Source organism: Dama dama, chromosome 5, assembly GCF_033118175.1.
Source record: "Dama dama isolate Ldn47 chromosome 5, ASM3311817v1, whole genome shotgun sequence".
Lineage (NCBI taxonomy): Eukaryota > Metazoa > Chordata > Mammalia > Artiodactyla > Cervidae > Dama > Dama dama.
In genome coordinates, this window is record NC_083685.1 from 76,857,205 (window position 1) to 76,929,293 (window position 72,089).

General features: G+C 39.3%; 1 protein-coding gene across 1 annotated transcript; it reads left to right on the forward strand.

Moving 5' to 3' along the window:
• The first annotated feature begins 3,045 nt into the window (after positions 1-3,045).
• LOC133055568 (phosphatidylcholine transfer protein-like) lies at positions 3,046-38,994 on the forward strand. The gene is made up of 6 exons (XM_061140725.1): positions 3,046-3,177; positions 31,501-31,615; positions 35,148-35,227; positions 36,623-36,794; positions 37,783-37,850; positions 38,929-38,994. The coding sequence occupies exons 1-6, from the start codon at positions 3,046-3,048 to the stop codon at positions 38,992-38,994; spliced, it is 633 nt and encodes a 210-aa protein (XP_060996708.1).
• Positions 38,995-72,089: the final 33,095 nt, after the last annotated feature.

The following is a 72,089-nucleotide window of genomic DNA, read 5'->3' on the forward strand; positions in this document are numbered from 1 at the left end:
CTGCTGCTTTGAGAAGGGCTTCAGAATTGCATCTGGACTCAACAGGAACGTCTCCAGTAACAAGGAAACAAACTTGTCTTTAGTATAAGAAGGGAAAGTAGGGAAAGTGACAGAAGGCATAAGCTGAACTTTTGCTATCCTTGAGCTAGCAAGATTTTGGCAAGGTCTAGGTGAGAAATCATAAAAACTAAATAACAGCAATCTTAGTTTGTAAGTAAGAGGTGAAAGGAGCATATTTAAATATTTTATATTATAAATAAAATCTTTAATAGTAATTTAATGTATTTAGTATGTATAATATAATGCATTTAGAGGACTTCATGAATCATATGAGTTTTAAGATAAAAGAATAAAGGATGACTGGGAAAGATTGAGGGCAGGAGGAGAAGGGGATGACAGAGGATGAGATGGTTGGATGGCATCACCGACACAATGGACATGAGTTTGAATAAACTCCGGGAGTTGGTGATGGACAGGGAGGCCTGGTGTGCTGCAGTTCATGGGGTCGCAAAGAGTCAGACACGACTGAGCAACTGAACTGAACTGAATTGAGCTGAATAAAGTTTAAGATAGGAACCTGGGGAAAGCAATGGCCATTAATTAACACATTTTTTTTCATTTATTTTTATTAGTTGGTGGCTAATTACAATATTGTAGTGGTTTTTGCCATACATTGACATGAATTAACACATTTTTGACTGGAAATTTTTTTTTCAGAAACTAGCACCTGTGGCATTAATAAGTCTTTTGTCAATAATGTGTTAAGAAATGGTATACAGTCAGTTGGGACTGGTAGGGAGGAGAAATGGAAGATGATATCAGTATTGGGCATAAGTTCTAGAAGCAAAGAGGGTATTCAGAGAGGGTTGCCATTTCCTTCTCCAAAGGATCTTCCTGACCCAGAGACCAAACTCAAGTCTCCTGTGTCTCCTGCATTGCATTTGGGTTCTTTACCAGCTGAATCATCAGGAGTAAATAAAACAGACGAAATTCCTTGCCCTCCTGGAGCTCACTTTCCAATGGATAAAGAAAACAGGAAAACATCGTCATCTGGGAGATATAATATTAAATTATTTGTTTTTAAAAGTTGGTTGCTGAGTTGGTCTCCTATATGCAGCTTAATTCCCTGTCAGACTTTTAACCCTAGTACTACAAATATTTATTCTATTTTGCTGATAAATTTTAACATCGACCTCTACTGTTATCTTGGATAGAATACACTGTCTTTACCATTAAAATAATATCTTGTGTTCAAAGTTGAATCTTCTGAGAAGGAAAAGCAAGTAGATGCATCTTTTAAAATGTTTTCCCCCAAATAACTGAAAAATAGAGCTTGGGAAATGCTTACATTAATATGGAGCTAAAATTTCCTCCATGGTCATTTTTTTCCTTCTCTTTATCTTCTCATTATCAGATTTTTTTTATGCATGAGAAAGCAAAATCTGAAAATTAAGATATAAAATAGAATCTCATGAAAGAAATAACCCCGAACCTTGTATTTTTGCTTCAAGGCAAAAAGCTATTTTTCAGTCTCCTCTTCCTTCTATTTCTGCATGTCAATGTCATATACAAATTCTTTATGGTGGGAAGAGTCATTTTTAGTGGATTCTAGTCCAGGCAGTTATCGACAGAGCGCCTTATGGTACTCACTGTGGACACGTTAACAGGTATTATAGCTTTTTCAGTGCTACCTTAGCACCAGCCTTGCTCTCACTGCTTCTGAGTTCCCAGCTGGTCACAGCTGCTTCTGCTGATGCTCCCTTACCTTTTCAGGCTACCTTTTCAGATATTACAGGCTCAGCTCCCTTACCTTTTCCTGATTAAGATGAATAAGTCATCATGACTCCCATTCCAGGTTGGTATTATATTACCCTTGACCCCAAATTCATGACCCTAGATGACTGAGGGACTCCCACACTGCTTGCTGCTAATTAGTTCTGAGGTATACTAGCAAGATTGGTTACTAGGAGGACTTGTGTACATTTGTGTTGCAGTTCGTTTCTTCTACCTTTTTTCCCTTCATGCACCCAGTCTGCAATCTAGAACTGCAGTACTGATGCCCTCTCCTTTTCCAAATGAGATTACACCTCTAGTTTACTAGTCAAGATTCTTACTGTAGTTATCTAATTACTACTCTGGATGTTCTTGCTGTGAACAAGACCTTGGAGATTGTGTCTGCCTGGCTTGTTAGATTGGTCAGTTTCCACCAGTCTAATTCTTGTTCCACTCACCAGATGCAATTCACTGTGAAAGCCATTTTGAAATTAAAGATGGAGACGGTACAGCCCTAGCAACACTGGGCATGACCTGACTTCTAACACCTCTGGAGTTGTCCCTTGTCTCACGCCGGGGTTCATTTTAAGCTAACAACTGCTCCATCCCCAGCTCACCTAATGATACTGTAGACATCAATGAAAAGTGTCCAAGGTTCAAATCTCAAGTGGGGATAATCTATAACAGGAGTTACCTCATGGTAGTGACAGATGCTTTTGGTGTCAACATTGTAGATCACATTGTCCCTGATCATAGAAATGGACAGATCTGGGTTTTACATTTATCCCAGTTTCCTGCAGAAGGTCAAGGCTTTGAAAGTAGGAGTAGCCTTCTCTGGGTCTAACTGAAGACCCCATTAGTCTTCCTTTGAGAAACACAGCTCTAGATTCTTTGGAGCACCCACAATATGGGATAGATTTCATATAATTACCAGTCCTTTTAATGTTTCCAGTTTTTTCTTTCATCCCTGTTCTAATGGTTCCTTGAAAAAAAATTAACTTTGGGTGCACAGATAAATTTGTGAGTGGGAAGAAGGAATCTGGGAGAAAAGTGAAAGTGAAGTTAAGAAGCTTGTTTAGAGAACCAGATGGCTCTTAACTTAGGAAAGTAGGCTACATTGCCAGCAAGTGCATAGATAAGTTCCATCTTCTACCCTATCTCTTCTTTGGTTCCTGCCAGTCACTCTTGGCCACACTCTTGCCCTGATCCTTAACACATACTAAGGCTGTGTGTGGCCTCCCTTGTAGGCAGAAGACTTGTGGCTGTGGAAGAATGGCCTCTTCCAGGAGTTTTTCTGAGGAGCAATTCCAGGAGGCTTGCGTGGAACTTCAGAATCCCGGGCTGTTAGGCTGGAATTGGCAGATGGAATCCAGGGGCCTTACCATCTACCGGAAGCTGAACAGGGTAGGGTTTCACCTGCTGGAGGCCACTGGTGCGGGGGCAGCACATAGGGGACACTGGGAAGCTTCAGCCTGTCCAGACCCCAGAGGTCTTCTGGAGCCAGGAGGGATAAGCACTGGGGTGGTGCCTCCAGCTGACTTTGCTGCTTTTGGGTCCTAGTGGGTGGAGAGGCCAACTGAATTTATTCTCATATCAGGCCTGCCTGACAGGGAAAGTGGTTTGTAAGAGGTTAATGGTAGACTTAACATGTGGGTGAGCCTGGTTCTCAGCCCCATGCACTGTAAAAGATTTGGAGCCCCTCTCCTTGGCTGATGCCCGTGGTGTTTGTGTGGCAAGGAGTGTCTTAGGTTTGAATACAGGTAGAGAAGAGGCTGGACTTTTCAGAGCATGGGTGTGCAGGACGATGTGTGTAAAGAAACCCAATGACCTTCTAACTAGCTTTTTGGCCTTCCCCTACTCTATCCCTTCCATCCTACATAGTAGAGCTCAGTCAAGCACCTGAGAGAGAGGCTGTGATCTATCGATGCCCTTCCTGTGGCACTGTTGATTATAGAATTATTCATACTAATAGTGACTATAATAGCTAATGCATTGTATGCTTTCTTAGGCTCCAGGCATTGTTTAAATGATTTGCAGACATGAACTTATTCAATCCTCAAATCAATCCTAATATATGGTACTAGGATTGTCACCTTTCTACTTATATGGAAATGAATATGTGAAACAGTTAAATTGATTTCTCAAGACTGACTTGGCTGTCTACCTCCAGACTTGTGCCATGCATGTGCTCTTTCACTGACTGAAAGAGGGCAATTGCTGTCAGGAGGGCTATGCATGTGGCACTAGGTGGTATATCTCCCACGACTAATCCACCTCCCTCTGCCCTCTAGTCAACACCGACCATTCCCCCCACCTCCTCCAGAAGGCTTTTTGCTCCTCTGTTTTTGTGACTTTCACCCCCTGAACTGAGACAGAGTGCCTGGCTTTGTACTGTATATTGTTTCCATTGTGTATTGATATGTAGCAAGGCCCGCCTCTCTCTTAGGGGGAGGATGGGTATTCAGAATGTTTCCTATCCTTATCAACTATAATATAAGTCTTTTTTCCACCTGTTCTGGGCATGAGAGCAGTCATGGTTCATTGACGTAAGTTACAAGTCTCTCCAGAGAACTTCCAGATGTTGGAGGCCATGTGGTCCTACGGTGTGCCCTTGAGCTTCAGCAGCTAGGTTGGAGGGCCACTCTCCCTTGCCACCATGATTTCCATTTGTGTTAAATATCAAGAGGCCCTGTTGTATCAGGTGCAAGCCTACAACATTTCCTACAGCCTTAGTCCACATCCTGTATTATATGCTGCCTGACCCATTCTGCTAGAGCCTCATTTTCTTTCCAAGTTGACTTCTATCCTTTGCTTTCCTCCTGGAAGAGAATTCCCTCTAATCTCCAGTTAGCAAATCTTGCCTTCTCAATACCACTCCAAATCAAAAGTGAATTCAGCTTGTCCCATACTCTCTCCAGGCCTGCACTTATCTCTTCTAAAGGCCTTTGCCCTTTTCTATCTTCGGGGTCTGTGTGGTTTCACCTACTGTGTATGTTGTTAACATTAAGTCATTTTTGCACAGCCATGCACTTCCCTGCTTGGAGTCATTTTACCTATGCATATAGGTATGTCTTTTGGTCTCCAGGCCCTTGGCTGGAGGGCAAACAGAAGAGCCTGGCCCCTCTGGCAATCTTTACCTTGATTAACATACCAGACTATTATCTATAAAATTTCAAATCAAGTTTTTGCCATCTTTACAAATTCCTCCAAATAGCATACACAGAGTGGACTTGTTTAAGGTTTACTAATACTGGGGGAGAAGCAGAGGATCTCAATGATCCACCCAACTTTTTAAAAATTTATTTATTTTTTTATTGACGGATAATTGCTTTACAGAATTTTGTTATTTTCTGTCAAACCTCAACATGAATCAGCCATAGGTATACATATATATTCCCTCTCTTATGAAACTCTCTTCCATCTCCCTCCCCATCCCACCCTTCTGGGTTGATACAGAGCACCTGTTTGTTTCCTGAGCCATACAGCAAATTCCCATTGGCTATCTATTTTATATATGGCAATGTAAGTTTCCATGTTACTTTCCATACATCTCACCGTCTCCTCCCCTCTCCCCAGGTCCATAAGTCTATTCTCTATGTCTGTTTCTCCATTGTTGCCCTGTGAATAAATTCTTTGGTACCATTATTCTAGATTCCATATACATGCATTAGAATATGGTATTTATCTTTCTCTTTCTGACTCACTTCACTCTGTATTATAGGTTCTAGGCTCATCCATCTCATTAGAACTGACTCAAATGTGCTCCTTTTTATGGCCGAGTAATATTCCACTGTGTATATGTACCACACCTTCTTTATCCGTTCATCTATCAATGGACATCTAGGTTGCTACCATGTTCTAGCTACTGTAAATAGTGCTGCAATGAACAATGGGATACACGTTTCTCTTTCAGTTTTGGTTTTCTCAGGATTTATGCCTAGGAGTGGGATTGCTGGGTCATATTGTGTCTTTATTCCTGGTTTCTTAAAGAATCTCCATACTGTCTTCCATAGTGGCTGTATCAATTTACATTCCCACCAACAGTGCAAGAGTGTTCCCTTTTCTCCACACCCTCTCCAGCATTTGTTGTTTGTACTTTTTGATGATGGCCATTCTGACCGGTGTGAGGTGATATCTCATTGTAGTTTTGATTTGCATTTCTCTAATAATGAGTGATGCTGAGCATCTTTTCATGCGTTTGTTAACCACCTGTGTGGCTTCTTTGGAGAAATGTCTGTTTAGGTCTTTTTCCCACTTTTTCACTGGGTTGTTTGTTTTTCTGGTATTGAGTTGTATGAACTGCTTGTATATTTTGGAAATTAATCCTTTGTCTGTTGTTTCATTTGCTATTATTTTCTTCCATTCTGAGGTTTGTCTTTTCACCTTGCTTATAGTCTCCTTTGCTGTGAAAAAGCTTTTAAATTTATAATCAGGTCCCACTTGTTTACTTTTGTTTTTATTTCCATTACTCTAGGAGGTGGGTCATAGAGGATCTTGCTTTGATTTATATCATCGAGAGTCCTGCCTATATTTTCCTCTAAGAGTTTTATAGTTTCTGGTCTTACATTTAGATCTTTAATCCATTTTGAGTTTATCTTTGTGTATGGTGTTAGGAAGTGTTCTTTTCACTCTTTTATGTGTAGCTGTCCAGTTTTCCCAGCACCATTTATTGAAGAGGTTATCTTTGCCCCGTTGTATATTCTTGCCTCCTTTGTCAAATATAAGGTACCCATAGGTGCATGGGTTTATCTCTAGGTTCTCTATCTTGTTCCATTGTACTGTATTTCTGTTTTTGTGCCAGTACCATGCTGTCTTGATGACTGTAGCTTTGTAGAATAATCTGAAGTCAGGAAGGCTGATTCCTCCAGCTCCATTTTTTCTCAAGACTGCCTTGGCTATTCGGGGTCTTTTGTGTTTCCATATGAATTGTGAAATTTCTTTGTTCTAGTTCTGTGAAAAATGCCTTTGGTAATTTGATAGGGATCACATTAAAAACACAATAACTCAAAACCTATGGGATGCAGCAAAAGCAGTCCTAAGAGGGAAAGTTATAGCAATATAATTCTATGTCAAGAAATAAGAAAAACATCAAATAGACAAGCTAAATTTACACCTAAAACAACTGGAAGAAGAACAAACAAACAAAAAAAACCCCAAAATTAGTAAAAGGAAAGAAATCATAGGGATCCAAGCAGAAATAAATGAGAAAGAAATAAGAGAAACAATAGTAAAGATTAATAAAACTAAAAGCTGGTTCTTTGAGAAGATAAACCAAATTGACAAAACTTTAGCCAGACTCATCAAGAAAAAAGACAGAAGAATAAAATCAACAAAATTAGAAATGAAAAAGGAGAGGTTACAGCAGACAGTGCAAAAATACAAAGGATTTTAAGAGACTATTGTGAACAACTATGTGGCAATAAAATGGATAACATGGAAGCAATGGACAGATTCTTAGAAAAGGTCAATCTTCCAAGACTGAACCAGGAAGAAATAGCAATTATGAACAACCCAATTACAAGCACTGAAATTGAAATGGTGATAAAAAATCTCCCAAAAAACAAAAGCCCAGGACCAGATGGCTTCACAGGAGAATTCTATCAAACATTTAGAGAAGAGCTAATGCCTATCCTTCTAAAACTCTTTCAAAAAATTGCAGAGGAAGGAACACTTCCAAATTCATTATATGAGGTCACTATCACTCTGATACCAAAACCAGACAAAGACAACATAAAAAACTGAGAACTACAAGCCAATATCACTGATGAACGTAGATGCAAAAATCCTCTACAAAATTTTAGTAAACAGAATTCAGCAACACATAAAAAATTCATACACCATGATCAAATTGGGTTTATCCCAGGGATGCAAGGATTCTTCAATATATGCAAATCAATCAATGTGATACACCATATTAACAAATTGAAAGATAAAAACCATATGATCATCTCAATAGGTGCAAAAAAAGCCTTTGACAAAATTCAGCACTCATTTATGTTTAAAATTCTTCAAAAAATGGGCATACAAGGAACCTACCTCAACACAGTAAAGGCCATATATGTTAAGCCTACAGCAAGCATTATTCTCAATGATGAAAAACTGAAAGCATTCCCCCTAAGATCAGGAACAAGACAGGCATGTTCACTTTTGCCACTATTATTCAGCATACTTCTGGAAATCCTAGCTAAAGCAAGCAAAGGAGAAAAATAAATAAAAGGAATCCAAATTGGAAAAAAAGAAGTAAAGCTCTCAATGCTTGCATATGACATGATACTGCATGTAGAAAACCCTAAAGATAGTATCAGAAAATTACTACAGCTAATCAGTGAATTTAGCAAAATTTCAGGATACAAAATCAATACACAGAAATCACTTGCATTTCCATATACTAACAATGAAAAACATAAAGAAATAAAGGAATCAATTCAATTCACCATTGCAACAAAAAGAATTAAATATCTAGGAATAAACTCACCTAAGGAGACAGAAGAACTATACACAGAAAACGATAAGACACTGATGAAAGAAATCAAAGATGATATAAAGAGATGGAGAGATATTCCACGTTCTTGGGTAGGAAGAATCAATATTGTGAAAATGACTATACCACCTGACTTTTGAAAATCTACATTAAGACCTTTACTTCAGACCATCAATAGCCACATCAGTCATCTTATTTCTTAATAATCATCAAAAGATTTCATTTCTTCCTTCTCTAATTGCTTTAGGTGTAGAGTTAGGTTATTCATTTGTCTTTTTTCTTGTTTCTTGATGTAAGCCTGTAATGCTATGAACCTTCCCCAATCCCAGGGTTAGCAGAAGGAAAGAAATCTTAAAAATCAGGGCAGAAATAAATGCAATAGAAACTAAAGAGACCATAGCAAAAATCAACAAAGCTAAAAGCTGGTTTTTTGAAAAAATAAACAAAATTGACAAACCATTAGCAAGACTCATTAAGAAACAAAGAGAGAAGAACCAAATTAACAATATTAGAAATGAAAATGGAGAGATCACAACAGACAACACTGAAATACAAAGGATCATAAGAGACTACTACCAGCAGCTCTATGCCAATAAAATGGACAACTTGGATGAAATGGACAAATTCTTAGAAAAGTATAACTTTCCAAAACTGAACCAGGAAGAAATAGAAGATCTTAACAGACCCATCACAAGCAAGGAAATCGAAACTGTCATCAAAAATCTTCCAGCAAACAAAAGCCCAGGACCAGATGGCTTCACAGCTGAATCCTACCAAAAATTTAGAGAAGAGCTAACACCTATCTTACTCAAACTCTTCCAGAAAATTGCAGATGAAGGTAAGCTTCCAAACTCATTCTATGAGGCCACCATCACCCTAATTCCAAAACCAGACAAAGATGCCACAAAAAAAGAAAACTACAGGCCAATATCACTGATGAACATAGATGCAAAAATCCTTAACAAAATTCTAGCAAACAGAATCCAACAACATATTAAAAAAATCATACACCACGACCAAGTGGGCTTTATCCCAGGAATGCAAGGATTCTTTAATATCCACAAATCAATCAATGTAATACACCACATTAACAAATTGAAAGATAAAAACCATATGATTATCTCAATAGATGCAGAGAAAACCTTTGACAAAATTCAACACTCATTTATGATTAAAACTTTCCAAAAAGCAGGAATAGAAGGAACATACCTCAACATAATAAAAATAAAATAAAATAAATAAAAATAAAAATAAAATAAATAAAAATTAAAAAAATAAAATATATGACAAACCCACAGCAAGCATCACCCTCAATGGTGAAAAATTGAAAGCATTTCCCCTGAAATCAGGAACAAGACAAGGGTGCCCACTCTCACCACTACTATTCAACATAGTGTTGGAAGTTTTGGCTACAGCAATCAGAGCAGAAAAAGAAGTAAAAGGAATCCAGATAGGAAAAGAAGAAGTGAAACTCTCACTGTTTGCAGATGACATGATCCTCTACATAGAAAACCCTAAAGACTCTACCAGAAAATTACTAGAGCTAATCAATGAATATAGTAAAGTTGCAGGATATAAAATTAACACACAGAAATCCCTTGCATTCCTATATACTAACAATGAAAAAACAGAAAGAGAAATTAAGGAAACAATACCATTCACCATTGCAACAAAAAGAATAAAATACTTAGGAGTATATCTACCTAAAGAAACAAAAGACCTATACATAGAAAACTATAAAACACTGATGAAAGAAATCAAAGAGGACACAAACAGATGGAGAAACATACCGTGTTCATGGATTGGAAGAATCAATATTGTCAAAATGGCTATTCTACCCAAAGCAATCTATAGATTCAATGCAATCCCTATCAAGCTACCAACGGTATTTTTCACAGAACTAGACCAAAGAATTTCACAATTTGTATGGAAATACAAAAAACCTCGAATAACCAAAGTAATCTTGAGAAAGAAGAATGGAACTGGAGGAATCAACCTGCCTGACTTCAGGCTCTACTACAAAGCCACAGTCACCAAGACAGTATGGTACTGGCACAAAGACAGAAATATAGATCAAAGGAACAGAATAGAAAGCCCAGAGATAAATCCACGAACCTATGGACACCTTATCTTTGACAAAGGAGGCAAGGATATACAATGGAAGAAAGACAACCTCTTTAACAAGTGGTGCTGGGAAAACTGGTCAACCACTTGTAAAAGAATGAAACTAGAACACTTTCTAACACCATACACAAAAATAAACTCAAAATGGATTAAAGATCTACATGTAAGACCAGAAACTATAAAACTCCTAGAGGAGAACATAGGCAAAACACTCTCCGACATAAATCACAGCAAGATCCTCTATGACCCACCTCCCAGAATATTGGAAATAAAAGCAAAACTAAACAAATGGGACCTAATGAAACTTAAAAGCTTTTGCACTACAAAGGAAACTATAAGTAAGGTGAAAAGACAGCCCTCAGATTGGGAGAAAATAATAGCAAATGAAGAAACAGACAAAGGGTTAATCTCAAAAATATACAAGCAACTCCTGCAGCTCAATTCCAGAAAAATAAATGACCCAATCAAAAAATGGGCCAAAGAACTAAACAGACATTTCTCCAAAGAAGACATACAGATGGCTAACAAACACATGAAAAGATGCTCAACATCACTCATTATTAGAGAAATGCAAATCAAAACCACAATGAGGTGCCATTACACACCAGTCAGGATGGCTGCTATCCAAAAGTCTACAAGCAATAAATGCTGGAGAGGGTGTGGAGAAAAGGGAACCCTCTTACACTGTTGGTGGGAATGCAAACTAGTACAGCCGCTATGGAAAACAGTGTGGAGATTTCTTAAAAAACTGGAAATAGAACTGCCATATGACCCAGCAATCCCACTTCTGGTCATACACACCAAGGAAACCAGATTTGAAAGAGACACATGCACCCCAATGTTCATCGCAGCACTGTTTATAATAGCCAGGACATGGAAGCAACCTAGATGCCCATCAGCAGATGAATGGATAAGGAAGCTGTGGTACATATACACCATGGAATATTACTCAGCCATTAAAAAGAATTCATTTGAATCAGTCCTAATGAGATGGATGAAACTGGAGCCCCTTATACAGAGTGAAGTAAGCCAGAAAGATAAAGAACATTACAGCATACTAACACATATATATGGAATTTAGAAAGATGGCAACGATAACCCTATATGCAAAACCGAAAAAGAGACACAGAAATACAGAACAGACTTTTGAACTCTGTGGGAGAAGGTGAGGGTGGGATATTTCAAAAGAACAGCATGTATACTATCTATGGTGAAACAGATCACCAGCCCAGGTGGGATGCATGAGACAAGTGCTCGGGCCTGGTGCACTGGGAAGACCCAGAGGAATCGGGTGGAGAGGGAGGTGGGAGGGGGGATCGGGATGGGGAATACGTGTAAATCTATGGCTGATTCATATCAATGTATGACAAAACCCACTGAAATGTTGTGAAGTAATTAGCCTCCAACTAATAAAAAAAAAAAAAAAGATTTCCACCCTGCTGTAATGAGTCCCTTGATTTTAACTGTCTCTCCCCATTTTTGTTAATGTAAGACCTATAAGGGGAAGCTGAGACAGGTAATCAAATAAAGATTGTTGGATTGCTGGAGTTTGCTGCAGTAGGTTACCCTTGTCATCAAAGTTCTTGCCAAATGTTTGCTGAGTAAGGCGGATGTTCAGTGGATGAATGTCCTGATCATGATAATGGCAGTTCATCATGGCTTACATACAAATCATACCAGCTGCTTCATCAAGGATTTATTATTTGGAATTTGTAGATTGAGAAGAATCAGAGAGTCCCCCTTCTCAGACTTTTCAGCAGCCTTTATCCAGTAGAACCAAGCTTGGTACTCCCTAGAGAATAATCTGCTATGAGTTTGGATCATATATAGCTATGTACAATTAGTTAAGAAGCCACAATGAGACGTGATCATGATCTAAATGATACTGTAAGAAAGCTACTTTTACATGAATTAAAAAGACTAAAATAAGAGTAGAGGCATTTGAAAGAGCTTGGAATGTAACAAAAAGTATGTATATTTTAAACTAAAACAGATTGTGGTTTTAGTAGATACAAATAATACTGAATTTTATTCTTGGACAAATTGCTACTTTGATAGACAATATTTTGATAATATTTTTCTTTTCTCTTTCTATTGAATCAGAGAATTTTAGACTTAGAAAATCTTAGAAACCATTCTGTCCAACACCATCACATTTTCTTTTCACTTTTCTTTTACTTTCTTTTCTTTTTTCAGCTTCCCTCTTCTCACCTTTCCTTTTTTTCCTCCTCATGTTGTAATGGTAATAACTTATCTTTACATGGTACTTTAATATGCAAAATCTTATTGCATATACGTTTTCACTTATCCCTCTTCAGAATTCTAGAAGATAGACAGATATAGACTTCTTTTCCTACTTTACAGATGGTATTAGACCAACAACGAGGGTTGTTAAGTGAGCCCTATAAGACCTCATAACTAGTAACCAGACATGAACCAGTCTACTTTGATAAGCTCAGTACCACAATATAAAGCTTGCTTCAATTTAGAAGTATCTTCTCTTTCCCCAAACTAAGCAAAACTAATGCAAAGCCGCTACGTGCTATTCCAAGTGGTATTGTGGGAAGAACATGGGTTAGAGTCAGATAGTCATTTCTGCTCCACCACGCTCGCACGCTCTCGTTAATTTACTCAGGATGTGGTGGTGTTTTACTTGCTAAGTCATGTCTGACTCTTGCGACCCCATGGACTGTAGCCTGCCAGGATTCTCTGTCCATGGGATGTTCCAGGCAAGAATACTGGAGTGGGTTGTCATTTACTCAGGAGATACTCATCAAATGCCTCCTATGTAGTTGCCCTGGCAGGCACTGCCTCAGAGCAGGAAGTCAGAGCCGCTGCTTCAATGAATGAACGATACACCATATTCGATGATGAGAATAAACTAATAGTAAAGAGAGACTCAATTTCTAGATAGGTTGATAAGAAGTCTGGGGTCCCCGAGGAGGAGAGAGGGATCTGGGGCTCTCAAAGAGGAGATAGGGGTCTGGAATTCTCAAGGAGGAGAAAAGGGCAAACTTTTTTTTTCTTCTTCTTCTTCTACATTCCTTAGTCTTAGTCAGGTAAAACATTTTTTTTCTTTAAGCCCAGAGGCGATGATTACACAACAAAACAACTCAGCTTAACTTTGTACTAAAGATTATATAACAACAATGTATCCTGTTTGTGGACAGTTTCTCCTTCTTGAAAACCTTATGACTAATCCTGTTATCTTAAAATTTATATTATGGGAGTGAGTCTGGTAGTTCAGTCACTCAATCGTGTCTGACTCTTTGTGACCCCATGGACTGCAGTACACCAGGACATTCTGTCTGTTACCAACTCCCAGAGTTTACTCAAACTCATGTCCATTGAGTCAGTGATGCCATCCAACCATCTCATCCTCTGTCATCCCCTTCTCCTCCTGCCTTCAGTCTTTCCCAGCATCAGGCTCTTTTCCACTGAGTCAGTTCATCACATCAGGTGGCCAAAGTATTGGAGTTTCAACTTCAACATCAGGTCTTCCAATGAATATTCAGGACTGATTTGCTTAAGGATGGACTGGTTGGATCTCCTTGCAGTCCAAGAGTTTCTCAAGAGTCTTCTCTAACACCACAGTTCAAAAGCATCAATTCTTCGGCACTCCCAAGTCTCACATCCATACATGAATATTGGAAAAACCATAGCCTTGACTAGAAGGACTTTTGTTGCAAAATAATGTCTCTGCTTTTCAATATGCTGTCTAGGTTGGTCATAACTTTCCTTTCAAGGAGCAAGCATCTTTTAATTTGATGGCTGCAGTCACCATCTGCAGTGATTTTGAAGCAGAAAAAAATAAAAGTCTGCACTGTTTCCACTGTTTCCCCATATACATGACATGAAGTGATGGACTGGATGTCATAATCTTAGTTTTCTGAATGTTAAGTTTTAAGCCAACTTTTTCACTCTCCTCTTCCATTTTCATCAAGAGGCTTTTTAGTTCTTCTTCACTTTCTGCCATAAGGGTGGTGTCATCTGCATATCTGAGGTTAGTGATATTTCTCCCAGCAATCTTGATTCCATCTTGTGCTTCCTCCAGCCCAGCATTTCTCATGATGTACTCTGCATGTAAGTTAAATAAGCAGGGTGACAGTATACAGCCTTGACATACTCCTTTTCCTATTTAGAATCAGTCTGTTGTTCCATGTCCAGTTCTAACTATTGCTTCCTGACCTGCATACAGATTTCTCAAGTGGCAGGTCGGGTGGTCTGGTATTCCCATCTCTTTCAGAATTTTCCACAGTTTGTTATGATCCACACAGTCAAAGGCTTTGGCATAGTCAATAAAGCAGAAATAGATGTTTTCCTGGAAATCTTTTGCTTTTTGATGATCCAAAAGATGTTGGCAATTTGAACTCTGGTTCCTCTGCCTTTTCTAAAACCAGCTTGAACATCTGGAAGTTCACGGTTCACGTATTGCTGACCTCTGGCTTGGAGAATTTTGAGCATTACTTTACTAGCATGTGAGATGAGTGCAATTGTGTGGTAGTTTGAGCATTCTTTGGCATTGCCTTTCTTTGGGATTGGAATGAAAAGTGATCTTTCCAGTCCTCTGGCCACTGTTGAGTTTTCCAAATTTTCTGACATATTGAGTGCAGCACTTTCTCAGCATCATCTTTGAGGATTTGAAATAGCTCAACTGTAATTCCATCACTTCCACTAGCTTTGTTTGTAGTGATGCTTCCTAAGGCCCACTTGAGTTCACATTCCAGGATGTCTGGCTCTAGGTGAGTGTGAGTGATCACACCATTGTGGTTGTCTGGGTTATGAAGATCTTTTTTGAATAGTTCTTCTGTGTATTCTTGCCACCTCTTCTTAATAACTTCTGCTTCTGTTAGGTCTATACCATTTCTGTCCTTTATTGAGCCCATCTTTGCATGAAATGTTCCCTTGGTATCTCTAATTTTCTTGGAGAGATCTTTAGTCTTTCCCATTCTATTGTTTTCCTCTATTTCTTTGGACTGATCACTAAGGAAGGCTTTCTTATCTCTCCTTGATGTTCTTTGCAACTCTGCATTCAAATGGGTATATCTTTCCTTTTCTCCTTTGCTTTTCACTTCTCTTCTTTTCACAGATATTTGTAAGGCCTCCTCAGACAGCTATTTTGCTTTTTTGCATTTCTTTTTCTTGGGGATGGTCTTGATCCCTGTCTCCTGTACAGTGTCACAAACCTCCGTCCATAGTTCATCAGGCACTCTGTCTATCAGATCTAGTCCCTTGAATCTATTTCTCACGTTCACTGTATAATTTTAAGGGATCTGATTTAGGTCATACCTGAATGGCCTCGTGGTTTTCCCCACTTTCTTCAATTTAAGTCTGAATTTTGCAATAAAGGAGTTCATGATCTTAGCCACAGTAAGCTCCTCATCTTGTTTTTGCTGACTGTATAGAGCTTCTCCATCTTTGGTTGCAAAGAATATAATCAATCTGATTTTGGTGTTGACCATGTGGTGATGTCCATGTGGAAAGTTATCATTTGTGTTGTTGGAAGAGGATGTTTGCTATGACCAGTGCATTCTCTTGGCAAAACTCTACTAGCCATTGCCCTGCTTCACTCTGTACTCCAAGGCCACATTTGCCTGTTACTGCAGGTGTTTCTTGATTTCCTAAATTTGCATTCCAGTCCCCTATAATAAAAAGGACATCTTTTTTGGGTGTTAGTTCTAAAACTCTTGTAGGTCTTCATGGAACCTTCAACTTCAGCTTCTTCAGCAATACTGGTTGGGGCATAGACTTGGGTTACTGTGATATTGAATGGTTTGCCTTGGAAATGAACAGAGATCATTCTGTCGTTTCTGAGATTGCATCCAAGTACTGCATTTTGGACTCTTTTGTTGACTATGGTGGCTGCTCCATTTCTTCTAGGGATTCCTGCCTGCAGTAGTAGATATAATGGTCATCTGAGTTAAATTCACCCACTCCAGTCCATTTTAGTTCGCTGATTCCTAGAATGTCGACATTCACTCTTGCCATCTCCTGTTTGGCCACTTCCAATTTGCTTTGATTCATGGACCTAACGTTCCAGGTTCCTACGCAATATTGCTCTTTATAGCATTGGTCCTTGCTTCTATCACCAGTCCCATCCACAACTGGGTATTGTTTCTGCTTTGGCTCCCTCTCTTCATTGTTTCTGGAGTTATTTCTCTACTGATCTCTAGTAGCATATTGGGTACCTACTGACCTGGGGAGTTCCTCTTTCAGTATCCTATCATTTTGCCTTCTCATATTGTTCATGGGGTTCTCAAGGCAAGAATACTGAAATGGTTTGCCATTCTCTTCTCCAGTGGACCACATTCTGTCAGACCTCTCCACCATGACCTGATCATCTTGGATGGCCCCACATGGCATGGCTTAGTTTCATTGAATTAGACAAGACTGTGGTCCTGTGATTAGATTGGCTAGTTTTCTGTGATTATGGTTTTAGGGTTTCTGCCCTCTGATGCCCTCTCACAACACCTACTGTCTTACTTGGGTTTCTCTTACCTTGGACGTAGGGTATCTCTTCATGGCTGCTCCAGGAAAGCGCAGCCGCTGCTCCTTACCTGGGATGAGGGGTATCTCCTCATGGCCGCCCCTCCTGACCTTGAATGTGGAGTAGCTCCTCTCGGCCCTCCTGCACCCGCGCAGCAGAGAACTATTCAAAACCCTAAAGGATGATTCTATCAAGGTGCTGCATTCAATGTGTCAGCAAATCTGGAAGACCTAACAGTGGCTACAGGACTGGAAAAGGTCAATCCTCATCCCAGTTCCCAAGAAAGGTAGTACTAAAGAATGTGCTAACAATCAGACAATTGCACTCACTTCCCATCTTGTGTGGATCACAACAAACTGGAAAATTCTTAAAGAGATGGGAATGCCAGACCACCTTACTTGCTTCCTGTGAAACCTGTATGCAGGTTAAGAAGCAAAAGTTAGAACCAGACAAGAAACAATGGACTGGTTCCAAATTGGGAAAGGAGAATGTCAAGGCTGTATATTGTCATCCTGTTTATTTAACTTCAATGCAGAGTACATCATGCACAATGTTGGGTTGTATGAAGCACAAGCTGGAATCAAGATTGCCAGGAGAAGTATCAACAGTCTCAGATATGCAGATGACTCCACCCTTATGGTAGAAATGGAAGGGGAACTAAAGAGCCTCTTGATGAAGGTGAAAGAGGAGAGTGAAAAAACTGGCTTAAAAGTCAACATTCTAAAAATGAAGATCATGGTATCCAGTCCCACCACTTCATGGTAAATAGATGGGGAAGCAATGGAAACCGTGATAGATTTTATTTTCTTTGGCTCCAAAATCACTGTACATGGTGACTACAGCCATGAAATTAAAAGACGCTTGCTCCTTGGAACGCAAACCTAGACAGCATATTAAAAAGCAGAGACACTACTTTTCAAACAAAGGTCCATACAGTTAAAGCTATGGTTTTTCCAGTAGTCATGTACAGATGTGAGAGTTTGACCATAAAGAAGGCTGAGCACCAAAGAATTGATGCTTTTGAACTGTGGTGTTGGAGAAGACTCTTGAGAGTCCCTTGGACTGCAAGGAGATCAAACTAGTCAGTTTTAAAGGAAATCAGTCCTGAATATTTATTGGAAAGACTGATACTGACTCTGAAGCTCTAATACTTTGGCCACCTGATGCAAAGAGCCAACTCATTAGAAAACACCCTGATACTGGGAAGCATTGAAGGCAGGAGGAGAAGGGGAAGACAGAGGATGAGATGATTGGTTGGCATCATCAACTCAATGGACATGAGTTTGAGCATGCTCCAAGAGATGGTGAAGGACAGGGAAACCTGGTATGCTATAGTTCATAGGGTCACAAGGAGTTGGACATGACTGAGCAACTGAACAACAACAACTTATGTTGAGACTCCTGGTCCAGGGATCAGATTTGAGGACAACTGATGTATGAGGGGCCTCTTGCATGGTGCTCAAGAGGGTTCTGAGTTTGGAAGCAGGAGTTGATAAACAGTGGGGACTCAAAGATAAAAGTGAAAGTAAAAGAGTATCTGAGACAAGGGCAACATCCACTTTAAGACTCACTCTCTCTGATTTTTAAAATAGTCGCCAGTTGGTAGTGCATGAGGTTCCCTGAACAATGTTGAGAAATTCTCCTGGCAGAGCAGGGCCATGGGTCACTTACAAAAGCTTTCCCAGGGATCTTCAGTCAGGTCTCCCTGGAGCTTTAGGTTGGTTCCCGTGCCCGTAGAAATGGTGACATGACAGCAGATCATGTGAAACCAGCGTACAGATCATGTGCAGCAAGCACGTCATTGATTTAGGCCAGGGAAATGTTGGTATAAAAAGATCTGGGGAATTTCCTGGTGATCCAGGGGATAGGACTCCGTGCTTTCATTGCTGGGGTCACAGATTTGATCTCTGATAGCGGAACTGAGATCCCACAAGACCTTCAGTGCAGCAAAATACAAAAGTCTGGCTGATGGTTTGACTTCTTATGTTTTTTTAGATGTCTTTCATTGTGAAGTAAAGCTGCTTTTAGCCTTTCATAGATCTTCTAATCAGTAAGTTTAGTGAGGAGCACATCACACTTTCTCAGGGACTGTTCTTTCCTTTGTTGTTAACCTATTAAACTATTAGGAGCCTGGCCTCTCTGGGAAAACTCTGTGGTTCGCCAGGCTGGGCTGAGAGGAAGTTTGGCCTTTCAGAGGGAAGCAAATATGTAATTGCCATTTACCCCCATGAAAGAGAAACTTCCACTCTCATTCTCCAGGTAGAATCATAATCTGATAGCGTCATTGTTTTCTTTACTTCTGGATAATGGGACTATTCTTCTCCCTTCCCCCACCCTTCTATGTACCAGCGTGATTCACGGAACAATTTTTTGCACGCAGGACACTTATGGAGCCTATTTACTCATGGGTAGGGTCACCAGGTTTAAAACTGAAAATCATATGCAGCCTCCTCCTCCTTCCTGCTACTGATTGAGGCCACCCCCCTCTGCGTGTCTCTTTCTGTCCTATTCCACCATCCCTGAAGACACAACTGGGTAGACATGTCAGAGCCTCAGTTCTCCTTCAGCTGGGAGGTGTGGTAGGAGGCAGTATGAAGATGCGGGTCCTAAGATGTGGCTTTGAGGAAATGAAGTGAGAGAGCTGAGAGGATTCTGCACATTTGTCTGCAGGTATAACTTTGTGCTGTCACTCTGCCTTTCCTTACATCCTTGCATCAGATCACACCAGGTGGCTATTAACCAACCAGAGCTTTTATTATCACTGGGCCTTGGGACACCTTGACGGTTAAGGTGACTTGTTGGAAGGAGCTAGACATTCTGGATCTTTAGATGTGTTATTACACCAATACCTGGGCTAATCAGGGCTTGAACTGGGGCAATGTCACATAGAAAATGGTTCTTGTTTGGTCTTCCAACCTGCCTTTAACATCAAAATCATCACCTATGAGCAGAAGGAGAATTCTATCAGGCTCTCCAGTGGGGGTACTTTGTTACTTCACAAGCTCACCACTCCCGACACTATTTTGGCAAACTATTTTGCTCTCCATGGAAACCATGCAGATGAATATATTTTTGTAAGAAAGGAAGAATCATGTGAATATAGAACTTTGAATTTTAGCCTGGGACCTTTAATGTGTTGTTAAGATATAAAAAAGCTAAGAAATATAATACAACTTCCTTATCTTGGCGTTTAGTGTAGGAAATACATCTTTCCGTGTCTGCCTTTGGGTTGTCTGAATATACTCTAGTGAGAGAAAAACTCCAGAATATTGGTTCATAATCTATCCAACCAGTCTTTCAGGACCTATTGTATGCCAGTATTTTGCTGAGCTCCAGTAATGCCTGATGAACAAGACAAAGTCCATGCCTTCTAGAAACTGTAAGGCTAAAACAGGCACATTTTATGCTATGTAGATCTGAGTTCCTGACCTAAATTATTTTTTTCTCCCTGACAAACTTCTTTTAGCATTTCTTTCAGAGCAGGTGATCTGCTGCTTGCTCAGTTTTTATTTGTTTGAAAAGTTTTTTTTATTTTTTCTTCAGTTATGAAGAACACTTTTATTGGATATAAAACCCTAGGTCGGTGACTTATTTCTTTCAAAATGCTATATATTTCATTCCATTCTCTTTTTGTCAGGTTTCTGATGGGATGTCTGCTATAATTTCCATCTATATTCCTCAATTGATAAAGTGCTCCCCATCCTCCCTTCCATGGCTTCTTTCAAGATTTTATTTTTCTCTTTGAATATGATATATTTAATATTTTTGGTATTTATCTTGTATAGTTTGCTAAAGATTGACATATTTACTTGAAGGGCAGCCTGAACTTAAATAATAAGCTTCCATGTGATTCAAAATAAAATATAATATATTTGGGACTTATGACACAGATTCCTCTCCTGTATGTGGAATTGCAACATGACTCTAGTAATTCAGAGCTTTCCTGGGTTGTTGTTTTAGAATGGATGGTGGCAATCATCTAAAGCCAAGATTGTCATTTTTTTTTCCCTGTAAGAGCCAAATAGAAAATATTTTAGGCTTTACAGGCTAAAAGGCAAAATGATGGTTATTTTGTACAGACTTTTATAACTATTTAAAATGTAAAATCTATTCTTAGATTGTAAACTGTTCAATAATAGCTAACATGGCAGATTCAGCAACCCCCAGTTTAAAGTGTAGTTTTGTTGCCAAATTGCTCTGTCAGTTAAGGATTTATGAACCTAAAACCCTAGCTGAGTCTATAAAGTGGAAAGAAATCCTTCCCTGCCAAATTTGTACAGGGATCCAATTGGAAGATACATTTTGAAGTACCTAATAAATTAAAAGGTGTTTGGCTGTGAGCTATAGCTAGAGTGATCTGTGTCCCAACATATCTACCATAGGCTTAGCTTACCCTTTTCCTGTTGAAAAATATAATAACACCCCTGTCATTTGAAAGAGTTATGGTTGAAATGATAAATTATAAGGTACCCTGGCTGTGGCTGAGTGCACTCCAACTGCTTATTGTTTACCTAATAATATGTTGGAAGAGGTCAGTGACTCTGAAGGCAGGATAATACACTTTGATCTCTGCCATCACATCGCTGGCTATAAGTCCAGGTTCTGCTGCAACTAATGAACTTCAAGTCAGGTTCCTTAGTTGTGTGACATTGGGAAAGTTTCATAATATAATTAAAAACCTTACAGACTTATTAAGTCCTATAAATTCTTTTTCATTTAAAGTGCACAATTCAATGATTTTTAGTAAATTTGTGATGTTATGCAACATTCACTGGAGTTTAAGTTTGGAACTTTTGTGTAACCTCCAAAGACATGTCTTGCTCATTTACAGTCCCTTGCTGTTCCCATTTCCAATTCCAGACAAACACCAAGCTGCTTCTTATCTCTACAGAACTAACTTTTCCAAGAATTTCTCAGAACTTCTTTAAACCTCTTTCTTGTTGTCTATAAATGAGTTTACTAATGGTCTATACCTCATGTTTTCATTGTATACATTGAGTGAGGGGACCCCTGTAAAGCACTCAGCCCAGGGCCTGGTGTTCAACAAGGATGCAGTAAACATTAACTATCAGTGTTATTTTACCTAGTTCTCTGCAAGTCCTTCAGGATTAAATTTGCCATGTGTTTTTGGAGAGATATCAAATATTGAATCAGATTTAGTCAGCTGTCTTTCTTCTTAACTGTCATGGTACATACTTCCCAGTGGCAGCTGCAGCTTTGACACCTGCCATTAGGAGTGATTTTCCTTAATGAAAAATGTCTATTTTTCATACCTTCTGCATATATATTGCATGCATGCAATAGAAGGTTGGTGTTGTATAACTGCCACAGTGGTAGATTTGAGAGGCTTCCTGGCCCATGAAGAATGGAAATGAGCTCTTCTAGGAGAGGCAAAGGAAATTCAGTGCACACTCAAGTGCATACTGACAGGATTAGAGAGATGTGTATCAAGGCTGTCTAGTAGTTAGTTATGTAAATACAGATAAACACCATAACTGAAAAGAATGAGTGATACCTTTCTCTAGGTCAGGCTGCAGGGTATAGGAATGGTGGGGATTACTCCTCTGTAGAAATTGCTCCTGTGCAGGAATTGCAAATGTCAAATGCAAGCTTTATGACATTTGGACATTTCTCATATACAAACACATTACCTGTTACATAATTTATTCTGCTGAGGATAAATAAATGTACTATAGCCAGTAGTGTTTCTTTAAGTATTTTAATAGAGTATTTATATTTAAAGTATTTAACAGTATACTTTAAAGTCAAAAAAAAAAAAAAAAAAAAAACCTTTCACTTAGTAAGAGGACTTTCATTCAAAACGATTATTTGCCAAGGGTTGGGGATTATCATAGTAGGGAGAAAGCTTTGACCATAAACTTCAGAGTGTCCCAGGAGTGAGGCAGAAAGGTCTTTTTTAAGTCAGCAAGGCTGAAGCCACATGTGCGGGAGTGAAATGAAGGTGATCTGACTGGAGAATGTAACAGAGAATTTTTTACCCTGGAGCCAATCTGTTCTCAATGGTGGCTGGATTTGATGCTGCTCAGGCTGAGGCTGGGCCAAGTTTAGGGGCCTGGAGGGAGGACAGACACTTTAGTTCGGCTAACAAGCATTTTGCTACTATTGGTCAGTAGAGTAAGCAGTTTAGCTGATCATTAATGGGACATAGAAAGGGAATTTAGAGGCATTGCGTCTGGCTTTGTGACAAGTGAACAAGGGGTTTGTATACGACTCTCATCCAAAGCCTGGGGGAAAGGTGGTTTGTTAGTGGTAAGCTGTTTTCTGGAACACAAAGAGTGAGTGAGTTTCTTTACTGTTTTCCAGGATCACAGAACTGAAGTAAAATTCATCACTGGTAAGGTTCACTTGCAATAATTAGAATTGCTTATTCCATGGTGGCTCAGAGGTTAAAGTGTCTGCCTACAATGTGGGAGACCTGGGTTCTATCCCTGGGTCAGGAAGATTCCCTTGGAGAAGGAAATGGCAACCCACTCCAGTATTCTTGCCTGGAGAATCCCATGGACGGAGGAGCCTGGTAGGCTACAGTCCACGGGGTCGCAAAGAGTTGGGCACGACTGAACGACTTCACTTTCACTTTTACTCATTGCTGCAAGTAATATAAAACTGAATTAAAAATGACAATCAAAGAGAGGTTTGTTTTTCTAGCTAACAAGTAGTTTAGAGGTTAGCAGTTGCTGATTTGGATCAGCTTATCAATGTGGCTGGCAAAACTCTTTGAATCTTTTCAGTCCACATCCTCTCGTCTCTTGTCACAAAATAGCTTCTGCAGATGTAAATATCATGTGTATATTCAAAACAGAAAGGAAGTGCCATATAGCCGCTTCTACCTGCATAGGAGACCAGAAAATTTACTAACTATGCATATGACCATAGGGTTTCTCTCTGCAAGAAAGATAGTATGTGTTCTAACAATTTTATTTCTTCTACTAATTGTGTTATACACTTTATAGTCACTGATTCTCTACCATTGAAAAATTCTCCAGATATATGAAGTGTAGCAAATGAAATATCCTATAAATGGAGCATAGAAAAGCATGCAATGTGTTTTACTTTAAGAAAAAATGAGCTATTCTTAGAACTGGTTTTCTGGAGGAGCTTTAGGAAAAGCCAAGAACATCTTGAGTAAACTTGTTTGAAGTCATTGAAGTGCTAATGTGGTTGACAAGTACAGCAACAAGTTTGAAAGAGTTTATATAATTTGCAAGAGACTTACGCATCAATACTAAAAACATTGCCCAAATAAACTGATTTATTCTCTTTTCTTTTGTACAAACAATGGTACCCAATCTTGATGAGATGCTCCTTTGATACTGGTGACTATATAGAGAAAGCAACTATCTTAAAGATTTATGAAATGTATAAAGACACTTCAAATATTAATGTCCTTTACTCTAAAATTTAGCTCTAATAAAACTTACTGCTTTCAAAATGAAAAAATGATGAATTATGGACCAGGCTTATATGGACTAATTATTTCACAATATTCACATTTGTAAAATTGTTTGGAAACAATTTTTCAAATAACTTATGAAGATAAATTGGGCATGATCTTTCCATAGCTTTAAAATTGTATTCTTTAAAATAAGAACAGTCAGTCAGTTCAGTCACTCAGTCGTGTCCAACTCTTTGTGACCCTATGGACAGCAGCATGCCAAGCTTCCCTGTCCGTCACCAACTCCTGGAGCTTGCTCAAATTCATGTCCATTGAGTCTGTGATGCTGTCCAACCGTCTCAGCCTCTGTTGTCCCCTTCTCCTCCTGCCTTTAATCTTTCCCAGAATCAAGGTCTATTCTAATGAGTCAGTTCTTCTTGTCAGGTGGCCAAAGTATTGGAGTTTCAACTTTAGCATCAGTCCCTCCAATGAATATTCAGGGCTGATTTCCTTTAGGATTAACTAGTTTGATCTTGTTGCAATCCAAGGGATTCTGAAGAGTCTTCTCCAATACCAGAGTTCAAAAGCATCAAATCTTTGGCACTCAGCCTTCTCTATAGTCCAGTTCTCACACCCATACATGACTACTGGAAAAACCATAACTTGTCTATACCAACCTTTGTCAACAAAGTAATGTCTCTGCTTTTTAATATGCTGTTCAGTTTGGTCATAGCTTTTCTTCAAGGGAGCAAGAGTCTTTAATTTCATGGGGGCTGCAGTGATTTTGGGGGCTAAGAAAAGTCTGTCACTGTTTCCATTTTTTCCCCACCTATTTGCCATGAAGTGATGGGACCAGATGCCATGATCTTAGTTGATGACTGAGTGACTTTCACTTTCAAAATAAGAACACCACCCATTTATACCATGTTACTTTCATTTTGTAACATATGTTACAAAGAATTATTTATTTACTTAAAAGAAATATGTCTCATTCCAAAAAAGCATAATACACATTCTTTTCAAGTGCACAGGGAACATCCTCTACAACTGACCACATACTAGAGCACAAAACAAGCCTCAACAAACTTAAGAGTTATAGAAATTATTTCAAGCATCTTTTCTGACCATAATGGCATGAAACTAGAAATCAATCCCAGAAAAATGAAAAAAAGAAGAAACAATTACATGGAGACTAAACAGCATGCTACTAAAAAGTGTTCAAATGATAAAATCAGAGAAGAAACTAAAAAATACTTCAAGGAAATTGACAACGAACACAGAACTATACAAACATTGTGGAATGTGGCAAAAATAGTTCTCAGAGAAAAGTTCATAGTGATACAGGCCTTCTTTAAAAAATAAGAAGTCTCAAGTGAATAAGCAAACTCACCACCTAAAATAATAAGAAAAAGAAGAACAAACAAAACTTCAAGGAAGCTTAAGGAAGGAGTTAATAAAGTTCAGAGAGGAAATCAATAGAGATAAAAATAATGGAAATGGAAAAATCAATACAACCAAGACCTGGTTCTTTGAAAGGGTAAATGAATTTGATAAAACTCTGGCCAGGCTTAGCAAGAAGAAAAGCGAGAAGACCAAATAAACAAAATAAAAAGTGAAAGAGGAAAAACAACTGATACTGAAGATATATATATATATATATAAAACTATGAACAATTATATGCCAACAGATTTGACAAATTAGAAGAAATGGACAACTTTCTAGAATCATACAGCTCATCAAAACTGAATCAAGTAGAAACAGATTGCTTGAACATACCAATCACTAGAAGTGAAATCGAATCTTTAATTAAAAAAAAAAAATCTGTACAAATAAAAGTCCAAGACCAGATGGCTTCACAGGCAAATTCTCCCAAACACACAAAGAAGAAATTAGACTGATCATTCTGATACTCATCCTAAAGTTTGAAGAGAAAGGAACATGCCCAAAGACATTCTATGGGACCACCATCATCCTGCTACTAAAATAATTTTAATAGATGCAAAACAAATATTTGATAAAATTTCACATCAATCCATGATAAAACTCTTATGAAAGTGAGTATAGAGGGAACATGTCTCAATATAATTGAAACTATTTATGATAAATCCACAGCCAACATAAAAATCAATGGTGAAAAGTTGAAAACCTTCCTAATAAAATAGGGAACAAAACAAGGATGCCTACTCTCACCATTTCTCTTCAACATAGTATTGAAGACATGTGTCTTAGCCATAGCAATCAGACAAGAAAAATGAATAAAATATATTCAGAATGGTAGGGGAAAGGTAAAATTGTCATTATACGCATGTTACATAATACTCCATATACAAGACACCGAAGACTTCACACCAAAATCTTAAAACTTACAAATGAATTCAGCAAAGTAGCAGGATACAAGATTAACATATGGAAATCAATTGCATTTCTTTATACTAACAGTCGTATATCAGAAAGGGGATTTAAAATTTAAAAAAAGCTTTTAATAATGAACCAAAAAAGTAAAATACCTAGGAAAAAACATGACCAAGGAGTTGAAACACTTACATGCTGATAAATATAAAACATTAATAAAGGAAATTAAATAAAATTAAAAAATATAGAAAGGCATCCTATGCTCTTAGATTGGAAGAATTTTGTTAAAATGGCCATACTACCCAAAGCAATATGCAGATTTAATGCAATGTCCATCAACATATTCATGATAGTTTTCCCAGAATTATAACAAATCTTTCTAAAATTCATATGGAAACATAAAAGACAAAGAATTGCCAAAACAATCCTGAGGACAAAGAACAAAGCAGGTAGCATAACCTTCAGAAAATACTACTTAGCTACAGTAATTAAATCAGCATGGTACTGGCACAAAGACAGACATTCAGGTCAATGGAATAGAATAGACAGCTCAGCAATAAACTCACATACCTATGGACAATTAATCTTTGATATAGGAAACAAGAATATTCAATGGGAAAAATGCAGTCTTTATAACAAGCGGTGTTAGGAATGTTGGACAGCCACTTGTAAATCAATGAAGTTAGAACATATCCTCACACTATACACAAAAGTAAACTCAAAATACCTTAATATTTAAATATAAGACAAGACACCATAAAATTCCTAGAAGAAGCAAAACATTCTCTGATTTAAAGTGTACAGTGTTTTCTTAGTTCAGTTTTCCAAGGCAATGGAAATAAAAGCAAAAATAAACAAATGGAATCTAATGAAACTTACAGGATTTTTCACAGCAAAGGAAACAAAACAGAAAAATGAACTATGGACTTGGACAAGATATTTGCACTTGATACCGCTGACAGGGCTTAATGTCCAAAAGATACAAACATGCCCTGTAATTCAATAACAAAAGCCAAACAACCCAACCAAAAAATGAGCATATCTAAACAGACATTCCTCCAAAGAAGATATATACAGATGGCCAATGGGAACATGAAAAGGTGCTCATCATCATGAATTATTAGAGAAATGAAAATCCAAACAACACTGGTACCACCTCACATCAGTCATAATGGACATCATTAAAAATCTACAAATAATAAATCCTGGAGAGAGTGTGGAGAAGAAGGAACGTCTTAACACTGTTGGTGGCAATGTAATTTGATTCAGTCATGGAAGAAATTATGGAGGTCATCAAAAAGCTAAAAATAGATTTGCCATATGATCCAGAAATCCCACTCCTGGGCATATAATCAGTAAAACTATAATTCAAAAAGATAAATGTACCCATATGTTCATAACAACACTATTTACAATAGTCAAGACATGAAAACAATGTAAATATCCACCAACAGATGAAAGGATAAAGAAGATGTGGTGTGTGTGTATATATATATATCACTGAGCCATTATAAAGAATGACATAATGCCATTTGCAGCAACATGAATGGAGCTAGAGAATATCATACTAAGTGAAGTTTAAGTCAGAAAGAGAAAGACAAATACCATATGTTATCACTTATACACGGAATCTAAAGTATGACACAAACGAGCATGTTTATGAAACAAAAACAGACTAACAGGTATAGAGAACAGACCTGTGGTTGCCTGGGGGAGATGGCGAGGGGGTGTGAAGGATTGGGAGCTTGGGGCTCGCAGATGCAAACTTTTACATATAAGATGGGTAAACAACAAAATCCTACTGTATAGCCCAGGAACTATATTCAATATCCTGTGATGAATTAAACCATAATGGAAAAGACTATGGAAAAGAAGATATGTATATCTATAACTGAGTCACTTTACTAAAGAGCAAAATGTATACAACATTGTAAATCAACTGTACTTCAATAAAAAGTTTTAAAAAGAGAAGAAATATATCATGTACTGCAATTAGGTTATTTGTAGATTTTAGCGTTACATGCCAATTACATTTTCTTCACATTTTATAATTTTTCTTAATGAATATGAATTATTTTTATAGTTATAAAAATTCACTTTATTTTTTCAAAGACAAAATGAAGTTGTGAATATGTTTGCTGAGGGCCTCTTTCAGAGGAAACAATTCTTTGATGCAAGAATTTGGATGAGGTTGCTAAACACCTAAAAAGAACATTTTGTTGATGGACAAGGAAAGCTGTCATCCCACAATTTGTCCTCTGGTGTTCTGGCATTTCTCAGTCCTGCTATGAAGGGAGTGTTTAAAGAAAGTTGTCATAATAGTTCATTCTTGGGTATTCAAGTAAATCACATTGTTTTATTTTTCTCTTCTTTGAGGGCTTTCTTTTTTCTTTTCTGTAATATTACAGGACTGAAGTTGCTAAGGGCTAAAATTATTAATACATTCAGGAGGGATGGGAACAAGTTCCAGGAAGCAGTTTGTCTTCATTCATCCAGATAACCAAAGCTAATCCATGTGAAGTTGGGGAAATCATAATCTCTAAACATAGCTATCCTTTTTGCTCACTGCGTATAGAAAATGGGGCTGCAGTATTCCTGAACAGAAGTTTTCTTCCCAAGCTAACTAAAACATGTGTGGGTGTAGATGTGTGCTGGGTATAAAGCATCATCCTCTTCCCATCTGTGAACCTGATGGGAGGAGACAGGAGAAGGAGGACTTTTCTCTTGAGTCCTGTCCTTCCTGTGGGGCATCCGCGGCACAGCACGCATGGGGGCCAGACCTACCAGCTTCTCATTTGCTGGTTGGAAACAGTTGGTATAATGCCACATACTCTTAGAGCTGAAGCATCCTTATAAATTCAGTTTCAATTTTACTTCCCATTTTCTGCCAGGTACTTTCACAGATATCTGAGATTCCTAAACTGACAATTATTGTCATGCCACCTAAGTCAGGAGACCCTTAAAGCCTCAGGATCTCTATTTCCACGTTTACACCTTGACTTCACATAAGTTCTTGAAAGTGTTTAAGAACGTGGGTTCATTCACGTTTGGTTAGCCGATAGGACTCCGTTAGCACCTGGAAGTATAGGTACATGTAAAAGGTTCGTTTTTGTTTGTTTTGTTTGTTTGCTTTTGTACTGGAATTAGTCATTAGTTTAATCTTAAGAAAGAACCCTTTGGCAAGAGGGTCAGGAATTGTACAATAAACCTTTTGGCAGTGGGGTTAGGAATTAGTTGCCGTTGTACAGAGAGTGAAGTGTATCCACTCCAGCCTACATCTTCACAGAATATGGGTTAACATGAAAACAGGAAAATCTCTCGTACTTAGAAATCTAGAAATGATCTTCTTTTTCTGAATAAAAAGGACCAGTATGGTTTGAAGCTGGTGCTTTTTCCCCCATTTCATTCTTCTTCTTCTTCTTCTTTTTTTTTTTAACATTTTTCATTGGAGGATAATTGCTTTACAATGTGTTGTTGGTTTCTGCAACACAACAGCATGAATCAGCTTTAACTATACATATATCCCCTCTCTCTTGTACCTCTCCTCCATCCCTCCCCCATTTCATCCCACCCTTCTAGGTTGTCACAGAGCACTAGGCTGAGCTCCCTGTGTTATATAACAGCTTCTACTAGCTTTCTATTTCATATATGTTAATGGATATGTTTCAGTGCTACTCTCTCAATTTGTCCCACCCTCTCCTTATTCTGTTGTATTCAAATCTGTTCTCTATCTACATGTATCCCCTTTTCATTCTTTTATACACAAGTTTTATAGAAAAAAAAAAAGCAGTTGCTGAAAAATTTCATCTTGGAATTGGTAAAACAATAATGTTTTGGGTTTCATTATGGCCCATGGTTATCTAAAATAGTCTAAACTCTGCCTATGTGACATTTCCACATGAGTATTTAATAACTCAACTCAACATGTTCAACACTTCAAACTCGACATGCTCAAAGTAGAACTCTTGGTCAGCCCACAGATCGCCACCTCTGCAAGCTTTCTCTCTCTCAGAAAATGGATCTCCCATCTACCTGGCTGTTTAAGCCAATGTTACAAGATTTGTTCTAGCTATCTCTGTCTCTACAGCCAACCTGTCAGCAATATTCTGTTGACATTACTTCCAAAATGTTTCCGTAAATTACTGACTTCTCCCCATCAGTATCATTACCTCTCTGGCCAATCGCCAACCTCTCTTCTCTGGATCATTGCCCTGGTCTTCTTACCCATCTCCTTACTCATTTATGATCTATTTTCTACCAAGAAGCAAGAACTATTTTTTAAAAAATCATTTCCCTATTTTAAGTTATTGACTGTCTTTCCATAGCTATTAGAATAAAATCTTTTTGCCCATTGCCTTGGCTCACAAAGCCCTTTGGACCCAGCCCCCACTACCTCTCTGACCTCAGCTCCTATCACTTTTCTCCATCACAGTTCTCTGGTCTGCCTGACTTTCTGTTCTCTGAGTAAGAAAATCCATCAGTCTGTGGGCCCTCTTCCTACCAGAAATTGACTTTTCTCATCTTCCCATGGCCAGTTCCTTCTAATACTCAGAACAAACTCTTCTGATGAATCCCTCATAGAGACATTCCCTAAACACCTGATGATATACAACAAACCACCAGCCCGCCAAAACTAAACACCATTTATCACATAACCTTCTTTTATCTACTTAAATTACCTGGGTAGCTAATCACCAGCACCTGTGGCAAAGAACAAATAGAACTATGACAGCAAAATCAGCAAGATCTTCACCTGTTTTTTTTACCATTGCATTACCAAGACTGCAGAGGTGTTCAGTAGTGATACAGCACAAGCAACTATTTTTCATATGCTGTGTAATAGCAACTTGGGAATCAATAGTTTGTTTCTACCTGTTCTCATTTTACAGCCAACTGGACTTTATGAGTATAAGCTCATTGGTACTCTGAGAGCTCCACCAGATCTACTTGCAGATATCTGTATGGATTTAGGCTATATAAGACGGCAGATCCCACAGGTTACAGGTGAGCAACATATATTCCTTCTAAAAAATCAATTAGAAGGTAGAATCTATTGCTATTTTATCTAACCAACAGAGATCAATAGGTTTAGTTTCTATCATACTATGTTCCATTTTAAATTTTGGCTTAAATATCTGAGGTGCTGGGCTGAAATATGCCTTCAATATTTCTAGGACTTCCTTTTTATACTTTAATAGATTCACACTCCTGTTGAACTTACTACAAGTTTGTTGTCTTGAGTATATATATATATATATATATATATATATATATATATATATATATGAGATGTATACAACTGGAAGAGCATAGAAGGCTTCTTGGAGGAGGTGGTTTCTGAGCTTTGTTTTAAAAATTGAATCAAAGTTTTATAAACAGCAAGAATATACACACATGGTGAGGTGAAAAGTGAAGGGTGAGTGGGTTAAGGACATTTGGTCCAGGGAACAGTATGAGTAAAATGAAGAGGGCATGAAACAACATGAATTTTTTTTTTTTTAATCTGTGAGCAGTTGGGTGTTTTTGGGTTGTTGGGGTAGCAGAATCTGGAATTAGCCTGGGAGGAGAATCTAGAGACCCAAGGGCCTAGGCTGGCCACCTGACTACACTTCTTAGATTTTTCCCTAGAAATGATGGAGAGTTATGAGTGGCATTAGATAGGGGATCTTTCTGGCACTGAGAGTGGGGAGTGGCCTCTGTGGTCCCAGGCACAGTAGAATAGATACAGCTAGCCCAGGGGCCAGAAACCCTGCCAGGCACTTGCTATGGTTAGGAATCTTGGTTGCAGGGAAGAAAAGCTAACAAACTGCAGTGTAATGAAGGGAAAAAGTGTTTATTGGTTTGTGATGTTGAAAATCCATGGGTGTCTGGTTTCCAGGATAGCTGCACACAATACTTCGTTTCTCCAGCTTGACTCTGTTTTCTTCTGAATTGACCACATTCTCAGGCAGATTCCTGTGTCATGCAGAGAGGCCACCAGAAGATGCAGGCTTACATTCTAACCAAGTACACAACCCCAGAGGAACAGGAACTTTCCTACTGATGGCATCCAGAGTCTCAGGATTGGCTCTTATCGCCTCAGCCTGGATCATATATTAATTCCTTGGGGATGTTTGTCATGGTTTAGGGCCACATACTGTTTTCAAATACTCTTACTTTATGGGGAATGGTGGTGCCATATATTCAAGGAAAAGCCAGATGTTCTCTGTCCATCTCCCTACCAGTTATGGTTCAGTCAAGTGCTGTAGCCATTTACAGAGCCTCTGATGTGTGGTACTTGATATCAACAGTCCACACTATGGAGTATGCTCCAGAGGCTGCAGTAGCTTGACTTCTCTGGAATAATCCTGAGGTTCGTAACCTCATTCTGGTCCTCCCAGATCTTCTATAAGCTGCCTGAGAACCTTTACAAAGCCACTTTTGGGCCTAAACTTGCTAGAGTGGGAAGCCAAGATTCTGTCCACATACGCCTTCCCTAATCACTGTGACCATGTTTTGCTCATTTTCCCAGCCCTGAAATTAACACTGAGTCAGTCTGGGAATACCAGACCACCTGACCTGCCTCTTGAGAAATCTGTATCCAGGTCAGGAAACAACAGTTAGAACTGGACTTGGAGCAACAGACTGCTTTCAAATTGGGAAAGGAGTATGTCAAGGCTTTATATTGTCACCCTGCTCATTTAATTTATATGGATCAAGCACAGGCTGGAATCAAGATTGCCGGGAGAAATATCAATAACCTCAGATATGCAGATGAAACCACCCTTATGGCAGAAAGTGAAGAAGAACTAAAGAGCCTCTTGATGAAAGTGAAAGAGGAGAGTGAAAAACTTGGCTTAAATCTCAACATTAAGAAAACTAAGATCATGGCATCTGGCCCCATCACTTCATGGCAAATAGATGGGGAAACAGTGGAAACATTGGCTGACTTAATTTTGGGGGGCTCCAAAATCCCTGCAGATGGTGATTGCAGCCATGAAATTAAAAGACGCTTACTCCTTGGAAGGAAAGTTATGAGCAACCTAGACAGCATATTAAAAAGCAGAGACATTACTTTGACAACAAAGGTTCACATAGTCAAGGCTATGGTTTTTCCACTGGTCATGTGTGGATGTGAGTTGGACTGTAAATAAAGCTGAGTGCTGATGAATTGATGCTTTTGAACTGTGGTGTTGGAGAAGACTCTTGAGAGTCCCTTGGACTGCAAGGAGATCCAACCAGTCCATCCTAAAGGAGATCAGTCCTGGGTGTTCATTGGAAGGACTGATGCTGAAGCTGAAACTCCAATGCTTTGGCCACCTGATGTGAAGAGCTGATTCATTTGAAAAGACCCTGATGATGGGAAAGATTGAAGGCAGGAGGAGAAGGGGATGACAGAGGATGAGATGGTTAGATGGCATCACTGACTCAATGGACATGAGTATGAGTAAACTCCAGGAGTTGGTGATGGACAGGGAGGCCTGGCGTGCTGCGGTCCATGAGGTCTCAGAGTCGGACATGACTGCACGACTGAACTGAACTGAACAGCCCTGTTTAAAGCAAATAGTGGATAAGGATGGAAAGGATGATGCCCTGAAGGAGAATGAGATTCTGGTGCAAGAAGGGGAGAGTCATAGCAGACCAGGCCAAAGCAGCAGATGTCCACTCATTCCCTTCCTTTCAGGTCATCGTCAACTCTTGTAGTGATGGACTGATATATTCTTTACTCAGTGGTCTGCTTCTAATAGGTTTTCTTTCTCTCAAAACCTGAATTAAATAACACATTTCTGTGCCATCAGCACCTTCTCAGAGGATTCTCTTGGTTCCTTCAGAAGCTTAGGCTTGGCTCCTTCTCTAATTGGTTTGTTAGAAGCTTCCCACACAGCTTGCAGGCAGATGCTGTATACTTCATAGCATCGCTTTGCTCTCTCTCTCCAAGAGCTGATGCTACTTGCACACAGTAGCATGGTGGATATTAAGGAAATTTGGTCCCTGTAACTGTGACATAAAGCAACGTGGGAGTGAGACAAGAAACTTAAGAGTTAACATAGTTAAGCCACTTTCTAGCTTTTTAGGAAGGACAGTAACCTCTCTGGAAACTTCATTTCTAAACTGGGTTGCTCAGTTCCAGGATACCTATAATATGTCACAAAATTTAAGATGAAGACAAAGGTCACAACAGGAAAAATTATTGGTACTGTAGTGCCATCTGATGATTACCAAGATTTTAGAACTTGAAAATTTATTTTTGGATGCCTAATTTTGTTTCACTGTGTTCTGTCTTAGAATGTTGTCTGTGGTATACAATGAACAAGTTTTGTTGGGTTCTTTTATTTTTACTGTGTTTTTATATCTACCAGACACTGTGCCTGGGCAACAAGATTTCAGTGGTCCTAAATATCTGACTTTCTCTAAAATTCAATGCCTCATGACTTAGTGATTTATTACCCTACAGGGTTGTCGTATCAAAGTTTCTTGTTAATTGAAGCCAAAGGGACTTCCAGATGCAATAACATCTTTTGTGTTGTTGGTTTTTTCGCTTTGCTTTGTTTAACAGAAGCCTATGAAACAGAATGCAATGGAGAAACAGTGATCTACATGAAAATGGAGTTCCCTTTTTTATTGTCCAGAAGAGACGTATCCTTTTCTAACACATACTATTAGCTTTCTAAGTGTTTTTGTTCCCCATGGCCACTACTCAATGGCGGTATATCCAGAAGGTGTGGACAACATGATCTTTGACTCTTGCATAAGCAACGGCTAAAGCTCTTGCCTTTTGTGTAGCTTTCAGAAACCTCAGAGTGTGATTTCTGGGTCAGACTACATGGAGCATCTATAACTGTGGGAAGGCAGCTCATACTTTCCTGAGAATTTTCCTAGAAAATCCTTGTACCACAGATTTGGGGGCCTGAAGACAACTTTTCCTTAAGGGTATTCAATATACTCCCTCGGTCTGTAGAGGAGGAAGCTGGGACCCAGAGAGTTAAGGTCACACACACACAGGCGGTTAGCAGCCGACTCGGGGATGGAGCTCAGGCCCCACATTTCCAGCTCTCTCCACCTCCCCTCCTCCCCCAGCATTGGCTCTGGGCCCTGTGTGTGTGTGTGTGTTTCTTGCTCAATTTCTTCAAATCTAATTATCTTCCCTGAAACAGGGCCATAGACATAGTGGCTGGTCTGTGAATCTTTATTGAGGTAAAATGATTATATTACTCTTGGTGAACCAGAACCAGTGAGGACATATGCCTACTAATATTTGGGTATCCACATATCTTCCTATGGTCACCAGGTGTAAGTAACCTTGCCTGATGATCCTCTGTGCACAGAGGTCAATGATTAGAGCTTAAGGGGAGGACAGAGAGTGATGACTCCACTGTTTCCTGAGTGAGATTCTGCTCCAGTCTTTCTCCAATGCCCCCACCAAGCCTGTCTACAGGCAGTGTTACCCCTCTTTTCTTGCACAGTGAAGTTGAATCTCAGCAAAATTAAGTTGCCCAGGATCACAGCTGATAAATGACCAATCCTCTGAGATCTCATTGCTTTACTGGAGAAAGGAGTGAGTTCCCCTCATAATTAGAGCTGCAAGGAATCATTGACAGGCAGGTAATGCACGTTCTTGAGCTTCCCAGGTGGTTCAGTGGTGAAGAATCTGCCTGCCAGTACAAGATATGCAGGAGCTTTGGGTTTGATCCCTGGGTCAGGAAGATTCCCTGGAGGAGGACATGGCAACCCACTCCGGTATTCTTGCCTGGGAAATCCTATGGACAGAAGAACCTGGGGTCACAAAGAGTCAGACAGCAGTTGGGAACTGAGTATGTACACAATGCCTGCTATGAAGAGAAAACACCAGGTGGGAGGCCACAGGGTTTTGCAGGGAAGTTAGGCAGACCAAGTAGGAAGTGAACTGACAGTTTAAGGGAGCAAACGCCACGTGGAGGCAACAACATAATTTCCTTTTGCTTCTGACTTGTGGGCTTTCCTTTTATCCATCTGAGAGGCTTCACTCTTGTCTCGCCTTGACCGGCAGTGCAGTGCGTCTATGTGCAGCAGCGGCGAGAACTGGACTTCAGGGGGCGGAAGGTTCAGGTGTTCCTGGCCAAGACCACCTCGGTGCCACAGTTCCCAGAGAGGTCAGACTTCATCCGCGTGAGACAGTGCCAGGTGAAGCTGGCCGTGGAGAGCAACGGCAGTAACCGGAGCAAAGGTAAAAAGAAGGCATCTGTTGGTGTGCTGCTGCGCCCTGTGAAGTATGAGCAGTCCCTGTGAGGTACGTAAAATGCATGATGCATTTTCCCTGAGGTCAGAGACTGGGCATGGGTTCAAAGGAAACAGAGGAGACTCAGTTCACCCCTGAAGTTTGGCTACAATGCAAGGTGGATGTTTAAATCTGATCAATCTATTTTTTACTTACTCTTGCATTGTCCAGATGAAATCAGAACATCGAAGTGAACCAAAAGGTTTAGGAATTCACTTCAGGCTGCTCTTGTACTGCACATTCTGGCAGGAGATGGGCAGGAATGCTGGTGGGACCATCTCTGAGGAGGTACCACTCACTCAGCAAAAGCTAAGAGACTCAGGACCTGTCTGCCTTGAGTTCCATACTCGGGAGAGAATCTGGGAGGGGTATGTGGCCACCTGCTGGACTGGAAGGGGTGTGGCCTTGAGACTGTGGTAAAATCTGAACAGTAGTTCTGATGTGTGTTAGATCTGCCACCTTGGGTGCATCACCCCACTCTTGTAAGTCTCAATTTTATTGTTTATAAACCAGAGTTTAATTTTATCAATTTTTATAATTAAGATAATTGAGAGAAATAATTAAATGAAATATATATCCAAATATCTAGCACTTATGCTATGCTATGCAATGCTATGCTAAGTCACTTCAGTCATGTCCAGCTCTATGGACTGTAGCCCGCCAGGCTCCTCTGTCCATGGGGATTCTCCAGGCAAGAATACTGGAGTGGATTGCCATGCCCTCCTCATCTAGCACTTGCCGCGGGTTTAATAAATAGCAGCAGAATGTGCCTTGGCTGTTTGCCAAAGTGTGTGTATAAGTCTCCCATAAAGGAGATGGGAGAGTCCACTTGAATTGTGTGTTACCTCCTTCCTGAATTCCTTGGCCTGCATATAAACCTGGATGTTTGCTGCTGTATTTTTCCTCCTTTTGAACTGCCCTTCCTTTCCCTCTCTAGTGTTCATTTACTGCTTCATAAACCCTGGTGGCTGTATTCCATCCTGGATCGTCAACTTGGCTGCCAAGGTGAGATCCCCCAGTGGCAGGGGGGAAGTGAGCCTGACAGATGTTGACTGAGCCTGAGGGGCTGTCAGACTGAAGAGACTACAGTCTCGGGCCTCACGATGCTCTTTGATGAAGCAGCATGGTTGACTGACTTTGGTGAGGACTGGGGTTGCCAACACCTAGGACCGAGGTTGGGACAAAAGACCAGAATCTTTACCTGGAATATCAGCTCCACGCTACTTTCCCACCAAGATCCCGCCAAAATCAGTCTGGAACCTTTGGATAATAACCTGCTCCTTGTGGGAACAAGGGTGCCTGTGGATGTTGTATCTGCTTATGGAGGAGTTAGGCCAACATGGCTTGGGAGACAATGAGATATGTTCAAGCCTGGGGAAGCCTCCAGTTTTGTTTTTGTGTTTTCTTTCTATAAGGAGCAGGGACTTCAGTGGTATGCAGATCACTCACGGAGACCATTCAGTCTGCTTTGTGAAGTCCTACTTATAGGCTGGTGGGCTCACCAATTCCCAGGGAGAGTGAAAAATTACACAAACGAGTAAAACACATCATGCTTTGAATTCTGGTCCTACTTCTGACTATGTAATCTAGGGAAGCCATGGGGATGGATATTTCCACAATGTGTAGAAGGAGTAACCAAAACAACATTTGGGGAAAGTCTGGCCAATGTTCAACACTAACTAAGGGATGACATATCCCGCCTCTTGCTCCCAATTCTTACCAATTTCTAATTCTGTAAAGCAAGTCCTTTTTTTTCATCTTTTTGGAAGAATCACACAGCGCAGCCCAGTCCCATTTCCTGAGTTTTCTATTTCTTTTCAAAAACAGTGTCTTAGAATTATCTTAGATTTCTATTAGCAAATGCTAAAATATGCAAGGTCTGACAACTGTGGCCTCTACCTTACCTGTGCCCTGAGTCTTACCTTTTTCATCATCAGTGATGACATTCTGTTGAAATTTTATCACGAGTGCTATTGTCATATTTATTATTCCCCAAGGCATCTTCCTTCACCGTTGCCACATCCTGATAATCAAGAGTAGTTGCTGTGAGGACAGAGTAATGACAATCTCCTTTTCTTTGCAGAATGGAATTCCTGGCTTCCTTGCTAACCTGGAGGATGCCTGCCTGAGGTACCAGAGGAGAACCTGAGAGATTTGGGAGCTTTTTGTTTATGAATGATGTTCCTGGAAGTGCCACAACTACTGATGCTCAGCATATCTGCCATTTTTCCATCTCAGAAGCCTGCACACTCTCCAGAACCTTGTGCCCAAGTGTGCCAGCCTGATGCCTAGCTTCCTTTCCCATCCTCCCCACTCTGGGACACACCGCCTTGTTTCACTGTAGAATATGGTTCAGATTCGGAAAACCCTTGCTTGTTTATTTTTTAAAAGGGGAATCCTCAGGAGGGAACCCAGTCATTCCATTGTTCCATTCTAGGGGGATGGTGGGTGGAGGACTGATAACACTGCCTAAGAGTAACTGACCCGAGCAAGTTGTCTCCTTCCCACGTGTGAGTTTTTGCAACACAAGAGGGTGACTTCTTCTTGCAGGTGCATGACCTTCAGAGTTGACTCACAGTACAGCAAGAGTGGAAGACTCATGTCCATTTCCCTTTGGCTTTGCTGACTTGATTTGCCTGACTTGAAATGATAATCTTCCAAGCCCCTCCGCATTTCTATTTGTAGAGGATCATGAGCAGTTTCGATTTCAAATCATTTTGAAAAATGTTGCAGACCTGACTACGTGTATAGCGTGGTGACAGTTATCTCAATACTGGTGTCTGGGTTTTTCTCTGCCACTGGAGAAGGCTGTCTGTACCTCATTAGCTCTGAATTTCTGGACACTGAGGCATCAAGACAGCTCTGGCAGTTAACAGAAACCAACCTGTTTTACACACAGCATTGAAAAAGTTGTCTTTTAGGCAAGAAATGGATTTCTCTTCTAGAATGTTTGGAGATGTCAGAGGGATAATTCTTGTTGTTGTTCAGTTGCTCAGTCATATTTGACTCTTTGCAACCCCATGGACTGCAGCATGCCAGGCTTCCTGTCTTACACATCTCCCAGAGTTTGCTCAAACTCATGTTCATTGAGTTAATGATGCCACCCAACCATCTCATCCTCCATGTCCCTGATCTCCTCCTGTCCTCAATCTTTCACAGCAGAAGGGTGTTTTCCAGTGAGTTGGCTCTTTGCATCAGGTGACCGAAGTATTGGAGTTTCAGCTTCAGCATCAGTCCTTCCTATGAGTATTCAGGATTGATTTCCATTAGGATTGACTGATTTGATCTCCTTGCAGTCCAAGGGACTCTCAAGAGTCTTCTCCAGCACCACAGTTCAAAAGCATCAATTCTTTGGTGATCAGTCTTCTTTATGGTCCAACTCTCATATCTGTACATGATTACTGGATAGAAAACATAGCTTTGACTGGACAGATGTTTGTAGGCAAAGTGATGTACTACTGTCAGGGCATCTTGCTGGGTTGAGAGTGGCCTGCAGGTTCCGGGGCACTGGCAGCAGCAGCCCTGGGAGGCACAGCAGGCATACTGGCCTAAGTCCTTTAGGAGGAGGCTGCCATTCCCCCATCATAGAGTCTATAGCCTACCATAAAGACTGCAAACTCTAGGATGGGCTGCCTTAGGCCAGACTACAGGGAGGGAGCACAGCCCCACCTACCAGCAGAAAATTGGATTAAAGATTTACTGAGCATGGCCCTGCACACCAGAACAAGTCCCAGTTTTCCCCACAGCCGGTCCCTCCCATCAGGAAGCTTGCACAAGCCTCTTATCCTCATCTATCAGAGGGCATACAGAATGAAGACCACAATTACAGAAAACTAACCAAAATGATCACATGGATCACAGTCTTATGTAACTCAGTGAAATTGACCCATGCCATGTAGAGCCACCCGAGAAGGACAGGTCATGGTGGAGAGTTCTGACATGATGGAGAGATCTTTCTCCACTGGAGAAAGGAATGGCAAATGACTTCATCATTCTTGCCTTGAAAAGGGATAATAGTTCTCTTATTATTGGATTAGTATGGTGGTTGACTCTACAGTTTTCTCTCAGGAATTCTACCTAAGTTATCCACTTCTCCCACCACCAGGAGATTTCCCATTTTCTACTTTTCTCTTGAAATTTGGAAGGAAAGATATTCTGTGTACAAAGGGACAGTCTTAAAATCTCAGGTAACATTTTAATTACTGTGTGTGATGGTACCAAACCTTGATTTATGGGCATAAAATTTCAGCATTTAATTCCCAGAAGCAGCAAATTTATTAATGGGACACCTCAGATTTTGTCTTTTCTCTTTAGAAGAGGAAGTGCATTGAATACCAAATAAATAGTGACTTATACCTGTCCTGTCTTCAGTCTCCTTCCTGCTTTGTTCCTTTTGTGTGAATGCATCTGTTAGGTCTCTTCAGTTTGTAGGTCACATCCTATCTAACTCACGTACTTGAATATAAAAGATATTTTAGACTCACTTACATGTAAGACCAAATGTAGAGTGGTCTCAGGTAGGGGTTTATGGGTGCTTAAAGTGGCATTTGGAATCAACTCTGTCCTTTAAGCTTTCTTTAATGTTAGGCTGTTTTTGCTGGCGGGATCACTTCTGTTAGCAAAGGGTTGGCCTGCATCTTCCCAGGTTCATAGCAAGTCAATAAAAGACAGCATTTCTCTCCAGTAGATCCAGAACCATCCTATGCTTCCCTCGAAAACATATGCCAATTCCTGCTGCAGTCACTGTGGTCACATGGACAGAACTGTGCAAATTAACAATTACTTCATAAATGTGTTATTAAAATATCACTATCAGTAAGGTTGCTGGAATTTAATTTTAGGTAAAGTAAATGTGAATGTCTCATGTAATTGAGGTCAAGTTACCAGTCATTTGTCATTGAAAGACAAGTACTAAAATTATAGCCTTTGAGTAGAGAGTTGACATGAAATGCTGTCAGGCAAACTGTATATTTAAACAGTATTTTATGATCTGCTAAAAACACTGAGATTACTAAGAATACTAACATTCTAGGTAGGAGATTTTTTATTTTTTAGGAGATTTTTCAAAAGTCACTAAGCTTGCTCTGATTAGTAGAATTAAGCCCCTTTTGACATTCAAGATTTCTGAATCAGGGAAGGCAGTCCTACATAGCACTGAAACTTGAGGTTACATGGGAAACTGAGAACCCCTGAGCAAACAGTAAACTTCTTGTTGCTCAGTCACTAAGACATGTTCAACTCTTTTGACCCCATGGACTGCAGCATGCCAAGCTCTCCTGTGCTTCACTATCTCCTGGAGTTTGCCCAAACTCACATCCATTCAGTTAGTGATACTATCCAAATATCACATCCTCTGTGGCCTGCTTCTTCTCCTGCTCTCAATCTTTCCCAGCATCAGGGTCTTTTTCAATGAGTCAGCTCTTTGCATGAGGTGGCCAAAGTATTGGAGGTTCAGCATCAGTCCTTCAAAGGATATTCAGCACCGATTTCCTTCAGGATTGATTAGTTTCATCTCATTGCAGTCCAGGGGACTCTCAAGAGTCTTCTCTGGCACCACAATCTGAAAACATCAATTCTTCAGTGCTCAGCCTTTTTTATGGTCCAACTCTCACATCTGTGTATTACTACCAGAAAAGCCATAACTTTGACTATATGGATTTTTGCCGGCAAATAATGTCTCTGCTTTTTAATACTCTGTCTAGATTTGTCACTGCTTTCCTTCCAAGGACCAAGTATCTTCTAATTTCATGTCTGCAGTCACCATCCACAGTGGTTTTGGAGCCCAAAAAGATAAAATCTGTCACTGTTTCCACTTTTCCCCCTTCTATTTGCCATGAGGTGATGGGACTGGATGACATGATCTTTGTTTTTTGAATGTTGAATTTTAAGCCAGCTTTTTCACTCTGCTTTCACTTTCATCCAGAGATTCCTTAGTTCTTCTTCACATTCTTCCATTAAAGTAGTATCATCTGCATATCTGAGGTTGTTGATATTTCTCCTGGCAATCTTGATTCCATCTTGTGCTTCAACCAGCCTAGCATTTCACATGATGTACTCTGCATAGAAGTTAAATAAGTGGGGTGACAATACACAGCCTTGGCATACTCCTTTCCTAATTTCTAGCCAGTCCATCTGTTCCATGTCTAGTTTTAGCTATTGCTTTTTTACCTGCATACAGGTTTCTCAATAGGCAGGTAAGGTGGTCTGGTATTCCCATCTCTTTCAAAATTTTCCAGTTTGTTGTGATCCACACAGTCAAAGGCTATAGTATATGAAGCATAAGTAGATTTTTTTTCCTGGAATTCCCTTGTTTTCTCTATGATCCAATGAATGTATCCAGCTTGTATATCTGGACATTCTTGGTTCATGTATGCTGAAGCCTAGCTTAAAGGATTTTGAGCATTACCTTGCTAGCATGTGAAATGAATGCAATTGTGCTGTAGTTTAAACATTTTTTGGCATTGCCCTTCTTTGGGGCTGAAATGAAAGCTGACTTTTTCCCATCCTGTGGCCACTGCTGAGTTTTGCAAGTTTGCTGCCATTGGGAGCAGCACTTTAATAGCATCATCATTTAGGATCTGAAATAACTCAGGTGGAATTCCATCACCTCCACTAGCTTTGTTTGTAGTCATCCTTTCTAAGGCCCGCTTGACTTCACACTCCTGGATGTCTGGCACTAGGTGAGTAACCACACCATCGTGGGGGTCCAGGTCGTTAAGGCCTTCTTGTACAGTTCTTCTGTGTAGTCTTGCCACCTCTTCTTAATCTCTTCTGCTTCTGTTAGGTCCTTACTGATACCTTTCACCCTGTAGAACTCATTTTCCAGTGTCAAATCTTTTTGCTTTTTCATGCCATTCATAGTGTTCTTCAGGCAAAAATAATGGAGTGATTTCCCTTTCCTCCCTCCAATGGACCTCATTTTGTCAGAACTCTCCACTATGTCAGAACTCCCCACCTGTCTTGGGTGGCTCTGCATGGCATGGCCTAACTCAGAGCTTCATTGAGTTATGCAAGTCCCTTATGCAAGACAAGGTTTTGATCCATGAATGGGGCATATAGCAAATGTCAGGGGCCTGAAAAACATAGAACTAGTGTTTTGGAGGTTGACCTGTATTCCTCAGGGTCTGCCACTCCCTTAGGGGCTGAAAGTGTCATTTGGAGCTCCTTTCTATTGCTAGGATGGATGCAGCCAATTCTAATTGATTTTTGCTCAAACAAACACTTAAAAATCTTAATACTCTTCAGCTTATCTTTTAACAGCTCTGGTGTCAGAAGAATGAGCTGAGCCAAAAGGACCTCAGCAGCACAATCAAGGATACTTGGATGTCTGCTGAGTTTTTGAGCTCACTGTTCTCCCACTGCTTCTGGAAGTGGTGAGCAAGCCCTTCTCAAATTCTAGCTCTACAGTTTTACATGAGTGTTTGTACTTATTTTAGCATTTGTTTCTCTGGACTGGGGCCCCACAGTTTTCCAGAAAGAGACTAAATCTGACTTAGAAATTGGTCTGGGTCTCAGATTGGACTTGGTCCAGCTTAGAAACTGGACTCAGTCCAGAGTCAGACTGGGTCTTATTTAAGTTGGACTGAGTCCAGTGTGAGGCCTCAGGAGAATAAACTTTTGTTTTAAGGCTGGACAAATAAGCTACCCTTACCAGAAGTAATCTTGATCTTGGTGACCACAGGGGAGAAATTTTACCCCAGATTTCCTTATCATTCATGATATTATCTAGAACAAAAGTGATCTCAGTCAACTACTCATGATAAAGGGTAGAGGAAAAATGATTTTTCCTTCTCTAAAAATTTTTGGTGATCAGGATGGGACCCATTGGGACATCCTTCTTACTCCAGAGCCTGCAGACAGCATAGGTAAGGGTTCTTACCAAAGTCAGCTCTCTCATCTCTGTCTTCATCTGTGGTGCTTATTTAACAGAGCAAGATTAAATTGCACTTTCTCCCTTCCTTTCCAAATTTAGATTGACAGGGAGAAAACATTTAAATGTATCATATCTTTGAACTGTGACTCTCAAATTTGCTTTTGAGTCCACATTCATTGTAGATCCCTTCTACCCCAAAGATAGTCATTTCTTTCTTGTTTGTGTAACTATTGTCGTGAGAACTTGGCTTAGCAAAAGCCAGGTTGGGATCCCCCAAAATTTTGACTTGAAAGGACCGTGGGTTGCACTCCATGTGCAGCTGTGGTTTTATCCCTGTTGCCAGCTCTCAGCCTTTTCTTCATTTTGTTTACTCTTGGGACTTGCTCTAGATCTTGGGAAGGTAATGTCTTTTGCACTCTCTTTGGGGACTCCTCTTGTTCCCATGGATTGTTCAATACTACAAGAAATATGTACTGTTTGTCCAGCTCAAACTTTTTTTTTTTCTCCAGCTCAAACTTGACAATATATTTGGCAAGGTTCTCTTTTTTTTTTAAAAATTTTTAAGTAGCTCTCTTGTAGGGAACTGGCCAAATATGAAGCTGATAATAAGTGCCTGATGGGAATTTGTTTTTAAGCCTTCTCTACCAAGCTAAAATTAAACTTTACACCATGAGAGCAAGAAAAACTGAAGCCCGCATGATGGACTTACCAAAACACTCCAAAGACACACAATTCTAAATCGAGAACATAGGAATCTTTTTGTATATATAATTTATTTTATTATTAAAGGATAATTGCTTTATAGAATTTTGTTGTTTTCTGTCAAGCCTCAACATGAATGGTGTGTGTGTGTGTATATATCTATATATGTATATATATATATATCTCCTCTCCCTTTTGAACTTCCTTCCCATCTCCCTCCCCATCCCACCCCTCTAGGTTGAGAACATAGGAATCTTGATTTCCATCTTAGTTGAAGATCTCCTCCCTGATGTAAAGAAGCAAACTGAGGATAATAAGGATGGATGGGTGGGTTGGCCTCCATATTATTCAAATTGCCACTCATTTCTTTGAGGAACTAAAGAAACCTATATTATCTTACAAACCACGCCTTTATTATAACTGAAAAGGAGGCTCTAGGAAGAATTCAAAGCCCACTTGTCCTTTTTACCAATGCCCAAATGTACCCTTTTCATCTCAAAATGTTTGCAGATATTCTAAAAGTTATGGACTTACGGAACAAAAGTCCTTGGTGCAACTTTCATTCTTTCTTTGTGTCTTTGAGATATAAATATTTTACATAGTCTTCTCTAGGATACAGAGGAATTCTCATAAGAAGGAGAGAAAATAGTTCATTTTGATAATTTGGAGAAAGAAACATCTTAAAAGTCTCACTCAGAAATATTAGTAAAAACCTATCTGAGGAGATAACCTTAATTTGCTCCATCTTCCAGAATCACAATGGACCCAAATCTTCTTTTATAAACCACTGAGTTTCATATTATCATACCTGTTTATTTATTTCTCTATCTATATGTTATAGTGAATTTTTTGTACTTCTGAATTATATTTCCAAAATTATTTTTAAAGGCTCCAGTAAATTGGCTTGAAGTTCAATATGAAATATACAAATCAAGTGTACTATCAAAAATATAGAAACTAACGCAAATGTTTTCCAGATACATGTGATCTAGGATAATATTTGGTAAATAAACCTATCTTACAAGGACAATTGAGTGGTGCTACAAAAATAATGGAAAATTCCCTCATTTTAATCTGGTTATATGCCCAAACTTCTAAGCAAGAAATGGCTCAGCTATAGTAGCCAATTAAATTACTATAAAACATTCCTTCATCTATAAAACACATCTTTTTTTCCTTTGCCAACTAAAAATTGTCACTCACCACCCGGCACTGCAAGAGTGATGTCCCCAGCTACTGCAGTCACTGACCTTCAATAGACCTTGAAAGGAGTTCAGGGCAGAAATGAGGAATGCTTCATTCAGTGCTCTGGGAAGTTCTGGCAAAAAGGATTTTTGCATAGTTGGATATTTTCAGAAGATTTTAATAGCCCAATTTCTTGCTTTTTCTTCTATCTAGAAAATCACTAAAACTATTAATGGACATCTGCTCCACATGAATGGCAGCAATCTTTCTGAGACGAGTGGAAACCCTCTGCCAAAATGTTTGCTTGACTGCATGTATCCCCCTTCACTAAATCACATATATACTGACCTCCCCTGCCCACTTTTCAGAGCAGTTCCTCAGAGATATCTGAGAGGCTGAACCCTGGACTATAGTTCTCATTTTGTCTCAAGTAAAATTTAACTCACAGCTCTCACATTGTGCTTTTTTTGTTGACAACTTTGGCAATCAACAAAGAGACCCAGAGCAGACTTGTTGCCTTCTTCTGAACTTTATGAAGAACCAAAGGTCGGTACCAATAGAGACCTCCTGTGCCCATCCACCTTCTCAGAGTTCAGATGAATTTAGAGTGAGTCTCTCTTGGTTCTTGCATCTCGCTTATAGGTTGGTGATCCTGAGTTCTATTTGGTGGTCTATAACAGGTATCTGGCCCCCAGTTGAAAGATACTGGGGGAAGCAGGGCAGTTGAAAGACACTGGGAAAATTTCCCACCCAGTTGAAAGAAATTAGTTTGCTCAGTTCAAAGACACTGAACGTCCTGAGGCTAAGTGGCAAGATAGGAGGCTGATCTGACATATTTCCTCAATTTGGGTGCCTTAATAAAATTTACTCGGATAAAGTGAAGATATAGATGTTGTTGTTTTTTTTTTTTTTTTTACAAAGAAGAGTGACAAGATTCCTCCCAGTTAATTATGGCTTTCCAAGGCAACTGAGAAATTTACAAGAGTGCTGGAGGCAGAGTCCTCATACCTTGCAGTGGTACCATAGGGAAATCCATTCATTAATAAAAAGACTTGATCATCTAGGGATCATGAACGAGAATTGGCCATTCAGTGATCTGACCACCCATGATAAAACCAAGATCTAAGCACCAAAGGAAGACACCAAGATGCTTTAAGAGGAAGCGAAATAACTCTGGGGTGATGGTTAATGGAGTTAAGCTCATAAGCAGCACATCAGCCCATCACACAATTTCATTAGTAAGTTTTATTTCCAAACAAATTCAACTTTAAAATGGGAATTAAGCTTACCAAACAGAGAAATGCAGGGTGCCAGAAAACCAGCCACTGACTAATACCCAGACAGGTTTACGTATGTACAAAACTCTTACTTACTCAACTGGGAAGCAAAGGACAATTTTGCCCTGAAAGTGGATGATATGGGTTCTTTTATTTTGTACAAGTTGCTGGAGAAAGTTGGCCTGATTAAACATCTTTTTTTCAGAATTTTGATTCTGAGGGAACAAGTCCTTCTAAGAGAACTTACTTTTCCCTCCCTGTGCCTTGAGATGTTTTGTTCTACCACAGTTTCCAGGAATGCTTATCTTATCTAGAACATCTTGAAACTGAGGGGCTAGAAAAGGGGAAAAGAGGACTTTTAAAATTTACCATATTCTAATTGCTATTTATAAAGTAGAGAATTTTATATTGTAATACTGGCTCATGACTAGGTTTACAGAATGAAGCTATGAGATCTCTGGTTGGGTCTGTCTTTATACCTATGTGTGCAATATTATCAAAATTAATTTGCAAATTAATTTTACTTAATTAACTTAAGGGCTTCCCGGGTGGTGCTAATGGTAAAGAATCCACCTGCCAATGCAGGAGACATAAGAGATGAGGGTTCAATCCCTGGGTTGGGAAGATCCCCTGGAGGAGGGCATGGCAGTCCACTCCAGTATTCTTGCCTGGAGAATCCCATAGACAGAGGAGCCTGGTGGGCCACAGTCCACAGGGTCACAAAGAGTTGGACAGAACTGAAGCAACTTAGCATGCACAATTGACTTAAAGGGAATTAAGTGCTTGCATAAACTCTAAGAAAAATGAAAGAAAACTGGACAGAGTGAATTTTAGGTTCATATGAACTGGGAAATAGTTGGTATTAAATTAATGCCTGTATTAAAGTTAAAGTTTATTGATTTAATTAATATTTGCATGTTTGTAGAGTCATCAACTTTCTGTATAATACTTTTATTTTTCCTAGGTTTAATAGAAGTTAAATAATATCTTATTATATCTGTTGCAAATTTTCTAGCAAAAAAAAACTTGGTATGATGAAATTTTTATAAGTAAATTATCTCTAAATGAGGTAAAAGTTGTGTGAATTCTTTAGTAATAATTATGCTTTAGGAGTATTTAGTTTAAAATAACCTCTACAGATTTTAGTAACTAGAAATCTTAGAGTTGTGCTAAATTAAGTTATGTGATAGAAGTTTATGGTATAGCAAGGTCATTCCCAAATAAGATAAGACACTGAAACACTAATTACTGAACAATTGGTTTCCTTTTACAAAGAAACTAAAGGTATTTAGTACCGTTAATAAATATGTTTAATGCTATACTGAGATTTTTTATAAGAAAGCACATGTTTTTAGAAATTATTACTGGTATTTATGTTTACTGTCTATAGAATGCTAATGTAAAAAAACAGTTCATAATTGTTTGTGTCTTAATTTTTACTAGAAATGAATGTTTTTTTAAGAACTGAGGATTCAAATTTAAAATATGCCGTTAAAGCTACTAGAAAAAAATTAGAGAAATATTTCAGTGTACAGTAGCAAAGTAGGATGTGTGTTTTCATAAAGAAGATATGAGGAATGGAATATGTTTTATTAAGAGAAAAGTAAGTAATATAGTCTTCGAGCTAGTAGTTTCTGGATATAAAAAAATAAGTGCCAAACTAATATTATACAGAAAGTTATGGAAGGTTTGTGGAAAAGGAACTCTGAGAAAAGAGTTTTATACATTGTCAGAATTAGTTATGTTTAGAATACTTTTTTAATTCATTTATTTTTAAATTTAGCTGTATTGTGTCTTCACTGCTACACACAGGCTTTCTTTAGCTGCGACGAGTGGGGGCTACTCGCAAGTTGCGTTGTGTGGGCTTCTCACTGCAGTGTCTTTTCTTGTTGCAGAGCATGGGCTCTCGGGTGCATGGGGCTCAGTAGTTGGGATGCTTGGGCTTGATAGTTGAGGCTCATGGGCTCTAGAGTGCAGGCTCTGTAGTTGTGGCATACAGGCTTAGTCGCCCCCATGGGCAGGCTGGAATCCTCCTGGAGGAGGAACCTGTGTCCCCTGTATGGGCAGGGAGATTTTTAACCACTGGGTCACTAGAGAAAGCTTAGAATAAATTCAACTGAGTAAACTTTAGAAGTAGGCTGGTGCAAAACCAGAATTTTTTTTTTTTTTTTCTCTGTTAAGAGAGCAGTTTTCTTAAAATATTGGTCTGCTTGTGATAACAGATTATAAAGCTTATTTTACCTTTAACCAGTAATCTGTTGGGGCTTCCCCAGTGGCTCAATGGTAAACAATCTGCCTGCAATGCAGGAAATGCAGAGAAGTAAGTTCAATCCCTATGTCAGGAAGATCCCTTGGAGAAAGAAGTGGCAACCCACTCCAGAAATCTTTCCTGGAAAATTCCACAGACAGAGGAGCCTGGTGGGCTACAGTCTGCTGTGGCTGCTAAGTCACTTCAGCCGTGTCCGACTCTGCGACCCCATAGGTGGCAGCCCACTAGGCTCTGCCATCCCTGGAATTCTCCAGGCAAGAACACTGGAGTGGGTTGCCACTTCCTTCTCCAGTCTATTGAGGTAGCAAAAAAGTTGGATACAACTGAGCCACTGAACAAGAACAAAACTGCAATCTGTTAGAACTTTCTAATTTTGCCTTTGAAATCTTTTGTTGTCACTCTGGTTGGTTAAGTGAATACGTATTGATTCACAGTGATCTGTGATCCTATTTGAGCAAGTGTTTTGCAACTTTTTGGTATCTTTGACAAATTCCACAAATAAAAATTTAATGAAGTTCCTTTGACCTCTAGCTAATTTTATTTTTTTTTATAAACTTATTTATTTTTAATTAGAGGATAATTGCTTTACATTGTCATGTTGGATTCTGCCATACATCAACATGGATTAGCCATAGGTATACATACGGCCCCTTCCTCTTGAAACTCCCTCCCATCCCATCCTACCCCTCTAGGTTGTAACCGAGCACCAGATTGAGTTCCTTGTGTTATGCAGCAACTTCCTATTAATGTCTATTTTACACATGGTTACATATATGTATATATCTCAGTGCTACTCTCTCAATTTATCCCACCCTCTCCTTCCCCTGCTGTGTCCGTAAGTCTGTTCTCTGTGTCTGTGTCTCTACTATTGCCCTACAGATAGGTTCATCACTACCATTTTTCTAGATTCCATATATATGCGTTAATAAACAATATTTGTTTTTCTCTTTCTGACTTACTTCACTCTGTATAACAGGCTTTAGATACATCCACCTCACTACAACTGACTCTAATTCGATGTTTTCTTATGACTAACATTTCATCATATATATGTACCACAACTTCTTTATCCATTCATCCAATGATGGATATCTAGGTTGCACCCATGTCCTGGCTATTGTAAATAGTGCTGCAATGAACACTGGGGTACAAGTGTCTTTTAGAACTGTGCATTTCTCAGGGTATATGCCAAGTAGTGGCATTGCTGAGTCATGTGGTAGATTTACTCCTTGTTTTGTAAGTAATCTCCGTACTATTCTCCATAGTGACTGTATCAATTTGCACTCTCAATAGTGGAAGGTTTCTCTTTTCCACATCCTCGCCAGCATATATTGTTTGTAGATTTTTTAATGATGGCCGTTCTGACCAGTGTGAAGTGATACCTCATTGTAGTTTTGATTTGCATTTCTCTAATAATAAACAATGTTGAGCATTTTTTCATGTATTTATTAGCCATCTGTATGTCTTCTTTGGAGAAGTGTCTAAGTCTTTTGCCCACTTTCTGATTTGGTTGTTTGTTTTTCTGATATTGAACTGTATAACTTCATGAGCTTCTTGTATGTTTTGGAAATTCATTTACAATTATTTTCTCCCATTCTGAGGTTCATCTTTACATCTTATTTATGGTTTCATTTGCTGTGCAAAAGTTTTTAAGTTTAATTAAGTACCATTTATTTTAAATTTCCATTACTCTTGAGAGATGTGTCATAGAGGATCCTTATGTCATAGAGTGTTTTGCCTATGTTTTCCTCTAAGAGTTTTATACTTTCTGGATTTACATTTAAGTCTTTAATCCATTTTGAGTTTACCCTTGTGTATGGTGTTAGGAAGTGTCCAAATTGCATTCTTTTACATGTAACTGTCCAGTCTAGCTAATTTTAGAATGCTTCAAAGGACCCTTAAATATCCCAAAGAGAGATATTAAACTAATTAGGTGTATTTGTTATGTTAAATTACATGGGAAGCCTTGTCAAATGAGTAATAAATCTCCTTAGGTTATATTATATGAGTAAATGTTATTAATCTAGATATTCCAGAAACTAAATGGAACTCCTAAAACTCTCATATTTCCTAGTAGAATATTATTTGTCATAATTCTAGTCATTATCTAAAAATGTTGTGTGTCACAGCAGTAAGCAAGTTTCTTTGTCGGTTGCATTGTGAACAGGTCTTCACCCGCACCTTCTTAAATAGTCATTCACACAGTTATTGTTTTATTTTGATGCTTTTGCAAAAGTGCTTCCTCTTCAAGAAGACTCTTAGCAAGGACTTTTTGACAAGTATAAGATTCTGACAACTTTCTGATCATACCACTGAACTGAGTAAGAAATTTAAAAATTGTAATGGAAAATCTGATAGCCTTATAAAGTTGTTAACTAAAAGGATCACTTATATAGGACTGTGGGAACTGGTGAATATCATAAAATTTATGGTTTCTGTGTGAAATATTACTGACTTTTAATCTGTGTTTTCTAGATATAAAGAGAGTTTTCCTCTCAAGCTAGTTATGACTTATAGCAATTTGGTAAATTATACTTTTGTAAGCAGAATCAAAAGTTTTGTCTTTTTTATGTAACTGATCCTTCCTTTGATTGGAAACTCTTATGTTCCCAACAACTTTAAAAATCAGGTAAATTAGGAAGTTCATTTCCCAACAGGCATAAGAATCTTAGAGCATTTGAGGTACCTTGAAAATGGAGGAATTTGCCCAAATTTGTAGTTATCTCAGGTGAAATCTGTGACAAGCCTTTAGTGTGGCTTTCCTGGCCTTGATAAACATTTTAAAAACTCACTCTGAGTTTCCCTGTAAAAGATTCCCACAAAACCAGTTTTAAAACAGCCTGTATGATCAATTACACTTCTGTAGCTCATCAGGCCAGGTACTGAAACCAGAAATATTTTGCAAAAAATATCATGTAAATTTGGCTATATTTGGTAGAAATTAGGATTACTTTAGAGAGAAAAAGATTATGTTTCAGTGGATATTAGATTCAAGGTTTTTGATTTGGGGATTTTTGGTGGTTGGGGGGAGGGGTATGGACAATTTATTTTGTGGTCTAGAATCCTCAGTACTTTTCAAAACTTCCACAAAGAATTGCTTTCATAGGAATGTTTCAAACAAAATCATGAGAAATGTCAAAGCCTTGGAGAGACCCCATGGATGCATGCACCCCACTGCCCCTCCCCTTCTCCCACTAATCTCTGTGGTGCCTTTGAGAGGAATAGGGTGAAGGAGACATTGTAGGGTCTCCAGGCCTCTGCCTTACCCACCCACATTTGCCAGCCTGAGGGGAAGCCTGCCAGTCACCTTCCCTGCCCTTGGCTGCAGCAAGCAAATCTTAGATGCTAGAAAGGCTGGGCTCCTCCCTGCCTCCTCCGTCTAATCTATCCATTGAGCTTACTGACCTGAAAGAAAAAGTAGTCCAAGTTTTTGTCAAGCAGCCACCTGGCTGTTTCTTTCCTTTTACACCTTGGTTCAAAGAGCCAGCAGCTAAACTTTGATCACCTCCCAGCACCTGGTACCATGCTGAACATTCAGCACCAACTGATGCTTTTAAATTTACACTGATCTGGTGACATCAGACTGTCAGGACCACTAATTTGCAAATGCCACACAGAGAAGGCACAGAGCCTGAGTACATGGAAACCAGAATTTGAACCCAGACCACAACTCCATCCAAACACCAGACATTCCATGACTTTGTTTTATTTGCTTCAAACATGTGTTCTCTGAATGATATTTCTTCATTGCTTCCAGTGGTCTCTTGTTTATTGTTAAGATCTTTATCTGTCTTGTTCACTGCTCTGTCCCCAGTGCCTGGAAGAGTCTGGCAAATAGCAAGTACTCAATACATGTTGGGAGGATGAGAAGATATTCAAGTGAATTAGCACATGCCTGTTCTGCCCAAGGCTGTATACTGTCACCCTGCTTATTTAACTTATATGCAGAGTACATCATGAGAAATGCTGGGCTGGAAGAAGCACAAACTGGAATCAAGATTGTTGGGAGAGATACCAATAACCTCAGATATGCAGATGACACCACCCTTATGGCAGAAAGTGAAGAAGAACTAAAGAGCCTTTTGATGAAAATGAAAGAGGAGAGTGAAAAAGTTGGCTTAAAGCTCAACATTCAGAAAACTAAGATCATGGCACCTGGTCCCATCACTTCATGGCAAATAGATGGGGGAAACAATGGAAACAGTGTCTGACTTTATTTTTCTGGGCTCCAAAATCACTGCAGAAGGTGATTGAAGCCATGAAATTAAAAGACACTTACTCCTTGGAAGGAAAGTTATGAGCAACCTAGACAGCATATTAAAAAGCAGAGACATTATTTGCCAACAAAGGTCCATCTAGTCAAGGTTATGGTTTTTACAGTGGTCATGTATGGATGTGAGAGTTGGACTATAGGAAAGCTGAGCACCAAAGAATTGATACTTTTGAACTGTGGTGTTGGAGAAGGAGATCCAACCAGTCCATCCTAAAGGAAATCAGTCCTGGGTGTTCTTTGGAAGGATTGATGTTGAAGCTAAAGCTCCAATATTTTGGGCATCTGATGTGAAGAGCTGACTCATTTGAAAAGACCCTGATGTTGGGAAAGATTGAAGGCAGGAGGAAAAGGGGACAACAGAGGATGAGGTGGTTAGATGGCATCACCGACTCAATGGACATGAGTTTGGGTAACTTCCAGGAGTTGGTGATGGACAGGGAGGCCCGGCGTGCTGTGGTTCATGGGTTTGCAAAGAGTTGGACACGACTAAGCAACTGAACTGAACCGGACTGATGGCTTTGGTATGACCTACCTGCTAATGTGTAGGGTTGTGCTCTTGTTTTGCTGCTGTAGTGGCATGGGGCATCTGGCACTGGAGCTTGCTGCCCTTTGGGTGGGTCTTGAGTGTTGAGATGGAAGCCTTTGGGAGAGCTCTCAATGATTAATGTTCCATAGGGATCAGGAGTTCTCTGGTGGTTCAAAGTCTTGGACTCAGGTCTCCCACCTCAAGCGTCCAGGCCCCATCCCTTACTGTAGTACCAAGATATTACAAGCCACACAGTACAGAAGACATACCCCAAGACTACTGGTGAAAGCAATCCTCAAGAGCCCAGAACACTCAGAGAAACTCACACTAAAGTCCTCCGATATTTCTAGGAATATTTTTTCTTCTTTCTAGGAAGAAATATTGTGTGCCCCTCTCGTGGGCAGTTTGAAGTCTTCTCAGTCATAGATCTGGCCTTACTCTGGCTTGTGTGTGCATTCTAAGCCACTTCAGTCACGTCTGACTCTTTGTGACCATATGTATGGTAGCCTTCCAGGCTCCTCTGTCCATGGAGATTCTCCAGGCAAGCATACTGGAATGGGTTGTCATGCCCTCCTACAGGGGATCTTGCTGACCCAGGGATCGAACCCGTGTCTTCTGTGTCTCCTGCATTGGCAGGTGAGTTCTTTACCACTAGCGCCACCTGGGAAGCCCACTCCAATTAGTACATGCTCCCAAACTCCACAGTTGCCCCTAACATCCACAGTCACACTACTTGTGGATATTTGATCTGCTGCACCTGCGGTTGCTGGAGCTGATTCTTTTTCTCTTCTTCAGTCACGCAGTCCCTGGTGTTACGCTTTGGTTTTGGGCCCAGCTCTGCTTGTATGTCATCCTCCAGTGACTGTTCCCTGGCCAGACATGAACGGGCAAAGGCTTATTAGGGCTCACTTGGTCAATCCGGCTAGGGAGAAGGAGGGGTATGGCAGCCACAGATGGGATGTACTGGGGAATGCTTGTGCTGGTAAAGACCTGCTGGATGTTGCTACAGTCTGAGGGGGTCGGGCTTTCTCCCAGAGGAATTAGCCCCTGGCCATGGGTCCCTAGAAAGAGCCAAGCTACGCAGGCTCCCAGTAAGGAGTGGCCAGCAATTGTGCCTGCTCACAGCCTGGTGATAGCTGCCACCTCTGGGGTCAGGACTGCATCAGTGATGTTTTGTCCACTGCCTCAGGCGCTTTGTCTGGCTTTGGCAGTGGCTGAGGCTTATGCTTCTCCTTCTGGGACTGTAAACCACAGTGTCTAATTCCACCCACTGGGACTCAGACCAGTTTTGCCAGTTTTGGGTTTTGAAGTCCACTGCTGGGCACTCAGCGGTCTGCTAACACAAAGAATTAGAGTGTCACAGCAACAATGACCTCTTGCCATTCTGGGGTTTCCAAGTCTTTTCCCTGCACCTTCTCAGCTGTTGCACTGGTCCCCTCAGAGTATCCTCCTGGCAGCCAACTCTGGTCCTCTCCCTGGGGTCTGACACCAACACCTGAGCTTTGACAACCGCTCCCATCCTCTGCAGGAGGCAGAGGGACAAGAGTCACTTTTTGAGTGCAAAGTGCTGTTCACAACAATTTTTATAGTGATTTCTCTCCATTTTGCCTTCTGAGCACCTGTTGTTGCTCTCCCCTTTGAGGTTGCAAATGTCCACCCTGACCTGACCTGTGAAGGGATTTCTGAGGGTGTGGAAACTGTTCCTCTTTCATGACTCCCTTCCTGGGGTGCAAGTCCCTGTCCTGAAATCCTTTGTCTCCTTTTTAGCTTTATCTTTTGCCCTGACTCATTCAAGCAGACTGACTTGCCTGTTTGGAAGTCTGCTGTCTTCTGCTAGCATTCAGACGTTGTTCTGTAGGAGCTGTTCCAAATTTAGATGAATTTTTGATGAACCTGTGGGAAGGAAGGTGATCTCCCTGTCTTAGTCACCCAACATCTTCTTCATTTCCATCAAATTTTTAGAATTTTTAGCAACTAGAATTGTTTGGTCTTTGTTATTTTTGCTTAATTCTATTACTTAAAATTTTTAAGGAAATTATTTTTGTTTCTTCATTCTGTTTGAACATCTCTGAAGGACTTATACAGGCTGTCTAGAAGTCCACACAGTAGAAAGGTGTTATTGATGTAGCTACTTAAAGGGAAAGAGGCAGGAGGTAATGCAGGATAAGAAGAGAGGAGTTTTTGTTTGCAGACCAAGATCCTGGAAGTTAGGAAAACATGATTCCCCTATGGACTGATATGGAGGTTGATAAGCGTGGAGACGGTGATCAAGCCCATTTCCTCCTATCCACTTTACTTGATTCCTTTCTAGTTCATAACTTTCTAGTTCATTCCTTTCTAGTTCATAAACTGGGAGAAAGCCAGTGGAAACCAAGCAGGACAAAAATGATACATAGAGCTCAGTAAAGGACACAGAGCAACTTTTGTTCTATGTCAAAAGCTTAGGAGGGTCTATTTCTAAGTGGTCATGAATTCTGCTTGCTAATGAATGTGTAGTTTCATTTTCCCAGGGACAGTGCATAGCATTCCCCGTCGGGAGCCTGATTTCAGGCCGGTGTTGAGTAATTGCTGGGTTGCTGAAAGCATCCAACTAGGAGCTCTCCCTCACCTTCACTACTTGGCTCCTCTCTCCTCCCAGCTACTTCAAGCTCTTGTAAACAACATTCATTTTCAATTACAAGCTAACAAATGTGATTGTGAAGCCAAGGTGCCAGGTTCCTGGAGTGGGACTGCTAGGGAGGCTGTCTCCTCACATCTCATTTTAGTTTGTAACTTGCTGGTGGGGTTGAGTAATCACCGAAGAACAGATCAGAATGCACCTGGTGTAAGAAGAGACACAGTGATAGGATGTCACTCAGAGAATAGGTTGTGAGAGACTGTGATGTCCTTCTTGCTCACTCTAGCACTCCTCACTTGCTCTGATGAAGCAAGTCGCCATTTCTGAGCTGCTCTCTGGAGAGGGATGTGAGAAAGACCTGAGAGTGACCTTCTGACCAGCAGCCAGTCAGGAGCTGAGACCCTCTGCCCAACAGGCTGGGGCGAATGGAGTCCTGCCAACAACCTTCTCAATGAGGCTGAAGAGAATCCTTCTCTGTCCTGCAGTTTTGCAAGGACTGCAGTCCCAGAAGACCCTGACTGCAGCCTCACAAGGGTTGCTGAGCCAGATACCAGGACCAGCTCAGCCTCACTCAGGCCCCAGACAAGCTGAAACCCTGAGATAAGAAAGGTTGATACATTTGGTACAGAGTGTAGGTGGATAATTCTCCTCCTCACTTCACTCAGGTCTCTTCTCAAATGTCTCCTAACACATCCAAAACCAACCAAACCCGCAAAACTGATCACACATTATCCTCTAGCCCCTTACCCATCTTTATTTTCATTCTGGAAATTATCACCACTTACACTTTTGTACTTATTTATTAGCAGGATTCCCTACTAGGATGAAAATTCAATGAATACCATGTCTGGCAATTTGCTGGTAAAAATAAAGATTGTATATTTGCATTGATGGTGGTTAGATTTATTTGAAAAACAAAAGCTATTGTAAGGCTACTTTATACCAGATCATTGACCCTAGGTTATCTCTCCCTTTCCCCTGGTATCTGGGTCAATTAATTTAGTCTCTTGGCTAATTATTTTTCTTGTTATTGTTACTAAATTGCTGTTTCTATGCCTTTAACTGAATTTTTAATTAAAATGCCAATATTTTGTCAAGGCCAGAGCTTACATGTGCATTCTTGATTGAAGTCTAGCATAGGATGATCATAATTATTTGAAAAGTTCTTATCTTGCTTTGTGATGAAGTCTAACTTCCTGCTACTTTCCTCTATTGGCCTTAACATTTTGTTCTCAGAAATAATGATAACATATCTATCCAGCTCCCACAAGCATAGTTCTTTTGTTGCTGTTTAGTTGCTAAGTCGTGTCCCACTCTTTTGCGACTCCGTGGGCTGTAGCCCACCAGGCTCCTCTGAGCATGGGATTTCCCAAGCAAAAATACTGGAGTAGATTGCCATTTCTTTCCCCACAAGCATAGTTCTAATTGTTCCATTAACTCTATTTCTTTGTGTGTAAGTTTTGCTTATTGAATTTTTTGTCTCTCTTTTAAACTATAGACTTATCTTAGACGTTTGATGTTTCCTCATTTGATGTTCACTTTTGCAAGTGAGATTGCAATTCAACTTTCTGCTTCTTTAAAGGAGGTGTGGGCTCACTGTCCACACTGAGGCTCCCTGTCCGTGGGTTTCCACTGGGAGGGGCAGGCCCACAGCACCACTAGCCAGGTCTCCAGAGATCATCTCCTACATCATCTAACCTAGAACTTTCCTGTGTGTCTACCTGAAGCTCCCACAGTCACTCTTCTCATCTCCAAGAAGATGCTTCTACCTCTAGGGTACATGTGTGTGGGTGTGGTCAACAGTGATTAATTGGCCTGGCCACTTTTCTGCTCTCATGAGAGACACCAGAGATAAACTCTGAACATGGATCATCTGTATTGTTCTTCCCATCTTTACAACTGGGTTCTGACTTCTAGCTCTCTAGAAGTCTAGCACAGGAGTCCTGACTTCTAGCTCTCTCTCAAATCTATCTCATCCATTTGCTGTCTGTTTCTGGCCCACAAGGGGTAGCAATTCTCATGTGAAAATCTTTATGCTTTAATTCTTATGTATGCATTTAAGTGCATATATTTTACAAATATAAAATAAGACTATATTAGTATGTATACATATGTATATATGATCAGCTTAGCTGCCATTTTTGAAACCAATATATCTACTGCCTTTCTTTCAGCCCTTCAAATATTTGAAGATAATTATCATCTTCCCCCTTATTCTCGCCCCCTTAGTCTAAAAATATCATGTTCCTTTAATGATTCTAATCACCAGTGATTTTCTGACTTTTAATCACCTCCCTCCTCTATTCCAGTAGACACATAAGATTCATTTAGTAGCACTATATAGATCCCAGTGCGAGAGGAATACTCAGAGTACAGTGAAACTGTTCCTTCTTGTAATGTAATATTTTTCCTATTACTGTTAAGTCCGGTTTATCTTTTTTAACTACATATTCATACAACTGGCTCATAATAATCAATCTCCTTCCACTCTTCTTCCACGTTTTGAATACATAGACTCTAACAAGTGACAGCCCCCTTTCCCCACCTGTGTAATTGACCACTAGCTACCATGAAAGACTTCACACTGATTTCTGCTGAGTTTCACCATGCTAGCTTTAACCTCCTCACACTCTCTTGAAATGTGTTGGGCTATGCAGAAACACCAGCTTAAGTTTATTCTTATATTCACTTAGCTGACTATATCCTCTGATGAACTGATCCCTGGTGAATTGTTTTCCTTCCATCTACAGGACATGTTTTCCTCTCTTACTAACCTTTCCAGAGAGCATACTATACTAGCATCTTCATCTGAATCCCACTTTTGCTCACTTGGATTAGGTCATCCATTCATTGACTAAAGATTTATCAGAGGCCAACTCTGTGCCCAGAGTCACGCTGGTCACTGGCTATGCAGAGATAAACAAACAAACATGGTCTTGACCTCATGGAACTTATGGTGTGATACTCGCAGCCTTATAATTTTGGTGGACTTGATATTATACCTATAGTTTCTGGCTTTTATACAGTCAAAATTTTATTTTTAAAAAATATAACCACCTTTATAAAGGAAAAATAGCAAAATGTTAACTGTAGCATCTAGATGGTGGATCGATGTACATTCTATTTCACTGCACATTTCTTTCTACTTTTCTATATATTGGAAATTTTTCATGGTAAAATTTTTGGAAAAAACTTTGCCTATCTTTCACAAGCTTTATTTCTTTTATAGCCCTCAACCATAGGATTGTACAAATCCCTTTTTAAAGCTCTTTAAATAACTTTTCTTGATTTTATGAATGCCCAGGTATCACTGCCTTGCTCTCCCAGGGTTCCTGGGAGAAACAGTCATGTAATATCAATAGAAAGAACACTCACAGTGAAGATGACTGAAACTCAGAACTCAGCACCTCTTGGCTCTGTGCACACTGACAACTTCGCCTTATGTCTCTAAGCCTTGACTTGTCTCATCCCTTAAATGGGGTAATGTTCACACCCTACGTTGTTGTGAATTAGAATATTTAAAATACATCTGCCCCTCTTCCACCACTTTCTCTGCTTAGCCACCTTGGATGTAACCACTATTTCCTTCCTTACAAATCTGAATTAAGTAATTAATGCCTATTCATGTTTTCTTTCTTTCTTTAATTTTTGAAGAATAAAATTCTTAGAAACTCACATCTGTAATGTATTATTAGATGTTTTTGTCTAGTAAATAATATGTCAGAAGAAGTGAATTCATCTATCACCTTCAAATTTATTTTTGTTCAGGTATGGGATTGATATTAAGGAAGTGCCATTCATACCTAAAGCAGGTGGTCTGAAACTGCTGCTGCTTTGTAAAAGCTTACTGCTGATGGCTGTCTTAGTTTAGCATGTTTATACTATTGTTTGTGTTTTGATTCCTCTGTCTACAGTGTTAACTTTTCTTTCTGAGACTACAAAAGACTCGCACTTCTTCAGGCTGAGCTTAATGTCACATCCTCTAGGGAAAGCTTCCTGAGTCCCTTCCTCCAGCTTTTACTCATGATGTTTTGACTGTATTGTGTCATATCTTGAAATACCTTACATCACTTAATACTAGATGGTCAGCACCATGTAGCCAGAGGAAAGTACTCTTTTATTTCTCTGTTCCAAGTTATAGGACTGGGAACAGCCAGTAGGCATTTGTTAGAGATGAATGCTTGTGAGGAAAAATGACTGGAGTCCATTGTCCTTGGGCATCAGGTTTCATCCTCTAAGAAATGAGAGCGATATCCAGACACCTTAAAAAGCATATTTGAGCACCAAAATGCTATGATTCTTAGACTTTGTATTATTGTTTAGTAACTAAGTTATGCCCAACTCTTTGCAACCCCATGGACTGCAGCATGCCAGACTTCCCTGTCCTTCACCATCTCCCGGAGTTTGCCCAAACTCATGTCCATTGAGTCAGGGATGCCATTCAACCATCTCATCCTGTGTCATCACCTTCTCCTCCCACCTTCAATCTTTCCCATCATCTGGGTCTTTTCCAATGAGTCAGCTCTTCGCATCAGGTGGCCAAAATATTAGAGCTTCATGTTACATTACTCAAATACAGTACACATTTTCTTAATTTCAAGTATTAATCTTAATGCCAGAGCTTTCTGTATGGTCAGAAGCTTCTTGATATTTAAGCAACTGGGATTTGGATGTGCATACAGCCCTTTTCTCTGACTCTTTGCCTGTAATTTCATCAAGAATATGACTGAGTTGTATTTACAACTCCTGACATATCCCCCACTCCAAAGGAATAAATTTATTCTCATCATCGCCTTAACCTCCATCTCCTGGGTTACCTGCCTTAGAACACCCCTTCTGTCTTGTGTTCTAATTCTGAAGAAGGTTGAGTGGATTCACGTATCCTGGAGGCTGCTGGGTCTCTACAGAAATATTACAATGATGTTGACTTTCTGAGCCTCAGACCCTTTAATCCTCCAACTGCTGCTGTTTCCTGTTGCTTGGAAAACATTTAAATTTTAGTCTAAGATACTGTGTGTTCCCACTCATTATTGAGGAGAGTCAGCAACATTCAGTAAGAATGAGGAAGCATGTCATTAAGGTTTAAAATCTCATATTTCATCCTCTCTTCTCACCTTTAAATTCCAGCCTTGCCGAACATACCAAATATTCCCAATGCTCTGCACTGTCATTCAATTATTTCCTCTACTTTGCACATTCTTTAAATCCTCTCTACCTTCTTTGTCTGCTAAAGCAGAGTCATATTCTGTGTCTCATCTAAAAATATCACCTCCTACAAAAGTCTCCTGATTCTCCTATTATAATACTTGATATTCTCTTCGGCAATTATTTGATTATACGTATGTTTTCTTCACTTACCTATAAATTTCATGGAAGAAGATACCGTCTCTCTTATTTATTGTTTTATCACTAAAGCTCACTAAAGTGCCTGACAGGAGTACATTGTTGCTGTATCCACTGAATGAATTAATGAATCTAGGAGACACTGCTCTCATAGGAGCTGAAATGTTATAGGATACAAAAGATAAGCACACAAATAAACAGTATATTCATGCCTACTGCTTACACTTCCCAAGTAGTCTGTGTAGTTAGCATTGTTTCTCCTATTTTCACAAAGGAAATTTTAGACTTAGAAGATGTGTCACTTACCAAGATGACTGTACAGGTAGAAAGTGGCCAAGCAAGGAGTTGTACTCTAGTCTTCGATAGCAAATTAAGTGCCCCCTATATAATGTTGCAGCAATACATATGAAGCAAGTGTTACAAAATCTACTGCATTTTATAAATGGGAGAATTCACTTCTAAATGAGATGACATTTGAACTTGAACCCGAAAGATAAATAAGCTTTCTTCTTAAAGAATTATTTTCAATTATGAAAACATGATCAGAGAACCCCTATGTGTTATAATAAGTTCAATGAATACAGACATATTTAATACAAAAGTCAAGGTTCACCTCATTTTTGCTTTAACTACATTCCTAAGAAATAACAATCACAAACCATATCTGTGTATATAAACATCACATGTTGGTTTTATTTGTTTTAAAAGAAATCACACTATGACTACTGTTCTGCAGATTTTTTTTTTTTAACTTCAGTGCCACTTAGACAAACTTCTATCTGACATATTTATACTTACCTACTGTGCTTTTAACTAGTGCATTTCAATTTTTTTGGTAGGTATTTTGCATAATTTTCTTAATCTGCTATTTAGATGACTTTTTATTTCTCCTCTAAAAATATTTCTGCAATAATACTCTTGTATACATATCTCCTAAATTTCATTAAAGATTTTTTTCTCCATCAGTTCCTAAGAATAGAATTTCTTGTGTCATGTGTTACATACCTTTTAAATTTTGAACAAAACTGACAAAAATGCAGAGAATGTGAAAAGTTGGAATGAGAAGGCAAAAAAGGTATTCAAGCTGGGGAAAGTCACATAAATAAAGGTACTGAGAAGCATAAGTCACAATCCTTTATTTCTCCCAAGAAGTTTCAGCACTTTGTCCATTTGTGTGAGCTCAAATGACAAATTCCAGCTCCTGGCAAGTGATCACAAATTATTTGTCAGTCTTTCTTTATCCTCCTCCTTTCTCTTCAGGGATGAAGTCCCCAGAGGTTAAACATTCTCATTAGTAATCTTACCAGTATAATCCCTGTAAACCAATGTTTGCTGCCCATTGTTTTTTAATCTCAATGACTCCTCACCACACACAGACTCCCATTGTGCTATGCACACTTTCCAGATGAAATCAAAGGCTTAATTCAGCTGTAATCAAAGAAAAATAATTTTGCAAAATTTCACATACATACACACACTAACAGTCCACTTTCCAGCATCTGAAACTTAAAATTGAGTGATCATGACATGAGATGCTTTTAAAAGCTGCACCCTTGCCTTCAGTTTTATTAAAGACACAAATGTGCAGTCACACTTAATGGTGTTTACTTGGAAACACACAATGTTTACCCTTGGAAATGCATCTCTCACCTTACCGTGAACAAAAAAGCATTGTAACTTCATGTAGTCTGACTGCCTGTTTAAATTTAGGTCTGCACTCAAATGAGAAAAATGCTTAAGTATCAGTCATCTTGGAATCTAAAGGACTTATTCACTGAGCATGTGGGGCTCTATTCACAAATGATTTATGTCTTTGCATATAAGGGAGTGGGGGCTGCTTGTGTGTTGCTCAGAGAACCATCAACTGCCTCTCCTGAGTAGTTTATATAATATCAATATTTATCAAAGTGAGCCAGAAATTGTGACATACTCTCTGAATTTTAAATGCGACCTTTATATTAATAGTTCCTTCACCCATAGACGGGAGCACAACAAATTAAAACGGTAGTGCAAATCTAAAATGGTTCTCTTTGTCTCTGGTGCTTTAGGTACAATGTGAACCTTTGGCTGAAATTGCTGATTTCTTTTGTGGACATTGTTCATGACTAACACATAGCAGGTATTTAAAAATGTATTTGTGGAGTAAAGAGAAAATCAAACATTGCTGTCACTTTCCACAAAGGAAAAAGAGGTTTTCTCACTGACTGTATTCTTTTAAGATATATTAATTGAGTAACCACTACCATTTTAACCTTGAATGATACAATTATCATTTGGAATGATCTTCTAGCCATATATGTAAATAATAAAAGACATAACAATGAAAAGCTCTGTATTCTCAACTAAAGGTTAAATAAAAGTGTTCTGGAGATCCAGAGGAAGGATCAACTAATTCTGTTTAGAAAGGATTAAGTTTGTAGGAGTTCAACAAGCTTGTGGTGAATGGAGAAGTGATGTCACAAACAAAAGAAACATAAAAGACCTTCAGATTGCAGAAATGGGATGTGTTGCTATGAATAATTAGATAACTTGTCAGTATTGATAGATAAATCTGAAACTTTTCTGTTAGAATTGAGTTGTAAAAGGCTTTATACACTCAACCAGAGAGGTATTAACTTCTTTTGAAAACAAGAGAAGATCCTCATAAATTTTTAAACTTGGACATGACATAATTAGATGACCCTTAGTGATGTATCCACATACCATCTGGTGAAGAAGGACAGAGAGGAGATTACAAATGGAGCTTCACTTGTTTATCAAGTCTAGTGGTGTCTCTATGGAGTGCTACTTTGAGAAGGACTTCAGGAAAGCATCTGAACTCAACAGGAAAGTCTACAGTAATGAAAAAGTAAGCTTGTCATTCATATAAGAAAGGAAAGAAGAGAAGGAGGTAGACAGCATAAGCTAAGCATTTGCCATCCCTGAATTAGCAGGATGTTGGGAAAGTTTAAGCAAGAGATCCTCAGTTCAGTTCAGTCGCTCAGTCATGTCTGACTCTTTGTGACCCCATGGACCTGTCATGGACCCCATGACAGGCTTCCCTGTCAATCACCAGCTCCTGGATCTTGCTCAAACTCATGTCTATCAAGTTGGAAATGCCATATAACCATCTTATCCTCTGCTCTCCCCTTCTCCTCATGCCTTAAATCTTTCTCAGCATCAGGGTCTTTGCCAATGAGTTGGCTCTTTACATCAGGTGGCCAAAGTATTGGAGCTTCAGCTTCAGTATCAGTCCTTCCAATGAATATTCAGGACTGATTTCCTTTAGGATTGACTGGTTTGATCTCCTTGCCATCCAAGGGGCTCTCAAGAGTCTTCTCCAAAGCCAGTGTTCAAATGCATCAATTCTTCAATGCTCAGCTTTCTTTATGGTCCAACTCTCACATCCACACATGACTACTGGAAAAACCATACTAGGCCATAGAGAGATCCTGGGTCCTAACTTATGGTGATTTCAGTGTGTAACTGGAAGATGATGGGAGCATATTTAAATATTTCATACTACATATAGTTAATTCATTAAATGTTCTAATAATATTATAGGCATAGATAGATGCAGATATGTACTCCTGCATATAGAGGACTTGAATCATTTGAGTTTAAGATAAAAGAACAGAGGATGACTTTATAAAGTTCACAGTTTAAGATGGAATGCAGAGGAAAGCAATCATCATTAAGAAAAGGAATAGAGAGGTGGTCCTAAGATGGTGGAGGAATATGACAGGGAGACCACTTTCTCCCCAACAAATTCATCAAAAGATTATTTGAATGTTGAACAACTTCCACAAAACAGCCTCTGAATGCTGGTGGAGGACACCAGGCACCCAGAAAGGCAGCCCATTCTCTTCAAAAGGAGGTAGGACAAAAATATAAAAGATAAAAACAGACAAAAGATTTAGGGATGGAGACCCATCCTGGGGAGGGAGTCTTGAAGGACAACCTTCTACACAGTAGGAAACCCTATCACAGGTGGGTCTGTGGGGTTTTGGAATCTCAGAGGGCAACATAACTGGCATCTATTCTAGATTTTTGATCTTTGAATTTTGGTATTTGTTATCAATTTTGTTCCTTTAAGAATCTAATCTGCAGTATCCAATTTCACTTAGGGATTTGATTACTGGAGTGATTGCTCTCTCCCCTCTCAACGCTCCTTTTTCTCCTTTTCTTCCCCAGGTCACCTCTATCTCCTTCCTTCCACTTCTCTTCTCTACTTAACTCTGAATCTCTCTGGGTGTTCCAGGCTGTGGAGAAGACTTAGGGAATTGATTACTGGCTAGATTGCTCTCTCCCCTTTTGACTTCCCCTCTTCTCCTCCTGGTCACCTCCATCTCCCTCTTCCCTCTTCTCTTCTCCATGTAACTCTGTGAATCTCTCTGGGTGTCCTTTGCTATGAAGAATTGTTTCACCATTAACCTAGATGTTTTACGATCTATACTGTATGTATGTCTTGATCCTACTGTAAGAGAAGGACTGATATTCAGAGGCAGGAGGCTTAACTCCAAAACTTGAGAACATCAGAGAACCCCTGATTCCAAGGAACATTAATAGACAAGAGCTCACCCAAAAGTCTCCATACCTACCCTGAAACCAAACTGCATCCAAGAGCCAACAAGATCCAATGCAAGACACACCATGCTAATTCTCCAGCAAAGCAGGAACACAACCCTGAGCATTAAAGGACAGGCTGCCCAAAGCCATGCCAACCCCCAAAATCACTACTGGACACTACTTTGCACTCCAGAGAGAAGAGATCCAGTTCCACCCACCAGAACACAGATGCAAGCTCCCTCAACCAGGAAACTTTGACAAACCAGTAGTCCAACCCCACCCACAGGGAGCAGACTCCACAGTAAAGAGGAACCATGAGCTTCCAGGCTATAGAAAGGGCACCCCAAACACAGCAATCTAAGCAAAATTAAAAGGCAGAGAAATAGTCAGCAAGTAAAGGAACATGATAAATACCCACCAAAGCAAACAAAAGAGGAGGAGATAGGGAGACTACCTGAAAAAGAATTCAGAAAAATGATAGTAAAGATGATAGAAACCCTTGAAAACAAAATTGGTGTTACAGATAAACAGACTAGAGACAAGGATTGAGAAGATGCAAAAAATATTTAACAAAGACCTAGAAGAAATAAAGAAGAGTCCATATATAATGAATAATGCAATAATGGAGATCAAATCACTCTGGAGGGAACCAACAGTAGACTAACTGAGGCAGAAGAGAGGATAAGTGAGGTGGAAGATAGAATGGTGGAAATAAATTAAGCAGAGAGGAAAAAATTAAAAAAGAATGAAAAGAAATAAGGACAACCTCAGAGACCTCTGCGACAATGTTAAACACCCCAACATTCAAATCATAAGTGTCACAGAAGAAGACAAAAAGAAAGACCATGAGCAAATACTTGAGGAAATAATAGTTGAAAACTTCCCTAAAATGGGGAAGGAAATAGCCACCCAAGTCCAAGAAACTCAGAGAGTCCCAAACAGGATAAACCCAAGGCAAAACACCCCAAGACACATTTTAATCAAACTAACAAAGAGCAAATATTGAAAGTAGTAAGGGAAAAGCACCAAATAACACACAAGGGATTCCCTATAAGGATAACAGCTGATCTTTCGATAGAAATTTTTCAGGCAAGAAAAGAATGGCCGGACATACTGAAAAGGATGAAAGAGAAAAACCTACAACCAAGATTACTCTATCCAGCAAGGTTCTCTTTCAATATTAAGGAGAAATCAAAAGCTTCACAGACAAGCAAAAGCTGAGAAAATTCAGCACCACCAAACAGGCTCCTCAACAATTGCTAAAGAATCTTCTCTAGACTGGAAGAACAGAAAAGGTCTATAAAATTAAACCCAAACCAGCAAAGTAAATGGTAACGGGATCATACTTATCAATAATTACCTCAGATATAAATGGGTTAAATGCCCCAACCAAAAGACAAAGACTGGCCAAATGGATACAAAAACAAGACCCCTATATACACAGTCTACAAGAAACCTGCCTCAAACCAAAGGACACATACAGACTGAAAGTGAAGGAATGAAGAGCTGGAAAAAGATATCTCATGCAAATGGAGACCAAAGAAAGCAGGAGTAGCAATATTCATATCAGATAAAATAGACTTTGAAATAAAGACCATGGAAAGAGAAAAAGGAAGGACACTACATAATGATCAAAGGATCAATTCAAGAAGAAGAGATAACAATTATAAATATATATGTACCCAAGAGAGGAGCACCTCAATACATAAGGCAAATGCTAACAAGTATGAAAGGGGAAATTAACAGTAACACAATAATAGTGGGGGACTTTAGTATCCCACTCACACCTATAGATAGATCAACCAAACAGAAAATTAGCGAGGAAACACAAGCTTTAAATGATACAATGTTCCAGTTAGACCTAATTGATATCTATAGGGCATTTCACCCCAAAATAATGACTTTCACCTTTTTCTCAAGTGCACACAGAACATTCTGCAATATATTTCACATCCCAGGCCATAAATCTAGCCTGGGTAAATTCAAAAGAATTGAAATAATTTCAATCATCTTTTTCTGATCACAATGTGGTAAGATTAACTGTCAACTACAGGAAAAAAATACTATTAAAAATATAAACATATGGAGGCGAAACAACAAGCTTCTGAATAACCAGCAGATCATGAAAGAAATCACAAAGGAAATCAAAATATTCATAGAAACAAATGAAAATGAAAATATGACAACAAAAAACCTATGGAATTTAGTAAAAGCAGTGCTAAGAGAAAGGTTCAGAGCAACACAAGCTTACCTCAAGAAATAAGAGAAACAGCAAATAAATAACCTAACTTCACACCTAAGGTAACTAGAAACAGAAGAAAAGAACAACCTCAAAGCTAGTAGAAGGAAAGAAATCATAAAAATTGGAGCAGAAAGAATTGAAAAAGGAATGAAGGAGACTATAGCAAAAATCAGCAAAACTAAAAGCTGGTTCCTGAGATGATAAATAAAATATACAAATCACTAGCCACACTCATCAATAATAAAAGGGAGAAAATTCAAATCAACAAAATTAGAAGTGAAAATGGAGAAATCACAACAGACAATACAGAATTACAAAGGATCATAAGAGACTACTAATTATAGGCCAATAAAAATGGACAACTTGGAAGAAATGGACGAATTCTTAGAAAAGACTAACCTTCCAAAACTGAGCGAGGAAGGAATAGAAAATTTTAACAGACCCATTACAAGCACAGAAATGGAAACCACAATCAAAGATCTTCCAACAAACAAAAACCCAGGACCAGATGAATTCACAAGTAAATTCTACCAAAACTTTAGAGAAGAGCTAACACCTATCCTACTCAAACACTTCCAGAAAATTGCAGAGGAAGGTACACTCCCAAACTCATTCTATGAGGCCATCATCACCCTGATACCAAAACCAGACAAAGATGCCACCAAAAAAGAAAACTACAGACCAATATCACTGGTGAACATAGATATAAAAATCCACAACAAAATTCTAGCAAACAAAATCCAACAATATATTAAAAAGACCATACATCACGACCAAGTGGGCTTTATCCCAGGGATGCAAGTGTTCTTCAATATTTGAAAATAGATCAATGTCATACACCACATTAACAAATTGAAAGATAAAAGTCATATGATTATCTCAATAGATGCAGAGAAAGCCTCTGACAAAATTTAACACCCATTTATGATAAGGACCCTCCATAAAGCAGGCACAGAAGGACCATACCTCAACATAATAAAAGCCATCTGCAACAAACCCACAGCAAACATTATCCTCAATGGCGAAAATTAGAAAGAATTTCCGCTAAAATAAAAAACAAGATAAGGGTGCCCACTCTCACCACTACTCTTCAACATAGTTTTGGAAGTTTTAGTCACAGCAATCAGAGAAGAAAAAGAAATAAAAGGGATCCAGATTGGAAAAGAAAAAGTAAGATGTTCACTGTTTGCAGATGACATGATGTTCTACACAGAAAACCCTAAACGCACCACCAGAAAATTACTACAGCTAATCAATAAATACAGTAAAGTTTCAGGATATAAAATTAATACACAGAAATCCCTTGCATTCCTATATACTAACAGTGAGAAAACAGAAAGAGAATTTAAGGAAACAATCCCATTCACAATTGCAATGAAAAGAATAAAATACTTAGGAATAAATTTACCTAAAGAAGCAAAAGATCTATATATAGAAAACTATTAAACACTGATTAAATAAATCAAAGGTGACACAAATAGATTGAGAAATATGCCATGTACATGATTCAGAATAATCAATATAGTGAAAATGAGTATACTACCCAAAGCAATCTATAGATTCAATGCAATCCCTATTCTGCTTTTTCACAGAACTAGAGCAAATAATTTCACAATTTGCATTGAAACAAAAAAACCTCAAATAGCCAAATCAATCTTGAAAAAGAAGAACGGAAATGGAGGAATCAACCTGCCTGGCTTCAGACTACACTACAAACTTGCAGTCATCAAGACAGTATGATACTGGCACAAAAACAGAAATATAGATCAATGGAACAAAACAGAATGCCCAGAGATAAATCCATGCACCTATGGACACCTTATCTTTGACAAAGGAGGCAAAAATATACAATGGAGAAAAGACAATCTCTTAAACAAGTGATGCTGGGAAAACTGGTCAACCACTTATAAAAGAATGAAACTAGAACATTTTTTAACACAAAAATAACCTCAAAATGGATTAAAGAGCTAAATGTAAGACCAGAAACTAAAAAACTGCTAGAGGAAAACATCGGCAGAACACTCTCTGACACAAATCACAGCAAGATCCACCTCTGAGTGTAATGGAAATAAAAACGAAAATACACAAATTGGACCTAATTAAACTTAAAGGTTTTGGCAAAATGAAGGAAGCTATAAGCAAGGTGAAAAGAGAACCTTCAGATTGGGAGAAAATAATAGCAAACAAAACAACTGGCAAAGAACTAATCTCCAAAATATATAAGCAGCTTATGCAGCTCAATACCAGAAAAAGAATCGACCCAGTCAAAAATGGGCGAAAGAACTAAACAGACATTTCTCTGAAGAAGACAAACAGATGGCTAACAAACACATGAAAAGATGCTCAACGTCACTCATTATCAGAGAAATGCAAATCAAAACCACAATGA

Excerpts from the sequence above, each read along its gene's own strand:
- LOC133055568 (XM_061140725.1), top strand. The coding sequence starts at position 3,046 with ATGGCCTCTTCCAGGAGTTTTTCTGAGGAGCAATTCCAGGAGGCTTGC. Across the intron at positions 35,228-36,622 it reads TTTTATTGTCCAGAAGAGAC|TGCGTCTATGTGCAGCAGCG; the intron begins GTATCCTTTTCT and ends CCGGCAGTGCAG. Across the intron at positions 37,851-38,928 it reads TCGTCAACTTGGCTGCCAAG|AATGGAATTCCTGGCTTCCT; the intron begins GTGAGATCCCCC and ends TTTTCTTTGCAG.